The sequence below is a fragment of the Ascaphus truei genome, chromosome 4, assembly GCF_040206685.1.
Source record: "Ascaphus truei isolate aAscTru1 chromosome 4, aAscTru1.hap1, whole genome shotgun sequence".
Lineage (NCBI taxonomy): Eukaryota > Metazoa > Chordata > Amphibia > Anura > Ascaphidae > Ascaphus > Ascaphus truei.
This window is the reverse complement of record NC_134486.1, coordinates 130,688,366-130,760,454: the sequence shown is the minus strand read 5'-3', so window position 1 is coordinate 130,760,454 and position 72,089 is coordinate 130,688,366.

Below are 72,089 nucleotides of genomic sequence, written 5' to 3'. Positions count from 1 at the left end.
CTATGAGCTAAAAATATGCATACAATAAACAACTGCACAAGTGGTAATGAAGTTTGAATACATAAATACTGACACAAAATATGAAAATAACATTAGAATAAAATATGCATATTACACAGGCATGGACACAGCAATACCTCAAACAATAATAGATTCCGGCATCTGTCATGTGCACGCGCGCCGTCAGTACTCACGTGGTAGCATTATTAAGTTGCAGAGCAAACAGCTACCAGACGGCTAACGTGTACTCCCTTCAATGTTGGGCAGGAGTCTTTGTGGTGACTCGGTGACGCATGGTGAGGCGAGGGCTGCTTGATTTTCCTTGTTATTTTGTTGCATTAGTGTAACCAGCACTCCTAACAGTGGTAGCACATTCATTAATATGTGCATAGGCATACCAACAGCCACACCGTTTTTAGGGGTATATTAGCCACGGCGTTTGCATTTATGAGTGGTATTAGCTCTATGTATTCATGGACTTCATTAGCTAGTACACAGGTGATTTACTGCACCGACACACTTTATTCGAGCAAATACCCAGTATGTACCTGGCAGATACCTGGAATGCGCCGCTCCTCACCTCTGACAAGCCCCGTTGTGTTTGCCTTCCCAGCCTGGGTTCATGCCTGGCTGACGGGCGGCTGATCTGTTAAATGATAATGATTAGGATTTAATAGGCTGCAATGCTTCGCGTGTCTACCAGATGGCATAAATTAATGAATTGTAATGCAGTATATATATATATACTGTGCAGTATTGCAGCAAGCGGGAATAAAATGCTTCAATCCCTGCCTGGAAAATACCTCAATGCACTCGGGCAGAAAACAGTCACAAACCTCAATACACCCGGGTATACCCGAATTCGTGGGACTAGCCGAGCTCGAATAAAGTGTGTCGCCAGTGTATATGTGTATTTATATGGTACATATGTGACTGATTTACCTTCACTGGATCTGTATACCATAAGCTCATTGAGCAGTTTACTAACAGTGTGTTCAGTGCTGCTTTGTGGCAGTATTATAACAGTGTCTCTTTCTCACTCAGTATCCACTAAGGAACTTTTTCCTGCACATTAGACAGGTTTCTTTCCACCATACACAGCTTTATAGTGGCATTAGTACTCCTACAGTGGAAGCACATTCATTAATATGTGCACAGGTATACCAATAACCACACCGCCTATAGGAGTCTTTGAGCCTTTGCACATTGTGTTCTGTGTTTAACAGCCTACTCCTTTACTATTTTGGAGCTAATTAGCTGCTGTTAGGTGACTACATGTATCCACCATGAAACCTTTCTCTGCATACTAGATAGGTTTCTTTTGATCATATACAGTTTTATAGTGGCATTAGCACTCCTGACAGTGGAAGCACATTCATGAATATGTGCACAGGTATACTGACAACCACACTGCCTATAGGAGTCTATGAGCCTCTGCACATTGTGTTCTGTGTTTAATATCCCACTCCTTTACTATTCAGGAGTCAACCAGTTGCTGTTAGGTGGCTACATGTTGGATTGTAGAGAGAGTCTACACTTTCCATTTATGGATTTATGATTTGCAAAGTGAGCACACACTGGTTTGTAATACTGATCTTTTTGTCTCTACCTAGCATATTATGATCCATTTCACATTTCACCTTCACCATCTGGGACCTGTCTGACACCTGAGACAGGTATTAAACAGCCCCTCACTGATACCAGCGTACACCTAATTAACCACTAATAGGGATTACTGTATACCGGCTCCCTGGGACAGTTTGATCCAATTAACCTCAAATTGTCGCCTTACTTAGTTACCCGGAATATCATATATATTCATCATAGGGTATCATATATGTGTGTCATTTGTTGAATTTTAACACCCATTATTTTAATTAGTATAGCATTAAAAATTATTTTTAACATTCACATTCTACATCAGGGGGTATTGAGTGCTTATAGTGGGTTCTTGCCTCTTTATTACTTGTTACGATTGTGCTCGCCACAAACCGGGACCGGACCGCGGGGCTGAGGTGGGATTATATAATCACCGACCTTAGTCCGCGCAGACTGATCTGAAGTGCGCAGTTCGTAGTCGTACGTAGCAGGGTCAGGATTGGAGAAGGCAGCATCGTCGTTATTCAAGCAGGAGTTCGGCAACAGGTAGTCAGGAGTTCCCCGCTTCAGCTTAGGAGCGTGAGCGCGGGAGTGGCCTCTTCGTGAGGAACGGCCTCGGCCCATGACGCCGGTCTCAGCAGGGGGAGACAGCAGGCTTCAGCAGAGAAGTCAGGAACGGGCCCCCGCATGGAACTAGCAGGTGGCCTCAGGAACTAGGGGCAAGAACCAGAACGGTTAGTACACCAGGATACAAGCCAGGGTGGCTTGTGGCAGAGACAGTAACGTCCAGGGTAGGAATTTATGCTCGGCACTGTTTCAGTGCCAAAGCCCAGGATATAAATGGCGGAGATCCAATCACAGGAGGAGGGTGTGTGAGTATTCCTCCAATGATGAAGCACATGGCAGAAGCTGCAATGAGAGGCAGCACATGTGCCATTGATTGCCAGAGGAAGCTTTTGCAAATGCAGAAGTCTGCAAAAGCTATAATCAAAGCCAGAAACGGATTTTACAGTACCCCCCCCCCCCTTCAGGTGAGACCTCCAGACGAACAGGGTCCATCACAGATTTGGGGGACATGGAGTTGTTTCTAAACCTCCTTAGGCGAGAGGTGGCGTTGAAAGCCCATGGTTTGTTGGGATTCCTTACAGTACCTCCACCACTGGGTGAGAAGCCTGGGTGGACAGGACCATTCATAGGTCTGGGAGACATTGAGTTGTTCCTGAAGTGTCTCAGGCGAGATTTAGGTCCAAAATCCAGGTCTACATTGGCGAGTGCTGCAAGGAACAGTGGTGGCACTGCGGTTTTTGGTACATGGGCAATGGGACCAGGGGACTCCAGAATAGGGACATCAGAAGGGCAGCAGCCAGGTGTCCGGTGCATAGTAATAATCCAAGAATACGGGACACAGGACACTGATTGTCGGACAAAAATTACATTGGGGAATCCGGGGCAGACAATGGCCTTGGTGGAATCAGCATGTAAGAAGTTGCGAGAGTCTTTAGCTCCCAACGAATTCAGGGTGGTGGTTAGCGAGGGTATAGGGCGGGCGGGTTCACTGCAAGATATTGGAGCAGTAGTCTTGATACGAACCAGGCTTGTAATCCCAAGCAATTCGAGAGCTGGTAGTAGTGTTTACGTAATTGTTGGTTGTGGTACATGCAGTTGCAGGATCCGCCTCCTTTGGCCTCTGAAATTTGTGGGGAATTAAATCCAAAGTTATGGTCTTGGTGAAGGGCATAAAAAGCATCACGGAGACAGTAGGGGACAGCACGTCCAAACCCATAGTGGGGCCATCAAGAACAGGGATGGATGCCTCAGGCAAAGCAACGAGGTCCAGCATGAGTGTCTTCGTCCTAGAGAATGAAGACATGCAATCCAGAAAGGGCACTTCAGACACCGCACAGAAACCTGCAAGTAAAGACTCTGTTTGAAAGGTGAGAAAACAGATTTTATCCGAGAAAGCAGGAAGCCAGGTAAGCGGTGCAAAAGGCTTAGGAATAGAAGTCTTGGGGTTAATGCTGGGTACCTCCAACACAGAGAAGGAAAACAGAGAACCAGAGCTTGGCTTAGGCGTGGAGGTCCCAGGTACCCAGGTCTCGTATGATACTGTGGGAGAAGCAATGCGAAATATTATTGTTTTAAACATAGGGTTCTTAACATCGGTAGTTCCAGGCACCTTCCCTTAGAGGTAACCCTAGTTTTGCGACAGGACAGTCAATAGTAAGTACCCCAAGTCTTGTGGGAGACACAGAGAAATACAAGTCCATCTTAAAGACGGGGTTTTTTGAAAAAAGGGAAACAGCGGGTATTACTGAAAGTTCCAAATGCGATACCCCTGAGTTCGTGGTAGTAGACATACAGTCAGTAGTGGATACCCCGAATACTGTGGGCGAATCAGCATGAAACAGTATTATTAAAGGAGTGGGCATCCCAGACTTAAAGTCATCTTTAATCATCCCGGAGGCTGTGGCATGATCCGTGAAAGAAACTGGGGTAGACTTTCCAATAGAAACAAGGAACATCTTGCTTGTCACTGGAGTGGGTGATTGAGAACCAGCAGGAACTGAACTAGCTACTGTAATAAGATCAGAGAACATTGTGTTTGTTTCTGAATTGGGTCCATGAGGATCCCTAGTGAGGGCATCAGACTCCATAGGAGACTCAGTAATAGGGGTCTTAGAACCCATTACAGGAATTGCAGGTATCACAGACTTAATAGGAGAAATACCTTGCAAAACAGGAATCTTAGAAAAGGTGATAGGCATCTCACAGACAACCACAGAGGTGGAGAGCAGGCAGTCAGGCTCTACCTCAGGAGTCAGAGAGAAGCCAAGGGTTAACACAGGGAGTGCTGGGGAGACCCTAGAAGCTATAAGGGGAGACTCAGAGCGTAGTAAGGGATCAGGGACAGATAAGATGATCTCTGAAGTGATAGCCTGAGGGACCGTAGAAGGGAGGCTAATAGCTGTCACCGGTCCCAAGGAGACAGACTTAGAGTCAAGGACAGGAATAACAGATAGGACAAACTGAAGTGAACTAGGGAAGGTTGCTTCTACAACAGAAGTTTTAGCAGCGGCAGAGCTTAACTCAGCGGCTGCTGGAAAACTTTTAACTACAGTGAGAATGGACTGCAGGTTTACAAAATCAAGGGAAAAGGGAGTTTTAAATTTGAAAACCTGATCCTTCAAAAAGGAGGGCCCTAACTGTAATTGTACTAAGGGAGCAACAGCAGATACGCTGATCTCAGAAGGGGTCACTTGGAAAAGGGCATTATATGTACTGTTCCCTTTTAACCCTAGGATTTGAGAAGAGGAGAACACAGACAGTTCAAGGGGGGCAACCACAACTGTGCTGGTCTCTGAAGTGGGTATTTGGGAAAGAGTGTCTGGGACATCAGAAACGACCACAGATTCCACAAAAAGGAGTCTATGCTCAGAAGCAGGGATTTCAGGTCGCTGAGTGACAGACTGGGTCAGCGACATACCTAGGAGTGGGGATTCTGCGAACAGGCTTAGGGAAACAAACGGTTCCAGAACACTTTTAACTAAAGCCAGTATTATTGCCGAAAGTTCAGGGGGCGTAGCCCTGAGAATTTTAGCTAAGTCAGGAGACATAAGGGGTTCATCCTCTGAAGCTAAGGAGTTGTCCTTGTCTGGCGGACTACAGGGATTTACCATGGGAGGTTCATAGGGCTGACCTGCAGGGGTTAACATAGGAAAAACCTCAAGGGTTAAGTTAGGCTGTACCTGAGAATCAGGAAAAGATACGCTAGTCTCCGAGAGTGGGGACATAGGGTTTTCAGCTTCTTGCCCTAGAGACCTCAGCTTAGTCTGCGGGATACAAGGGTTAACAATGGGGACCTCAAATAGCAGACTAGCAGGGGTTAAAACCGAAATAACCTCGGGAACACAGCTTAGAAATTCTGGTTTAGAAAGAGAGGGCAAACAGGATTCATTTTCTGGTGCTAGGGAAGACACACTGACCTGGGGGATGCAAGGGTTTACAGTGGGGGACTCATAGGCCTGTCTAGCAGGGGTTAAGACAGGAATAACCTTGGGGAAAGAACCCAGGGAGGTTAACTCAGGACTAGGGACTGTGGCAGCTTCTTCCTTAGCGGGGAGTGACAGGGAGATGGTTTGGCCTTTCTTAGGAGTGGGTAGTAACCCCACAGGTTTAGTAACAGGACTGGCAGCATAGAAATTGTGATTAGAAAGTGCGTAGGCAGCGAGAAGAGGGTCCCGCTCACTTATGATTAAGTCAAGATCTTGGCATAACACACAGGTGGCATCTAGAATCTGATCTAGAGTCTTTTGTTCTGAAGAGGACAAAACCCAGGACCGTTGGGAGAGCAGGGCCTGTTGAGACTTTCTTGCCTCATTAAATTGCTGAGATCTAGTAAGGAGTTCCTTATGAATCAGTCTTTCCTGAGGGGTTAAACCTTCATACAAGAACGCACTCTCAGGCGGAGGCAGTCTCTCAAACAGGTATGGGCTTCCAAAGAGGGACTGGTCCGCAGCCTGGGACATAGGTACAGTAAAAATGGTACCCACCCCCGCCATGGCGCGGTCCGGTTTTGTGGGGCCGAGCATACTGTTACGATTGTGCTCGCCACAAACCGGGACCGGACCGTGGGGCTGAGGTGGGGTTATATAATCACCGACCTTAGTCCGCGCAGACTGATCCGGAGTGCGCAGTTCGTAGTCGTACTTAGCAGGGTCAGGATTGGAGAAGGCAGCATCGTCGTTATTCAAGCAGGAGTTCGGCAACAGGTAGTCAGGAGTTCCCCGCTTCAGCTTAGGAGCGTGAGCGCGGGAGTGGCCTCTTCGTGAGGAACGGCCTCGGCCCATGATGCCGGTCTCAGCAGGGGGAGACAGCAGGCTTCAGCAGAGAAGTCAGGAACGGGCCCCCGCATGGAACTAGCAGGTGGCCTCAGGAACTAGGGGCAAGAACCAGAACGGTTAGTACACCAGGATACAAGCCAGGGTGGCTTGTGGCAGAGACAGTAACGTCCAGGGTAGGAATTTATGCTCGGCACTGTTTCAGTGCCAAAGCCCAGGATATAAAGGGTTGAGATCCAATCACAGGAGGAGGGTGAGTGAGTATTCCTCCAATGATGAAGCACATGGCAGAAGCTGCAATGAGAGGCAGCACATGTGCCATTGATTGCCAGAGGAAGCTTTTGCAAATGCAGAAGTCTGCAAAAGCTATAATCAAAGCCAGGAGTGGATTCCTTACATTACAGTTACTTACCTCAAACAATAATAGACAGATATATAAAATAATATTGAATTGCCTAATAATGTATAAACATGGAATAGGGAGAAATTCTGGTGGCACTAGGGGAGGAGGGGGGAAAATGGTGAAGGATTCTTGGCCACCCCTACACTGTCTAAAGAGTAGGGATAGACATGGCCCTGATGGAAAATACATTTTTTTCCTTGTCTTACTGGTACCTGATACTTACCGGACGGATGCACGCGACTTCCAGGAACAGCACAGATGCAGCATTGTGAGTAAAATTACACTTACTCCTACGGATCGATTATTCATGTTTGCTTGTGATTTTAGAGGTATTTTGCAGGGCTGCAGCCTATGGATGAGTAGATTACCCCTCTTAAGGGTGTTTATAAGGTGAGTTCTTTTATTTATGGGCTCTTCGCTGCATTCACTTGGAGTGATGTCTCCTGTATGCTTGTCCTTGTTAGGCTTTTATTGTGAGCTGTATACCCTATCACATCCTCTTCAGTGCATATATATCGTGTCCTGGACTCTTAAGCTATATTGCTACCAGTTAAACCTGGATATTGGAAGCACCATTTAGAGATTCATTTCTCATTCTTTGCTGTTATCTATTCTACTGCTATTCTACCCTTTGGACACCAGAGTGCTGCAGATGTTCTGCCATGATTCCATTGAAGAGGTGGGTTCCTAGATGCTTCTAAAGTATTATTATATGTTCTTTCAATTCATTTTTTAAAGCACTCTGTAAAAACATGTATTGTAAAAATTGTATGTATTGTTTTTAAAAGCATGCATATCAAAATTGAAGCTACCAATACATTAGCTAGGATCCGTTTCATTTCTTGAACGCGGGCTAGGTGAAATTACTTTCCAGCCATTATGAAATGATTGACTGTGTGACTTGACATGGCCCAAAAATGTTTTATACACAGATCATTTTTTATAATAATGCAGTTTATCCATTAGCATAGAACAGCTGGCAAACATGTAGAGGATGGCAGCTACATTCTTGTCTAATTGCTCTTCTTTGAATTATTAGCCTAAGAAACTCTGTAAAATACAGAATCAATACTTTGGCCAAATGAAGTGACAGAATAAAGCTGGCTCCTTTGTCTACTCTAATTGTCTACAAACACACATCCTTGAATACAGTACATTTTGTCAGTCATTAAATTCCTACCGTGGTGTCTCTTATACTATTATCTTATTATACAAAACACATTTTCTTTTTCTTCTTCAGGAAAAACATTTGTAATTTTATTTTGTTCATGTAATGTATTCACTGCAGTTGTTTCGACTTCCAAGAACAACAGGGGTTCTTTATAAAGCTGACAGCAACTGCTTTTATTGTGGAAAGCTGATACTGTACACTGGCGACACACTTTATTCGAGCTCGGCTAGTCCCACGAATTCGGGTATACCCGGGTGTATTGAGGTTTGTGACTGTTTTCTGCCCGAGTGCATTGAGGTATTTTCCAGGCAGGGATTGAAGCATTTTATTCCCGCTGGCTGCAATACTGCACAGTATATATATATATACTGCATTACAATTCATGAATTTATGCCATCTGGTAGACACGCGGCCTATTAAATCCTAATCATTATCATTTAACAGATCAGCCGCCCGTCAGCCAGGCTGGGAAGGCAAACGCAACGGGGCTTGTCAGAGGTGAGGAGCGGCGTATTCCAGGTATCTGCCAGGTACATACTGGGTATTTGCTCGAATAAAGTGTGTCGGTGCAGTATGTACAGTAGTAAGAGAATGTCTAAAATATCTATTTGACTAATATTTGTAATATTTTAGTTTTATAATATTTTACTAAGCACTACAATATCTACTGTATTAGGTAAATATCCATGTATTGTGAATTAGTGTGGATCACACATAAGACACCAGCCAATATATATTTCCTGTCCACACAAGCTATTACACATCAATGTCTGATATTTGTATGTACAGATGCAGCAGAAGTTATTCGAACACTTCACGCGGTGTATACCTCAGAATACCCATGTGATGGCGTGCGACTTCTTCCAACCGTACCGCCTTAAGACGCGTGTTAACTCAAGTTTTTATCGGGTTCAGAAAATTACATTTTAGTGTTGTCTGCAATACCATCGAGAAACTCAAGTGGGCAATCGCGAGTTGTTGTCTTAAAAATCTTAGCAATTCAACCTATCTTTTATTGCCGTACAGTTCTGCAAGTGTGTAATTGTGATTTGAAGATTAACGTTACGCGTTCATACTGTATAGTGTACATAGGAAAGAAGTCCTTTCTGAGGATCCTTAGCCATACACAAATGAAAAATATGAGTACGCCTAACAAAAGTATTTTGAACGAATTAAGTGTTGTATTTGTACAGGATAATAAAGGGAAAAGGAATAATACAAAAATACAGCGTCACTTCTCCAAATGTAAAAAAAAAATTCCGCTCATGCCTGTACAGTATGTCTAATTGGAACCTTGATGAAACGCATATGTGTGTCATCACATTTAGGCGCATCAGTGTGTGTCTCATTGGAACCTTAGTGAAACACATATTCGTGTCATCACATTTAGGCGCATGCGTATACGTGAATTTCAAGTCAGAAAAAAAAAGACATTTCTTATGTTTTCTCGACATGGGCTTAGCAATTTTTTTCTTACAATCAATCACTAGCTTTTTAATTCTAAAGTAATGTATACTATACTTTATGAGGTGGGTGGCATACTGTAATTTTTATTTGGGTGGGGGTTCAAATGATTCTCATGAATTTAAAGAAGGAACAATTTTATTTGTACAGGATAATCATGGATAAATGAATAATACAAAAATACAGCAGGTCGCCTCTTCTTCCAAATTTACAATCTTGTCTTTATCTTCTTCGTAATGGTTGCATTGTATTCTGTAATTCTTTTGTCATTGAGAGAGGGGGGATTAGTGTAAATTACTGACTGTTACTACAGTATACACACAGTACAATACTTTTGCAAATGCCCACCCCCCTTCCTGTAGTGCTGCAGCTCTGAAAATAAAATTAAAAAAATTAGTGCATTGAAGGCATTGAGTATTTCACAATATTGGACTATAACTACTGTATAACCTATAACTACTGTATAACCTGTACTGTAACTATATACTGTATAACTATACTACTGTAGGTTTGATAGCACACACATGTCTAATACAAATGTACTGTACAGTGTACATCCTGTACTGTACATATATATATATTTATCCAATATATATAAGGCGCTCCATTGAATGGGTTCCTTATTGAGCCAATCCACCCGAGGGTTGTGTATCTGTAGCCAGGGTAGCCCGAGGATCACGCTGATGGAAGGAGTGTGGATGACATTGAATTGGATCTTTTCCAGGTGTGTATTTTGTACCTTGAGTTGAAGCACCTCTGTCTCCAAGGAGATAAACGTCGGCTGCAGAGGTCTTCCGTCAATGACTTCAAGAGCGATGGGTTCCTTTCTGCGCCTGGTTGGAACTAGATGGCGTTCTGCGAAAGCTTGATCTATGAAGTTTCCTCCGGAAACCTGAATCGAGGAAAGCAAGCGTAGATACTTGGAAGCCCTCCCCAAAGAGAGTAATGGGGATAAGAATGCTAGAAGGGTTGTCAGTAGAGATAGGGGAGAGAAAAAGCGTTCCCAATGAAACTTCCCCGGGTCTCATGGGAACCTTGCGTTTCTTGATTTTTGGGGAAAGAAATATGCAAAATGTCCTGCAACACCACAGTAAAGGCATTCTTGCGTCATCATTTCTCAGATTTGGAGAGACTAGTACCCCCTGTAAGGAATCCACTCCTGGCTTGGACTATAGCCTTGCAGACCTCTGCAGTTGCAAACTTCCTCTGGCAATCAAGGGCACATGTGCTGCCTTTCATTGCAGCTTCTGCCCTGTGCCCTATCATTGGAGGAATGATCACACACCCTTCCCCTGTGATTGGTTCTCCGCCCTTTATATGTTGGGCTTTGGCTCTGAAACAAGGCCGAGCATAAATCCTACTCTGGACGTTACTGTCTCTGCCACAAGACGTGCTGGCTTGTCTCCTGGTGTACTAACCTCTCTAGTTCTCATCCCTAGTTCCTAAGTTCCTGAGGCCTGCTGCTAGTTCCATGCAGAGACCCGTCTGTTCCTGATTCCTGTGCTGAAGCGTTGTTTCCGGAGGCCTGCTGCTAGTTCCATGCAGAGGCCCGTTCCTGATTCCTGTGCTGAAGCGTTGTTTCCGGAGGCCTGCTGTTAGTTTCACACAGAGGCCTGTTCCTGACTCCTGTGCTGAAGTGGTTTTTAGCCAGCACTGGTACCTGCTGCATTCTCCCCTAGCAGTGGTAACCCTTTGTTTCTTGAGGCCTGCTGCTAATCTCCATGCAGAGGCCTGCTTAGAACTTCTGTGCTGAAGCGTTGGTTTTCCCAACGCTGCCCCGCGGTGTACTTCGGCCAGCCTGCTGTCTCCCCCTGCTGAGACCGGCATCATGGGCAGAGGCCGCTCCTCGTGCAGAGGCCACTCCCAAGCTCATGCTCCTAAGCTGAAGCTTGGAACTCCTGACTACCTGTTGCCGAACTCCTGCTTGAACAACGACGATCCTGCTTTCTCCAATCCTGACCCTGCTATGTACGACTATGAACTGCGCACTCTGGATCAGTCTGCGCAGACTAAGGTCGGTGATTATATAACCCCACCTCAGCCCCGTGGTCCGGTCCCGGTTTGTGGTGAGCACAATCGTAACAGTATGCTCGGCCCCACAAAACCAGACCGCGCTGTGGCGGGGGTTGGTAAATGTGTAACTGAACCTATGTCCCAGGCTGCGGACCAGTACCTGTTTGGAAAACCATACCTGTTTGAGAGACTGCCTTCGCCTGAAACTGCGGGCATGTGTGAAGGTTTAACCCTCCCGGAAAGTCTGATTCGTAATGAACGCCTTACTAAAGCTCAGCGCCTTAGAGAGATGAAACAGCTCCTGGTTCCCCAACTGTACCCTTCTACTTCCAATATATTTACTGGGAGACAGTGGATCTTAGGGTACTGGCCCAGACTCGTGATGCGTTTCATATGCTGTGCCTAGATTTTGAACACTCCATTATTCTACGGGACCCTCTCCTCGCTGCCTACGCACATTCTAATTATACCCAATTTCCCTCAAGCCCTTTTTCTGGACACTTGGGCTATCCTGAGGAGCAGGAACAACCTCCAACTGTCTTGGTACCTCTACAGCCTAAAGAGGAATTTGCCACGGTACCTGCTGCTGTCTCCTCCCCTTTAACACTGACCCACTACCACTTTCTATTCACAAACTCCTTTTTGCCAGTCCTGTTGCTATACATATAGGGTTGCCGTCCTCTCCTAAGAATGGCCAAACCATCTCCCTGTTGCTGCCCACTAAGGAAAAAGCTGCCACGGTTCCTACTCCCGTGTTAACCCCCATGTGTTCAGACCCCGAGGTTATTCCTGTTTTAGCCCCTGCTAGTCAGGCCTATGAGTACCCCACTGTAAATCCCTGCATTCCCCAGGTCAGTGTGTCTCACCCAGCACCAGAGAATGAACCCTGTTTGCCCTCTTTTTCTAACCCAGAATTGCTAAGCTCTGTCCCCGAGGTTATTTCTGCTTTAACCCCTGCTAGTCTGCTCTGTGAGGTCCCCATTGTTCACCCTTGTATTCCGCAAACTAATGTTAGGTCCCTAGGACAAGAGGCTGAACCCCCTATGACCCCACTTGCGGAGTCTAGCTTCTCTTTTTCTGATTCTCAGGCACAGCCTGACTTAACAGTGAAAACAAAAGAAATTAGTGCGCAGCTAATACCTAGTACTTTACAAGAAGTGACCTGTGCACCGTGATTAGGAAACAATATTGTTAACCTTGTGTGAGGGTGACACTTGACGTGGGTCTGCAGCCTCTCTTGGGGGTGGCTCGACACCCCAGGAACTATGCAAAAAACAGAAAAACAAGGCGCACAACGCACATAGTGTAATAGAGTATAAAACGTGACATTATGGTTAAAAATAAATAAATCTGCGTACATCAAGGTAATAGTTACAAGCGGTTGGTTGTTAGGTTTACCACACCATGTGATGACCGGAGGTAGCACCCTTGGTAAGTAACAGCAGGGGGTGTAACAGCAAGCGTCTCGTCTGCTTCTTACTTTACAGTTGCGGGGATCACAGCAGGGGATGTGTCAGCAAACGTCTCATCTGCTGCGGGCTCCAATGTTGTGTGAATGTCCTATAGTAGGAGTCCCAGAGCATACGGCTCCAAGCGGCGTGCTGCTTCTTGCGTGGCTTCTTGCGGGGCGCCCGGCGATGACGTCACAAATCGCCCAACAGCTTCCGGCAACCTTCTCCTGGAACGCACAGCGTGCGTGTCAAGTTAGAAGTTCCCAGCCGAACGGAGTGTACAGCGCACATGCGTCAAATAAATCAGCTTACTGACAGTGTCCAGAGACGCTACAGAATACTTTGGGGAAACGAGCAAAGACACCCTTCTTTCCAATACTTTGGGGAAACGAGCAAAGACACCCTTCTTTCCAACGCGTTTCGTAACACTAGGTTACTTCTTCAGGGAGTGTATGCATAATGATGGAAGTTGTGCATATATATACCAAACTTCCTCCAATCAGAGCTGCGATGTCTAATTGCTGTATCATTAATTACATGTGTAGCTAATTGCTTGTGATTACAAACACAGAATGCTGTGTCTCACAAAGCTTAAAAATACAATCATTTCAATATAAAATATATAACATTGCATATCTAGGTCAAATACACAAAAATTATACATATAACATATAAAATCGGCGCATGAAGAATGAATCTTCTGAAAGTGAAGAGCCAAAGTTAGAGGCACAGAATTACAATCATTCAAGATTCAGGGACAAATGAGAGCAAGGGTAATAGAAAGAGACTGTGGTCTAATATAGAGACCAAATATCAATGTCCTCATTTAACCCCTTAGGGCTCAATGAGTTCATTTGATATATCCAAAAAGTCTCTTGTTGTGAGAGATTTTTTATCCTATCACCTCCCCTTCTTTCATTGGGAACTACTTTGATACCTTTAAAATTTAGAGTGGAAGGGTCTTTGTTATGGTGTAGTGCAAAATGACGGGAGAGACTATGTTTCTCATAGCCTACTTTTATGTTCCTAATGTGTTCCTGTATCCTAGTTTTTAGATGCGCCGATTTTATATGTTATATGTATAATTTTTGTGTATTTGACCTAGATATGCAATGTTATATATTTTATATTGAAATGATTGTATTTTTAAGCTTTGTGAGACACAGCATTCTGTGTTTGTAATCACAAGCAATTAGCTACACATGTAATTAATGATACAGCAATTAGACACCGCAGCTCTGATTGGAGGAAGTTTGGTATATATATGCACAACCTCCATCATTATGCATACACTCCATGAAGAAGTAACCTAGTGTTACGAAACGCGTTGGAAAGAAGGGTGTCTTTGCTCGTTTCCCCAAAGTATTGGAAAGAAGGGTGTCTTTGCTCGTTTCCCCAAAGTATTCTGTAGCGTCTCTGGACACTGTCAGTAAGCTGATTTATTTGACGCATGTGCGCTGTACACTCCGTTCGGCTGGGAACTTCTAACTTGACACGCACGCTGTGCGTTCCAGGAGAAGGTTGCCGGAAGCTGTTGGGCGATTTGTGACATCATCGCCGGGCGCCCCGCAAGAAGCCCCGCAAGAAGCAGCATGCCGCTTGGAGCCGTGTGCTCTGGGACTCCTACTATAGGACATTCACACAACATTGGAGCCCGCAGCAGATGAGACGTTTGCTGACACATCCCCTGCTGTGATCCCCGCAACTGTAAAGTAAGAAGCAGACGAGACACTTGCTGTTACACCCCCTGCTGGTACTTACCAAGGGTGCTACCTCCGGTCATCACATGGTGTGGTAAACCTAACAACCAACCGCTTGTAACTATTACCTTGATGTACGCAGATTTATTTATTTTTAACCATAAAGTCACGTTTTATACTCTATTACACTATGTGCGTTGTGCGCCTTGTTTTTCTGTTTTTTGCACAGCCTGACTTAACCCTTGATGTTTTTTCTGTATTAACCCCTTCGGGTCAACCTTATGAGCCCCCCTTGGTAAATTCCTGTAGTCCGCCAGTCAAGGACACCTCCTTAGCTTCAGAGGATGAACCCCTTATGTCCCCTGGCTCAGCTAAAATTCTCAGTGCTGCGGCTCCTGAACCTTCTGCAAGAATACTGGCTCCAGTTAAAAGTATTCAGGAACCGTTTGTTTCCTTAAAACCTGTTCGCAGAATCCCCACTCCTAGGTATTTCGCTGCCCCAGTCTGTCACTCAGAGAGCTGAAATCCCTGCTTCTGAGAATAGACCCCTTTTCTTGGAATCTGTAGTCGTTTCTGATGTCCCAGACACTCCTTCCCAAGTACCCACTTCAGAGACCAGCACAGTTGTGGTTGCCCCCCTTGTACTGTCTGTTATCTCTTCTTCTCAAATCCTAGGGTTAAAAGCGAACAGTGCACATTACGCCCCTTCCCTAGTGACCCATTCAGAGACCAGCACAGTTGTGGTTGCCCCCCTTGTACTGTTTGTATTCTCCTCTTCTCAAAATCTAGGGTTAAAGGCAGACTGTGCACACTTTGCCCCTTCCCAAGTGACCCCTTCTGAGACCAGTGTATCTGTTGTTGCTCCCTTAGTACAATTACAGCCAGGCCCCTCCTTTTTGGAGGATCAGGTTTCCAAATCTAAAACTCCCTCTACCCCTGATTTTGTAAACCTGCAGTCCCCTCTCACTGTAGTCTGTGAGAGACCTATCACCTTTGCTAAAATTCCTGTTTTGCAATGTATTTCTCCTATTAAATCTGTGATAACTGTTGTTCCTCTAATTGATCCCAAGACCCCTGTCACTGAGTCTCCCATGGAGTCTGATGCACTCACTAGGGATTCTCAGGGATTCAATTCTGAAACAAGCACAATGTTCTCTGATTTTATTACAGTAGCTTGTTCAGTTCCTGCTGGTTCTTAATCACCCACTTCAGTGACAAGCAAGATGTCCCTTGTTTCTATTGGAAAGTCTACCCCAGTTTCTTTCACGGATCATGCCACAGCCTCCGGGATGATTAAAAATGACTTTAAGTCTGGGATGTCCACTCCTTTAAATATACTGTTTCACGCTGATTCGCCCACAGTATTCGGGGTGTCCACTTATGACTGCATGTCTACTACCACGAACTCAGGGTGTTAGGTCCAGTCTACCTGACCAGACCTTAGAGCAGGCAACTTCTTCTACTCGACCCGGGGAGATTCATCACGCAGCTGCTATATGCTTCTGGTCTCAGATATGATAGTCGAGCTCGGAGAAGCAAAGACTCAATGCACACAAGGTAGCCGAGTCATCACTTCTGGTTTTAATATGCCAAGAGAGGAATATTTATACAAAAGGCAAGGACAATACATCGTGTGTCAATTTCATACATCTGTTACAAATTCAGTTCCAATGTATAGATCATACATCTAAAATGACATATACCATCTGGCCTACATTAGTAGAAATAGGGATCAAAGGTCAATAACTACTAATGGGGTCAGAAACAAGACTAGCGGTCTTGTTTCTTATAATCTTGTTTCTTATGTAATAGATATCCTGGGACAGCTGTTCCAAAGCTGAAATACTTTTACCATCTAGTCTTTTTGCTAAAATAAAGCTTGGCTGTTTTAACCTATTCAGGCCCTGAAAAGAACATAGCTGGCAGATACAGTTTTTAACCTTACATTCCCTCCTTTTGTTCTGGAAGAACAATCCAATCGACCAGTCCCATTTATTCTTCTACATACCACTCAGGAGAGGAAAAACTCCAAGGGAGAAACCTCTAAGAGACCATGGGGATGCAGAAACCTATCTCTTTTAGGTACCTCGTTTGATAATCAGAGATGAACATATGGGTGGTTGACGAGTACCAAGACTATTGGTATTTCTCGCTCTCATTGTGGGAAACATATACATAACTGTAGAGCTAGAAGCAGAAGCAGCTTTCTTTTGGCAAAAATAGAGCTGATTACACTTTTAGCCATCTGAATTAACATATACACACAAAGTAATAAACTTGCGATTGCCATGATTCCATAAAGAATTTTCAATCCCAACGCACCTAGCCAATTTCCAAGACCAAATGTCCAATCGAACCCTTTTGGTTCCTCTTGCATTCTAGATTGAATTTCTGGTAGAGTGTCCATGTCATGATGTATACTTTTTGATTTTGGTCATCAATATAAACACAACATTCTTTACCTACTAACTTACAAACCCCTCCTTGTGCTGCCAACAGATAATCTAGTGCCATACAATTTTGCAATACTGTTGCTCTAATTTGTTGCTATTTGCTACTGAGTCTTAAAATATCGTCTTTAGTATCGTTAAAAACGGCATCTATATTGACTACTAAAAAATCCCCTTTTGCATATAAATCATACATTCCTAAAAAGGTATTAGACCTCCCGCAACTCTCTTAACTGAGCTACTTTTAATAATTAATGCCTTTCAATTTCGTATTCTTTGCTTAGGTAGGGGGAACATTATTTAAATTCTATTTCTGAGCATAAGTGGGGGTTGGTGTGGGTTAATATTTCCTAGGAGCGACTGCCCAACACATACATCTTACATACTACATTTACTCAGAATATCGGAACAGACAAAATGGATGCCATAGTCAAAATGGCTGACTTGTGATCCTTTCCTTGTGGTTGACACACACCCTTCCCACCTTCCTCATATCCAATCTTCTCAGCCCCCTCGTATCCTTTAGAGACAGTCTTTTTAAAGAACGGTTAACCATATCATAGTCCTGCTGGACCAAAAAAATAGTCCCATAGTGCATAACTTGATTCCTATCTGGCCATTGTATCGGCCCAGTTGATTTCTTTTTTGGTCTCTTCTTCTGGGGGACTGCTGACATTTTCATCACCAAAAAGAGACATAGCATCGGTGGGGGGGTTGCAACACACTTCTGGACCAAAGTATTGCTGTTCATAACACAGAGAGTAATGAGTAGGACAAACATACATACAAAAACATCCACTAGCTTCGCTCCCAGCGAAATAATCTAACCACCAAGTCCCAACAAATCCCAACCCTCATCTCTACCTTTAAACACTAAAATCACTTTCCCAAATAACATAACCTGGTCTAGTTGCAGGATAATACTTTATCTATCCTTCTATCACAGAGTCAATAACTTCCCTAGGGCAAAGTCATATTTCTACTCCCTTCGTAACCAGTTTCTTTTATATATATATAGTTCTACAAATATCTTATAGCATTCTTGTCTTTTTTCAAGGGGTTAAATATAACTCTCGTGTTCCTGGGGTGCAACTTATTGGGTATGGATAGTACATTGGGTTACATTGCACATAAGATGTGGGCTTTGTTTACCAGGATTCCATTATATAACAAGAAGGTGTGCATATATGCTATACACAGGACAATAAAACAAAAGACATATTATTAAACAAAATATTCCTGTTACTACCCTATCATCTTAATGTGAACACCACTTATATAAACCTAACAGCATAAACATTGTAATTAAAATAATAAAACCTGTAAAAAAGGTTATTAAAAAGTTCAAAGTTCATATATTGAGGTCCGGATTTCTGGTACGAACTTTTCTCCTTCTTTGGTTAGTGCCGGGTTTTATTGTGACCCAAAACACCAACTGAAAATAACTGTGTCTTTAGGCCTTCCCTTCTGTATTGAGGTTTAATTTTGAAGCGACTGTGGGTGCACTTATGTAACATGGATCCAGGAAAATACTCTGACGGGGTAGCATCTGGAATGGGCCTCTCCACTTTAGATGAAAAGCGCTTTTGCGTCACCTTTATCTTCATCTAATTAGAAGGACTGCACCTGAACATGAGACACTCAAACAATTGCATTAGTTTCACACAATAGACGCTGATTAAAATCGTCTGTTTAGAGCATAATCATACAACATTAAATCTAAAATGTACCTGGGGCGACCATTGGTTTTCCCATGAGAAAAATTCTTTCTGATTGTCACGGTAGGCCAGGCCGAATACACCTTTATATTTAAGGGATCAGTCACAAGGCAAAACAGGCAGAAAAATACATTGCGGTTTATTCGGATAGGACCTTGGAAACACACAGAAACACAAGAAACAGAGAATATACTTTGGGGGACCTTATACTTATTAGGGAAATAACTTGGGGGGATTTGGGATCAAAATCAAGGAGTTTGGGGGACACAGGGAAGCCCTAGTGTAATTCACCCTGCGCACTGTCAAATCATGCCTGCTTGCTGGGGAAAATTAAGTGACTACCAGCACTTTGGACCCCCCAACTCCTGCAACCAAAATAATTATATTTCCACCCAAATATCCCCCTAAAACTGACATACAAGAAATTTCACAGTTCAAGGGCTAATGGAACATGACATAGGAAATAACAGGGTCAGTTCACTTTCAAGCACTCCATATCTGAACTGGGGCATTGGAATGCTTATTCACATGCTAATTCACATGTTAATTCACATGCTAATTCACCAACCTGGGTTTAAATCACAGGACAAACACAATGCATTGTAGGTTTAAAACACATACAACCAACATGTAGGCACAAGAGCTTGCACTCCACCTTTTGCACCTATCATGTGGGGTTCTAAAACCTTCTCTTCTCTAAGACACCAGCTAAGAATACCTTGCTGACAGGCCAAAATATCCCCTCCGTTTTCTATCATGTTCCAGGAGACTGCTCTGCAGCTATTTCTCATAAGGGGCCACCCATACAAGGCAATCCACTTATAAACTCGCACAGACAGCTGCAGTCCCATGAGGCAAATGGAATACACAGAGAATGCATTAACCAGCCCACTGGTCTTACACAGTTAATCCCACATACACAGTTCCTAGCTTATACTCCTAAGGGGGACAGTATCAAAGGGAAAAATTATAGGCAACACAGTAAGGTACAATATTAGACCCAAGAGCTGACAATCTCAGCCCTTGCCATTCGGTTTCAGGGGCAGCCAGCAATAATAACAGCAATAACACCCTCCTTTTGTTCACTTTTATTACATGTGAACAATATTACACAAAGGATAACAGCATTTAAAACATAACCTTAATGGAATTGGCTGATGTATAGCAAAACTAACCTGAAACCTTTGGGTATAAAATTGACATTAAAAATCCTACTGAATATAAAAATAATCTGCTATAGTCTTCTGACAGAAACTTTTAGAACACCAAATAACATCTGGTTTGCTGAAAGAACAACCTGTAGCATAAAAACCTCATAGACACAGATTTAAAGGTGGGACACATTTGAGAGAAAAAGATGGTTAAAAAATGATAAAATATTAAATATTTGATCAACTTTGCAGAAAAATAATTCCACATAGAACCCTCTAGTATACTGGCAGACCTGGCTAGGGTCCCTTTTCCATGTCTTTTTTTTTTTTTTTTTTTTTTTTTTTTTTACTGCTATTTCAGGGTCTGCACACTTATACGTACATCAGCACTAGAGTATTTTGTGCTGATTACATTGGACTAGTGGTTACTTTATCCACTTCACTGTTCGCACTGCAAGACACTAGTTTAGTGATTCTATGCAGTTAATCAGTGATCCAGAACATTACATTGTGCTCATACTATAGGATCTGAGCATTTAATATCTGTTTTAATTCCCATCATTTTACACGGATATTAAAGATTTAAGTTTTAACCACTTTATTACCCACCCACCAGGTGTTTAGAGTGCTCATTCTAGGTTACTGTCCTCTGTTCATTTGAACTCTATATTAATCAATGTACAACTGTTTCCATTTCAAGCCATATAACAAGCCCAAATAACTTCTGGGCTTCCTGCCAAAACCTTGTAACAAAAAAAAGGTTAATTACTGGTTACTGCAATACAATTTAGGACAGCTTGAAATATGCAGCTCGTCACAGAGCCCGATAATGTTACTGGTATTCAAAAATTACAACTGGATCTTTGTTTAACAGAATATTATAGACTTAATATATACTTTAGACAGTTTTAGTTACTGGTTATACACAAAAACAGCACAGAGTGCAGACACAAAACAAACAGAATTTTACGCTTCATTCACACATTCAACCAGTTTTTACAAAAATAACAGACACATATTTTCTCACCTATTCTAATAAATAGGAAAACAAAACAATTTGATCCTGCAGACTAAATTTATAAAGATATCCTTTTTTTTCATATCATAATTAACTTTTAAAACTAATTTTAAAATGCTGAGCTTCTAGTTAGCTTTGTGTCTAGAATATATTTCGCCTGTTATTTCTATATAACATATTCACCTGATTTTATCTGTGGAGATTTAGAGAAAAAGAATTGTAATTCTGTTTAAGGAAATAAATCGCCTGGCCAGTACGATAAACATCCTTATTATTCCAGTGACAGAACTGTATACAAAAATAATTAATCCTTTCTTTATTCTTTTTTTCTCCACAGATACCCAAAACTTTCCCCTTTCCAGTATTAATTAGTTTATATTATAATGGGGGTGTACTCCTTTTAAAAATTAAATTTCAACATGAGCAATTAATTATATTCTTATTTTAGAAGCACTTGCCCTGAATAGTAATTTTGTATACATACAATAAACCGTTTTTCTTATTATTCAATGCAAATAACACTTTCATATGGATAGAATTCACTCAGATTCTTACAAGCACACACACAGGGATTACATACAATCAACCTTTTTATCATATTCATGCCTGAAAATGTAATAAAAACATTCTAATGGAAAAAGAAACCTATACCTGTTATACTCTTGTTTTCCACTTTTCAATTCAGACGGGAAAATATTATTAATTCAACTTAAAATACACTCATACTTGGTTAATGTGGCACAAATAATTTGGGTTTGCATGTCTTAAAATTAAATTGGAAAAATTATATGTTTCTTTCTTTCTCTCTCCTAAGAGCTCTGCTCACTTGCTAACAACATTTCAACAAAAAGAAAACCATCTCTGTAACTTGTCCTATAAAACAAAATTCTTATTATTTCAACTTTCTAATTCTTGTCTCTCTCTTTTTTTCTTCTCTGTCTTCAACATTCCTGTTCCTTTCCTGTGTAACAAATCACTGGGGGGAAAAAAGGTGGGGGCTAGAGCGGCTTATACATGCAGGCAACGTGAGAGGGAGACAGACAAAAAAAATCTTTTATCTTCCCAGCTTTGTTGCTGTGCTTGAGAGTTAATTGAGGCACCTATGCCACACTGCATTCATCCATAAGGGTTATTTTAACTCATCCTACAGTACATTTCTTCATACAGTATACCTATAATCCCATAAACAATTTATAAAGGAATTTTATCTTAACAAGCATACAATAAGGTTAGTCTTATCATTCTTAATATCTTAACCTAAACAATTATTAGCTTATCCTAAATTACCATCATATCTGAGACACCATATCAGTACAGCCCGTTTCAATTAAACAAATGGGACTCCAACCCTTTGTTATATAAATCGGAGACTCAAACTCTCGATTCTCAATTAAACAATTGGGACTCCAACCCTTTGTTATATAAATCGGAGACTCAAACTCTCGATTCTTCTGCCCTATAAAATTTAGGTTCTTTAGATTCGCAGAGAAACGGTGAGAAACAATAAAAAATGTTTTTCTCACCTTTTTTCTGTGCAAATCCCACTTTTTTCTGACACCATTTGTTAGGTCCAGTCTACCTGACCAGACCTTAGAGCAGGCAACTTCTTCTACTCGACCCGGGGAGATTCATCACGCAGCTGCTATATGCTTCTGGTCTCAGATATGATAGTCGAGCTCGGAGAAGCAAAGACTCAATGCACACAAGGTAGCCGAGTCATCACTTCTGGTTTTAATATGCCAAGAGAGGAATATTTATACAAAAGGCAAGGACAATACATCGTGTGTCAATTTCATACATCTGTTACAAATTCAGTTCCAATGTATAGATCATACATCTAAAATGACATATACCATCTGGCCTACATTAGTAGAAATAGGGATCAAAGGTCAATAACTACTAATGGGGTCAGAAACAAGACTAGCGGTCTTGTTTCTTATAATCTTGTTTCTTATGTAATAGATATCCTGGGACAGCTGTTCCAAAGCTGAAATACTTTTACCATCTAGTCTTTTTGCTAAAATAAAGCTTGGCTGTTTTAACCTATTCAGGCCCTGAAAAGAACATAGCTGGCAGATACAGTTTTTAACCTTACACAGGGGTATCACATTTGGAACTTTCAGTAATACCCGCTGTGTCCCTTTTTTCGAAAAACCCCGTCTTTAAGATGGACTTATATTTCCCTGTGTCTTCCACAATACTTGGGGTACTTAGTATTGACTGTCCTGTCGCAAAACTAGGGTTACCTCTCAGGAAGGTGCCTGGAGCTACCGATGTTAAGAACCCTAAGTTTAAAACAGTAATATTTCGCATTGCTTCTCCCACAGTATCATGTGAGACCTGGGTACCTGGGACCTCCACTCTTAAGCCAAATTCTAGTTCTCTGTTTTCTTTCTCTGTGTTGGAGGTACCCAGCTTTAACCCCAAGACTTCTATTCCTAACGCTGATGCACTGCTTACCTGGCTTCCTGTTTTTTTGGATAAGATTTGTTTTCTCACCTTTCAAACAGACTCCTTACTCGCAGGTCTCTGTGCGGTGCCTAAAGTGCCCTTTCTGGATGGCATTTGGCCTTTCTCTAAAACAAAGACACCCTTACTGGACCTCGTCACTTTACCTGAAGCGTCCGTCCCTGTTCTCTATGGGCCCACTATGGGTATGGACATGCTGTCCCCTACTGTCTCCTTGATGCTTACTATGCCCTTCGCCAAGGCCATAACTTCGGATTTGATTCTCTCTAAAGATCACAGACCAAAGGAGGCAGACCCTTCTTCAACTGCCAGTACCATGACCAAGAATTGCGTATATACTGCTACAGACTCTCTCGAATTGCTTGGGATAGCACCCCTGCTTTGTTTCAAAAGTACCGCGTCAATAGTTTGCAGTGAACACTCCTGCCCCATTCCCTCGCTAATCACCACCCGGAATTCCTTGGAAGCTAAAGACTCTCGCAACTTCCTTCGTGCTGATCCCACCAAAGCCATTGCCTTCTCTGAAGGTCCCTCTGCCATTTATGTCCGACAATCAGTGTCCTGTGTCCCGTACTCTTGGACTATTACTATGCACCGGACACCTGGCTGCTGCCCTTCTGATGTCCCTATTCCGGAGTCCCCTGGTCCCATTGCCCATGTACCAAGAACCGCAGTGCCACCGCTGTCCTTTGTGGCACTCACCAATGTAGACCTGGATTTTGGTCCTAATTCTCGCCTGAGACATTTCAGGAACAACTCAATGTCTCCCAGACCTATGAACGGTCCTGTCAACCCAGGCTTCTCACCCAATTGTGGGGGTACTGTAAGGAATCCCAACAAACCGTGGGCTTTCAATGCCAACTCTCGCCTAAGGAGGTTTAGGAACAACTCCATGTCCCCCAGATCTGTGAATGACCCTGTTCGTCCGGAGGTCTCACCTGAAGGGGGGGGGGGGTACTGTAAGGAATCCACTCCTGGCTTTGACTATAGCCTTGCAGACCTCTGCAGTTGCAAACTTCCTCTGGCAATCAAGGGCACATGTGCTGCCTTTCATTGCAGCTTCTGCCCTGTGCCCTATCATTGGAGGAATGATCACACACCCTTCCCCTGTGATTGGTTCTCCGCCCTTTATATGTTGGGCTTTGGCTCTGAATCAGGGCCGAGCATAAATCCTACTCTGGACGTTACTGTCTCTGCCACAAGCCGCGCTGGCTTGTCTCCTGGTGTACTAACCTCTCTAGTTCTCATCCCTAGTTCCTAAGTTCCTGAGGCCTGCTTCTAGTTCCATGCAGAGGCCCGTTCCTGATTCATGTGCTGAAGCGTTGTTTACGGAGGCCTGCTGCTAGTTCCATGCAGAGGCCCATTCCTGATTCCTGTGCTGAAGCGTTGTTTAGCCAGCACTGGTACCTGCTGCATTCTCCCCTAGCAGTGGTAACCCTTCGTTTCCTGAGGCCTGCTGCTAATTTCTATGCAGAGGCCTGCTTAGAACTTCTGTGCTGAAGCGTTGGTTTTCCCGACGCTGCCCCGCGGTGTACTTCGGCCAGCCTGCTGTCTCTCCCTGCTGTTACCGGCATCATGGACCGAGGCCGCTCCTCGTGCAGAGGCCACTCCCGCGGTCACGCTCCTAAGCTGAAGCGGGGAACTCCTGACTACCTGTTGCCGAACTCCTGCTTGAATAACGACGATCCTGCCTTCTCCAATCCTGACCCTGCTATGTACAACTACGAACTGCGCACTCCGGATCAGTCTGCGAAGACTAAGGTCGGTGATTATATAACCCCACCTCAGCCCCGTGGTCTGGTCCCGGTATGTGGCGAGCACAATCGTAACAACCCCTAATTGCATAGGTTCGGACTAATCTGGGGAAGAAATCTCAGCTTGGCTCACCTGACCTGGATTGATCCGGGATGGGATGACACGATGATGAGCCTTCTCTGATCTCCTCTCCAGGAAGCGACGATCCACTTTAATACAGATGGCAATAAGCTACTCCAAATCGGTGGGACGGTCATAGGCTGCCAGCTAATCTTTCAAGGCTTCAGATAATCCTTGCCAAAAGGCCCGCGGCCAAAGCTTCGTAATTCCAGTCAGTCTCTGCCGCTAAAGTTCTAAACTCGAGTGCGTATTTGGCGAATGGACGATTGCATTGAGAAACATGAAAAAGTGCAGAGGAAACACATACTTTATGACCGGGTGTATTAAACACTTTCTGGAACTCCCGGGCAAAGGCTCCGATATCCTGTGTGAGGTCGGATCTTCGTTCCCAGATGGGAGAGGCCCAGACAAGAGCGTCATCTATAAGAAGAGAAACAATATACGCCACCTTGGCGCAGGGTGCAGTGTAGCATGTAGGATTTATTTCAAATTGTATAAAGCATTTATTCAGAAAACCCCGGCATTCGTGAGGGTCACCCCCATAATGGTTGGGGGCAGGTAAACGAGGTTCTAGGGGAAAAGGCAAAGCGGGAGTAGTGGAAAGATCAGGAACAACAGGCACAAGAGGGGGACGCGGGGTACGATAAAGAGAACGAAAGTCCTCCTGAAGGGAGAGCATCGTTTGCTCGCTACCCACAATTTTTTCCTCTTGGTTAGACAAGTAGCTTGCGTGTGTGCGTAGGACTCTTCCTACCTCAGCGGGGTCGAAGTTTGTGTGGTTGAGCATACTGTAACGCATAGCTAACCACAAACGAAGCGTGACCGCGGTGCTGAGGTGGGGAACTGGTTAACGCCAACCCACAGACACGTGGGCGCACCTAGGATGTTAATAGTCGCGCAAACCAGGTCAGGATTATAGATTGGAGAATAGTAGTAAGTACTTGCCAGGTCAGGAGTGGAGAGTTGCGGATCGTCTGGGTGCGTAGCAAAGTTTGGGATTGGAGAGTAGCGGATCGTCGAGGTATATAGCCAGGTTCAGGATAGTAGAGTATCGGATCATAGGAGTACTTAGCCAAGGTCAGGACTGGAGACATGAGAATGGCCGTTCATAGCCGGATTAGGAGAGGAGAGGTGCGGAGACCAGGAGATATGCAGGGTCAGGCAACAAGAGGTTACAAGCAAGGCAAGGTCACAGGAACTGGAATGCAGCAAGGCATGGCATCACAGTAGACTATGCTCAGCAATGAGAGTATGCAGCAGGAAGGTATAAAAAGGAAGGGCCTCCAATAGCCAGACAGGGCGGAACCAGGAAGTATGAACAAGGAGGAAGAGAAGATGGAGTACTACATCCACTGCTTGCTTGCAAAAAATTACAAAGGTGCGGTCCCACGATAAAAAAATAAAGTTTATTGGATCAAAAGAACACAACAGCACACCTACGCGTTTCGGGCTAACCTCTTCTTTTGGCCTTCAACAGTGGACTGCAGCCAGAACCCACAAGGATTGCCACTACCTAGACCTCGTTTTCACTAAAAACTTCTCTCTCTCCGATTTCTCCATTTCCCCTTTTCCTCTCTCTGACCATCACCTCATCTCATTCTCTCTATCTCGCTTCTCCCCTTCTCCACCTCCATCTACCCCCCCCCAGTTCTGCAGAAACCTGCGCTTTATTCACCTACCAGACTTTGATTCCACTTTACGCTCCTCCCTCTCCTCTCTCAGCTCTGCTACAGACCCTGACAACATGGTCAGGAACTACAACACTGCCTTATCCTCCTCTCTTGATTTACATGCCCCGCTTTCTCTCTGCCATCCTCGCCCTTCTAACCCCAGACCCTGGATAAATTCCCACACGGGCATGCTGCATTCCTCCACTCGTTCCTCTGAACGCCTCTGGAGGAAATCTCATACTCTCGCAAACTTTCTTCACTACAAATTTATGCTATCCTGTTTCAACTCTGCCCTCTTGCAAGCTAAACATGCCTACTTTTCTTCACTAATCAACACACACAAGTCTAAGCCACGCCAACTCTTCTCTGTCTTTGATGCTCTACTCAAACAACCCTCAGCTGGCTCTTCTTCCTCCATCTCTGCCCAGGATTTGCTGACTATTTTAATGAAAAGGTGGAATCCATACATCAGAACATCCCCTCTGTTTCTTCAACCCATCATACACCTCTTCCTAACTCTCCTCCTGCCTTCCTTGACTCTTTTCCACTGTCTCAGAGGAGAATGTGTCACTGTGTCACATGTTACTGATTTCCTCTTCCCCCTCTACCACTTGCTCTCTTGACCCCATTCCCTTCTATCTCCCAAAAACTCTTGGTCCTACTATAATCCCTACCCTCACCCACATTTTTAACTCCTCCCTCTACTCTGGTACCTTTCCATCCTCCTTCAAGCATGCAACAATTATACCATTACTCAAAAACAGCAAGCTTGACCCTACCAGTCTTTTCTAACTATCGACCTGTCTCCCTCCTGCCTTTTGCCTCCAAACTCCTTGAACGTCTTGTATTCTCTCGCTTGCTCCATTTTCTCAACACCTATTCTCTCCTAGACCCTCTACAATCTGGCTTCCATACTGCTCACTCCACGGAAACAGCCCTCACTAAAATAACGGATGACCTCCATGCTGCCAAAGACAGAGGTCATTACACTCTGCTTATATTACTCTTCTTCCTCACATTCTCTATACTCTTGGTATTCGTAACAAAGCTCTATCCTGGATCTCCTCTTATCAACCCATCGTACTTTCAGTGTCTCTTCTGCTAACACCTCCTCCTCCTCTATTGATCTCTCTGTGGTGGTACCCCAGGGCTCTGTCCTGGGACCTCTTCTCTTTTCTCTGTACACACTCTCTCTAGGTGACCTAATAACATCTCTTGGGTTTAAATATCACCTCTATGCTGACGACACATATATTTACTTTTCAACACCCGACCTTACAAACACAAGTTTATGAATGTCTCTCTGCTATATCATCCTGGATGGCCCTCCGCTGCCATAAACTCAACATGGCAAAAACAGAGCTCCTCATACTTCCTCCCAAACCTGGCCCTACTACCTCCTTTCACATTACTGTTGGAAGTACGATCATTCAACCAGTAGCCCAAGCACGCTGCTTAGGGGTCACACTCAACTCATCTCTCACATTCTCCTCTCACATTCAGAACATTTCTAAAACCTGTTGCTTTTTCCTCCAAAATATCACAAATATATGCCTGTTTCTCTTTTGCTCGACTGCTAAAACTCTGACTCAGGCCCTCATTCTCTCCCGTCTTGATTACTGTAACCTCCTGCTGTCCGGCCTTCCTGCCTCTCACCTGTCTCCCCTACAATCTATCCTAAACGCTGCTGCCAGAATCACTCTACTCTTTCCTAGATCTGTCTCAGCATCTCCCCTCATGAAATCCCTCTCCTGGCTTCCAATCAAATCCCGCATCTCGCACTCCATTCTCCTCCTCACTTTTAAAGCTTTACACTCGTCTGCCCCTCCTTACATCTCAGCCCTAATTTCTCGTTACGCACCATCCAGACTCTTGCGTTCTTCTCAAGGATGTCTTCTTTCTACCCTCTTTGTATCTAAAGCCCTCTCCTGCCTTAAACCTTTTTCACTGACTGCCCCACACCTCTGGAATGCTCTTCCCCTCAATACCCTACTAGCACCCTCTCTATCTACCTTTAAGACCCACCTTAAGACACACTTGCTTAAAGAAGTATATGAGTAGCACTGTGAGTATTCTGAACACATGATACATAAAGCTTGGCCCCCTGCAGACGCACTTACCAGAATTCCCTCCTACTGTCTCTGTATGTTCTCCCTACCTACCAATTAGACTGTCAGATTGTAAGCTCCTCAGAGCACTGACTCCTCTTCCTTAATGTTACTTTTATGCCTGTAGCACTTATTCCCATGACCTGTTATTTATATTATCTGTTATTTATTTGATTATCACGTGTATTACTACTGTGAAGCGTTATGTACATTAATGGTGCTATATAAATAAAGACATACAATGCAATACAATACAAGCCCTTTATCAAGGTGAATAAACGTACTTTCCGGAGTGTATTTAAATACAGGATCCTCGCGCTGCTGTGACCAATCCCCACCACTTCCTAGTGTGTCAAATCACGCGGGGCGTGTGACGTCAGCGCGTCGGAGCCGCTAACAACAAAAACTTTATTGAATCCTAACACTCTAACATTCCGGAGCTACATTAACACAACATAAACTAAAAAGTCAAATGTACGTATAAAAAACTGCTAAAAAACATATATGATGTTAAATAAAGAACTCCTTAGATTCCGGGTATATGCATACCCTATTGCAATGAAGAAAGTATGTTTGTGCTTGTTGAATACCTACAGTGTAATGAATAGAGACTGTTGTAATGCACCAATGCAAAATAAGCATATACATGCATATATACTGCCAAAGTAGTACATATAATAATTGATAGTGATTTTCAAACATATAAAGTAATTTTAAAGAAAAACAATAGAACTGAAATATAAGTACTAACTTTGATGGAATATATCAATCTGTTTAGAAAAATGATAATAAGAATCTATATCAGAAAATAATTATATATCAAAAAGTAAACTAATAATCCTGAACAGAAAAAATATATGAAGATAATCTTAACAACAATAATACCAAATCTGAAGACAAATCATTTGAAAACATATATAATAAATGTATATGAAAATAATACTTTACAGACATAATAATCAAAAAATTGGAGTAATATACATTATTTAATCATAAATCATCATATCCAAAATATAAATATGTCGAAGTATTCAGGTCCCCCTGGGTACTAGGTCATACAGGAATGACTACTATAAGCCTTGTCGAGTATCAGCAAGAAGGATTCATGCCTCATACAAAAAAGGCCCTAAATCCCAGTCAGAATTAAGACCATACGGGATACGAGTCTGAAGGGTAAAGATCCAGAATAGCTCTCTTTTGTCTAGGAGACCGATTCTGTTTTCACCCATGATAGGGCATGGTACATGCTCTATGCCAATGTATGAGAAATTATCTATATTGACCAGACTGCAATTAGTGAAGGTCAGGGAAACTGGATGATTAATGTCCTTTTTGAAAATTAAGCGTAAATGTTCGAGTATACGAACTTTTAGGGCTCTAATAGTTCAACCTATATATTGTTTCCCGCACCCACATTTGAGAAGATAGACCACAAATGTGGTGTTGCAATTAATAAAGGAAGCTATTCTGTATTTCTTTCCCGTATTAGTGGAAGTAAATTCAGATGTTGTTTCCATATATTTACAAGATTTACACTTTGAACAATTAAGCTTCCTTTTGGTAAATTGTTAACAGGTCTATTTTGTGTAGAAAATAAGCTTGAGGACACATAATTCGCAATGGTTTTGGCCTTTTTAAACACAAATTTGGGATTTTCTCTATAAATGTGATGTAGAATTGGATCTGCTGCCAACACTCCCCAGTGTTTCCTCACAATATTATTTATTTGATTAGCTGGTTTATTATACTGTGTGATAAACAATGGGAATTGAAAACCGGAGTCTTGTCCCCTCCTTTTCTGCAATAAAGTAAGTCTGTTCATATCCTTAACCTCTTCAAAGGTTTTGTTTAGATCATGACGTGAATAGCCTCTGGCTTCAAAACGTTCCAAAAGATCTTTAGACTGAATCAAAAAGTCTTCATCATTAGTACATATTCTCTTGAGTCTTATTAATTGACCCTTAAGTATTCCCTTTATGAGAGACTTGGGATGGCAGCTGTCAGCCGCAAAAAAGTGTTACATGAATTAATCTTACGGTAAATGTCTGTGCTGATGTTCATATGCATATCAATAAATAAAAATAAATCTAAATATTGTATGTGGTGAAAATCATATTTTTGAGTGAAGTGTAAATTTAAATCATTGTTATTAAGATACTCAGTGAACAAAAAAAGAGTGTGCATATCCCCATTCCATATAAAAATAAGATCATCAATATATCGTTTATAAAAGGTGATAAATTGCATGAAGGGGTTGTTATCTCCAAACACATGAACCGACTCCCACCAACCTAAAAATAGGTTGGCATAAGAGGGGGCGAAGCTAGTGCCCATGGCGGTACCACGTGTTTGGAGATAAAAAAAACCCATCAAACATAAAATAATTGTGAGTTAACAAAAAGTGTATGGCGTCCAAAATAAAAGTGCTCTGTGCAGGTGAGAAATCAGAGTGTTGTAAATAAAATCTGACAGCTGCCATCCCATGTTCATGTGCTATCACTGTGTACAATGATGTAACATCTAGCATTAGCCAAATGAAATTGTTTTCCCATTTTATGGATCTGAGTTGGGCCAGAAGATCTCCACTGTCTTTAATGTATGATGGCAATGAGTGGGCAATATTTTGCAGAAAATGATCTACATATCTTGACACACCATCTCCCAAAGACCCAATACTGGAGACTATTGGCCTCCCAGGAGGGGAGACCAAAGTCTTATGGATCTTTGGGAGATGGTGGAAGATTGGGATAATAGGATAGGGATGAAAAAGAAACTCCAGTTCTTTGGCATCTAAGATACCCAATATAGAACCCTCTTCCAAAAGAGTTCTCAATTCCTTTAGAAAAGGGGCAGTGGGGTCGCCACATAGTTTAATATAAGAGGACTCATCAGAAAGTTGACGTAGTGCCTCAGTCTTGAGTGCCAATGAGGGCGAACCAGCTCCGTGACATCACTGGCCTGCCCGCCGACACGCCCCCGACACGCCCCCGGACGGAGCACTGTCTAATGCCAGGGAAAGCACCCGCTTTCCCTCAGCCTCAGCATGCCTCCGCCCGCCAGCAATAACCATGGCCAAGGCCTTAGAGTGTTAGGATTCAATAAAGTTTTTGTTTTTAGCGGCTCCGGCGCGCTGACGTCACACGCCCCGCGTCATTTGACACACTAGGAAGTGGCGGGGATTGGTCACAGCAGCGCGAGGATCCTGTATTTAAATACACTCCGGTAAGTAAGTTTTATTCACCTTGATAAAAGGCTTGTAGCCCGAAACGCGTAGGTATGCTGTTTGTGTTCTTTTGATCCAATAAACTTTATTTTTTTATCGTGGGACCGCACCTTTGTAATTTTTTGCAAGCAAGCAGTGGATGTAGTGCTCCGTCTTCTCTTCCTCCTTGTTCATTGATCCACACAGACGGAGGCACACTTTACCCCAGGACCGGTGGATGCACATGGCTCTCAATCATCCAGAAGAATCGCACCTCATGTGAGTTCATTCCATTGTTCTCTACCTTTGTGATCTGGCTATAAGGACATATATTGCTTATCTTCCGGTGAAATGAAAAATATATTTGTAAAAACGTTGATACAATTGTATCGACATGAACTCAGCTAAGCTTAGCTGATTGAAATGAAAAATTATCTTTCCTCCACTTTTCATCTACAAGTTATTGTCTAGTTTGTAGAGCATGATTGTATTTGTAATGACAAAGCAGAAGGGGGAAGTCACCAACCAATAACTGCACAACATTTATCTCAGTACACACAATGTTAATGTATGTGGCCACTTTAGTTATGCTATTTTTCTTTTTGTAAATTTGTTTATAACATTAAAGTGTTGCATGTTAAAACTTTCTGACAAGGAATAGAGTTAGCTGTTTTGAAAATTACACGTTTGCTGTCAGGGACGTGTACATAATAGTAACTTGCAAGTGCTCATTTAAACTGTTCTGAAATTATTGGCATAGTGAGCACAACATGATCCCTTTGATGGAGTAATTGCCTCACTGTGGGGAGCTGATGTTGTTCAAATTGGATAGCATCTTGACTATAAATCAGTCCTTACTTATATTAGTTAAAATTGGACATACTTGAACCAACAGGGAAACAAGCCGCCACTTACCAGATTCTATGGAAGTCACATGGTATGCAAATGTTAGAAATTAAATGAGAAAAATAAGAATGTGAGTAAAAAAAGCAAACTCCTAGTATTTATACACATATAGCAGTGACTCAAATCCTACCAAAAATATCATGCAATCTGATTTATTTGGAATATGAGGAAAAAATAAATTAAATTATTTTCCTAAAGTTAATAAAGAATGAAAGTCTAAAGAGCATGTCTGTCTAGAGACATTGATTTGTGGTAAAAACTACCATATAAAATTATGTAATTAATTCACTGTAGTTTAATTGTGTTTACCAATACAATTGTGTCACATAGCTGAATATGTAATGAAAGGATTATTACAGTTTTTATTTGCACTTCTTTCTAAAGAGATCATTCTTATCTTGAAAAATACAGAACCTTTAATTATCTATATGAATCTACATTACCTATAGTACCAGTAATCAAGTGGATGAAGAGATATTGAATTGCAAAGTTCCAGGGGTCATGTTCAATCAATACATTCGGCATTTACTTTACTGGTAGTTCAGGGGTTCTTAAATTTTTCACTTTGAAGCAGCACTTCAACATGTATAATTAATTGAAGATCACCACAACTATACTTGACTCTGTTTATCAACATATTTCCATATAAAAGAAAAAGAAAAAGCGCCGATCCATGTGTAAAATCTAATATAAAAGGTTTAATTTACCACGAACATAGACAATTGCACTCTCACACTTTTTCAGTGTATTGAAAGCGTTATATGGGACAAGCCCATGCACCAAACAGACGTCAGACTGCCACTGCTTCCTTCCGTTCCATGTCGCTGTGTAGACCGCAAGGCTTTGCTGCTGCTGGTGTCACCGTCTCAGCGTCTCTCCGACAACACGGATGAGCAACTTGCGGTTCCTAGTCTGCACAGCTCTTCACGGTTCTTCTCAGATGAGATGACAGGGAACTTCTGTACTGGCGTCTGTATTCAGGCGTCTGGGTTGCTCCACCACCGTAGCTCCTATACCACGTTACCCTACGCATTTCTTCCGTCTCAGCGGATCCCCTAATCAAACATTATTAAGCTGCAAGAATATAAATATATACACAAGGACATAATAGATGGATAATAAAATAAACATTTATCACTAACCATCATAAAATGAATGGATAAACATATACAGATGAAGCGGACATTATTCGAACATTTCTTGGAGCCGTTTTCGTAAAGTCTGCTGTATTCCACGCGTGATTCACTCATTAATCTAGGTGAATGCTAGCGTTAACGCGGCCAATCAAACCAATCACAACTGTGTTTAGCGTTGTTGATTTCTTTGAATTACCTGGATTCTGATTTGTTTCGGTGCAGTTCTTCGTGTATCCACCAGGTGGCACAATTAATCTCTTTTGCACGATCAAGTGCATACTGTAGTACAGTTACTGTTCTGTATGTGTCAATTTGCAGGTGTTTAAAAACTAGATAAAAAGAGAGTCCACCACAGTGATCCATTGTAAAATGAACTTGGTCGCTGAAGACGCTGAAGACATTATCAAATTTAGGCCTTTTTATAATTTAAGTATCTACAGTAAACACAATGTTGGGTACATTATTCTCAATTGCAATGCTCGCACAATTGCTGAATAGACTGAACCTGTACACTCAACATCATGCAAAGTCTTTATTCAAAACCGAACATCAGTAACGTATATCTAATATTTTCTGCAATATATGGTGGAACAGATAAGAAGGCGACTTTAGCAGAGATATATCATCAGATCATTGAGAACTACAATTTTTTTTTAATTTTCACCTATTGTGTGTGGAAGCATTTGATAACTCAAACTTTAACTGAGGATTGTTTTTTTCGTACTACCCCTCCTGAGGGAGATAGCACGGGTTATTGGTCTGTACTACCAGGTTTTGCCGGTATGTTTGCTGATGGCAATTTCAAAAGGAGAAAGGTCAGGGTTATTCCATTTAAAATTCGTTTTTCCCGACCCCCAATGTTCCAACCCCGACTTGCCAATATGTTTGCAATAACGGGTCGATAGTCACTGGTGTCACTGAAAACCTAGTGAACTCGCCTGATTACAATCTTTGCTACCTGACCCCCACCTGTCACAATGATTGCTACCTGGCCCTGTCTGACTACTGGCTTCAGCAGTCAACTGTCAACTATAATGCAGACGACATGAGTGACCCAAGCTTCTACGCACAATACACCCTGGTTTGCCAATGCAATTGCAATAGCTGGTGGACCGTCACTGAAAACATTGTGAACCCGCCTGATTATAATTATTGCAACCTGACTCTGTCCGACTGCCAGCAGTCACCTGTCAACTCTAATGCAGACATGTGCTTCTATGCACAATACACCTCTGACATTGGCTCATCTCTACCCTGTTGGCAAAGTTTATAAGGAAGGTAAATATAATGTACTGTACACAGTGTTCAGTGTACAGTGTTACACTATACAGTATTAGTTTTAATTCCCAATGACACTACAGTAGAGTAGCACAATATAGCGCAAGATGATGCATGCGCAGTACTGGAAATAATAGTGTGGCTGGATGGCCTGTAGGCGAGGTCAGTCAATAGTCCACACATGAAGTTTCAGGTTAAAGTAAATGTTAAGTGGTTTTATTTCTAAACAGTAGAACGTAACATTTGGGCACACCGTCCCTTTAAGGCAACACAAAATATACACTGGCGACACACTTTATTGAAGTGTGGCCAGTTCCGCAAGCCGGGAGATTTCCCGGCTTGCAAGTGGCATCCCCTCGGCGTGCCGCGCGTCACCGATGCGCGGTCACGCGTCATTGGGTGCCTGCGCCCCCTGCACGCGCGTCCAGGGCTCCCCGAGGGAGCCCTGGTGTCCCGCGATGTGGGGGACGGCGGCAGGGAGTTCCGGGGGACCCGGCGGACCCGGAGAGGAGTGGGGGAAGCCGCGATCGGCGGGCCTCTCCTCCGCTGCTTCGGCGCGCGCCCGGCACCCTCCGGCGCGCGCCAGGTAACTGCTGCGGCCGAGAACGGGCAAATGCTCGAATAAACTCGGCCGCAGCAGTAGCAGCAAAATAAATCCTGCTCCACATTTGGAGAGCTTACTAACACTGCAAGCCTATCTATCAGGCTGGCTTGCTAATCCATAGCCAAACCGTTAACATAAACAAATAGTCTGAGAACAATATTAACAGTTCTTACTATGGTTTAGAGAGGTACTTGTGAATCAATCTGCATAGCAGTTTGTCTAGGATCTTGTCTGAGAGAGCCACCTGACTACCAGCAAAGACTTCCTTATATCCCATCATGCTGGTTGTCAGGTGTCTGCTTACTTCATGATTGTTCAGCTTTTTCTCCTGAGTTAACCCTCTGAGTGCTGAATGAAGCCTCAGACGTATGTCTCCCAGGCTTAATCTGTTAGTGGCAGACTTCACCCTGTCACAAATAGCATAATTTTTTTTTCCAGTAAAGAAACTTTGAAATCAAGCAGCAAAAGATAAGGATGAAGTTTGATGGAACGCTAATTTCACTTTTTTTAAACGTTGCCTTTTTTTATTGTATACAGTCCGTCAGTATTACCAGCTTCACGCTTTTAAAACTTTGCCACTCTAATATTTTTGACAACACACTACAGTGTGCACTGTAGTACTGTTCAGTATGTGATCGATTCAATTACTGCACATGTCATAGCCTGTACTAAAATTTCACAACAAGATTTTTTTTTGCTTTTACAGTATTCCACTACATGGTTAATGGAAAACTGTACAGTGTGTTACTGTTTTCTTTTATCAATGATGTTGCATTTTGCAGTATACAGTAATTAGACTTTGCATGTGTCATTAATTCCAGTAAGAAACCCCAAAAATAAATATTAATAACTAAATAAATTAAGTCCTGCATTGTGATTTTTCGTGAATGACTTCACTGCCAATGTTAATTTAAAGCCAAAAATTAAAAAAATAAAGTTATACCTTTATTTGTTTTTATTATTATTATTATTACATTCATAAAATCACTTCCTTTTTCTTTCTTGAGGAGGTGGCATACACTTTTTTTAAGGAGGAGGAATACAATTCAAAACCTTCAAATTGGTTTATGGAAATATCACACACACAGAAACATGTTCTCAAGGGAGTTTTAACTTCCCCCCACCCTCCCAAAGCCAAAGCCAAGAAAAAGCATTGAATGTGTTCTTCACAACTCCCCCTGCCTGGCCATGAAACATGAGTTAAAAAACAAAAAGGCACATTATCTTTGAGCCTTTGATTCTAGACTGAGAAATGTCTTTGCCGTTTTCACATGCATGCGCAGAGGTGATAAGTCGTGCATTGTGATTTTTTTCACTGCCAATGTTAATTGTAAGCCATAAAAAAGAAAAAAAACAAAAGTCATATTATCTTTGAGCCTTTGATTCTTGGATGAGAAATGTCTTTGCCGTTTTCACCTGCATGTGCAGCGTTGATAAGACCGCCATTGGGATTTCTCAAGAATGGCTTCACTGCCAATGTTAATTTAAAGCCAGAAAAAAATAAAAAAAATAAAAAGGCATATCTTTATTTTTTTTTATTTTTTTATTTCTCGACAAGGGCTTAATAGATGAGTGATTTTAAGAAAACATAATGTGATGCATTTTTTTTTTCATTTTTTACATTGCTGCCAGACCCTTTGTGTGCTCGATACAAATATAGAGAGATTGTATATCACAAGTGGCCCAAACGTAAAATGGTTGCCACGGCTACTCGAGACAGAGTGGATGAAATGCAAGCTGTCCCTAATATGTGACCTCAAAGATGTAACATGGGTTTGTAAATAATAATCAACATATTGGGACAGATTGGACGTCATCGACTCTATCCCAGATACAAGGGGTGTGCTAGCAGGAAAAGTCAGGGATTTGTGTACCTTAGGTAAGTGATAAAAAATAGGCATCCTGGGATAAGTGATGTACTGTCACAGCCCCCTGAAACCTCCAACATCACTGTATTAATATGGGGATGTTGGCTTTTTCAGCCGAACTTGGCCGCGCGCCAGCAGCATCTCCTGTTCAGCGCCAGCCGCATCTCTTGTTCAGCGCTAATGGCGCTGAACATTGAAAGCGCCCGCGGCGCCGAAACCTAAGAAAAAAAGCCCGCGTCTGCCCACAATTTAAAAAATCCCGCAGTGGCGGCTGCAGGAGACTAAAGGCGGCCGCCACTGTACAAGTATTTTAATTCAATCTCAGTGAGAATATGATTTGTCTGAGCCTCTTTAAGTATAAAAGAGAGAGAAAACCAGGCGCTTACCTTGAGTTGCAGTTCAGAAGTGGTATATAAACAGAAGGATATAGCCAACGAATGTGATCTCTTCAGGTACTTAGAGACAACCCTTTAATCCCTTCTGCTTCAACCCCAGAATAGGGATAATCCAAAGCCCTTGATAAACGTGGAAAACAGACAAAATAGGGGGAGCGAGGGATTAAAATTGTGCAATTAACAGACGTGTATAATGTAAACAGCTGAATCCAGAGTTATAACAACTCTCAGTAGTGTGAAAGAGGGGCAAAAACCAATAATAATGATAAACTTACACGGCCATGTGTAAACACAGACAATCAAAGGTATCTTTCAGATAAGTCCTAGCCCATCCAAAAGGAGGTGTGAGGGGATCACTGAAATATATGTATAATATAATACTCACACGGCCCAGTGTGAGTAAAGGTGTGGGGTTGGTATCTGTGGGGTTAGGTTAACCCATCCAGGGTAATTGCAGACAGGACCTGGAAAAATTGCTCATAAGTAAGACTTCAACAGGAAATCTCTCCTCTGTTGCTTGAAGTCAAGCAATTTTACTCCCCGGTTCAGCAGTAAAGGGGGATAAGTGAGGCGCGGTATCAATGTAAATAAAACGACATTTAATTAATAAAATCCAAACATCTTGGTGAACTCACATACAATAAATACCCCTTGGCTTTCCAAGCTACGGATTCCGAGCTCGATTCTTCACCTGTTTGTGTCCCACGGAGGCTTCCGTAGCCAGTTCCTACAGTCGCAACTGCAGCCGAGCAGTTCAGTGCCATCTCTCTGCACTCCGGATGCGGAGACGGAGCATCTTGCGGCGGGAGTTGGATACTAGGCTACGTTGGAAAGCCAAGGGGTTTTTATTGTATGTGAGTTCACCAAGATGTTTGGATTTTTATTATGTTATTATGCTTATCCATTCATTTTATGAAGGTTAGTGATAATTGTTTCTCCCCAGAAGTTTCTTCTATTTCAGCCATAGGACTAGCACTTTATTGTAAAGTTCATTTACTATCCTCAGTCAGGATTGAAAGTACTATCTGCTGCACATTACAAATTTGCCATATTTTGCATTCTGCACCTCCTCAGCCATCAGCTGGTAGTGATTTTTTCGCCTTGATATCACTTATCCTCCTCCATGGTGGGTAAAAAAAGTGACAAAAACCCTCCACAGTAAAGCATAAAGGAACTGTAAATATTCCTGTATGTTCATTTGCATGTCTTAGACAGGTCTGCAACACTGTCTGTCACCACTATCACCCAGCACACAGCACTTCCACTGCAGCAAGGATTCTGGGAAATGACATACAAATGATCACACTGTCACCTTTTATCTCAAGCTCCTATTACAGAGCAACCCTTAAGCCAATGTATGCTGCTTTAAACACAGCTTTTAAGCAAAGCTGGAGTAAGATGCAAAGCCAGTAAACCCACTCACAGACATGTTTCAACCTTGATGGGTACCATCAGTGTGAGGTTGGTTGCTGGCTCTGCTGGTTTGAGATTAAGAGTAGGTATTCACCACACTTATTACGTTTATGGTATTTTTATGGTATTTTGTCACCCATCATAACCTTAATAAGTGTGGTGAATACCTACTCTTAATCTCAAACCAGCAGAGCCAGCATCCAACCTCACACTGATGTGTGTCTCTTGCATCATTTTCCTATATATAATATCTTTGATATAGGGACATTTATTTTCTATATTTTAATACATTTGTAAATATTGATATTTACTATTAGTGTTTTGCGCTCTTTTTTGACCTTGTTATCTACTTGTTATCTACCTATATAGACCCTTTCCTCTATATGGTGCCTCTTTACTGTAGTCCCGGCATTTGATACTTTGAACCATTTCAGGTGATGCCTGCTCTCCTCCTTGGTGCCCCCCTCTTCTTACCTCGAGCGGAGATTTTTGACCTGTCACGTGACCCACGGTGTCATTTAGCGTCACTCTGCAACTGCAAGCGCCACCCCAAAAAAATCTTGCACCCCCCCAGTTTGTGCAACGCTGGTCTAAGGTATCCAGTGGATCTGTTTTCTGTGCGGTTCTCCTCTGTTCTGATCACTAATTTAAATCTTCCCACAGCCACTCACCTCTCAACTCACTCGTCAATCGAGAACGCATCTGTTACTATCATAGCCAAATTGTGGTCCTCTTCTGTATACACCTGGGATATCTGTCTGTGACAGCCATGGTAGCCAGACTTTTAGAAAATTGACACCAGTGTCATTAACTAAGCTTGTTAATTTTTCCATCTAGCACACATTCCAAATTCTGTTTTGAATCTTGGGGATTATTGGAATTTCTTTTTGTTTCCATAATGCTGTGATCTCGCACCTCGTTGCTATTGCAACTTGTACAACTAATTTTTTCTCTGCCCTGGCAGACCTGGTGATGTCTATTTAGTCGAAATAGCCAGGGATTCATTGAAATTGTGAGGTCAAAAATCATCTGGCACCAATCTCTAATTTTCTCCCTTAGGGGGACGATCTGAGGGCAGGACCACAGCATACAGCATACTTTATTCTAAAGCCATGCACGCCATACCGCTCTGAATACCGGGTCATGACTCGCTAGGTTTACCAACCGCATAGCAATTGACTCGGGTTTCTATCAGTTTTCTATCGTGCGCAGAATCCATTTATCGGGCGCTGAAAATTGCATTTTAGCGTTGTCTGCAATACCGTCTAGAAACTCAAGTGGGCGATCGCGAGCTGTTGTCTTAAAAGTCTAATAGCAATTCAACCTACACAGTACAACCGTACAGTTCCGCAAGTCTGTGTGTTTGTACTGTATATTAATTGTAATTTGAAGATTTATATTTGAAGCAGAGATTAACGTTACGAGTTCAACTGTAAACAGTAGTCTGAGGCTCCTTAGCCATAAACATAAAAAAATATGAGGACACATACACTGGCGACACACTTTATTCGAGCTTGGCTAGTCCCACGAATTCGGGTATACCCGGGTGTATTGAGGTTTGTGACTGTTTTCTGCCCGAGTGCATTGAGTTATTTTCCAAGCAGGGATTGAAGCATTTTATTCCCGCTGGCTGCAATACTGCACAGTATATATATATATATACTGCATTACAATTCATGAATTTATGCCATCTGGTAGACACGCGAAGCATTGCAGCCTATTAAATCCTAATCATTATCATTTAACAGATCAGCCGCCCATCAGCCAGGCATGAACCCAGGCTGGGAAGGCAAATGCAACGGGGCTTGTCAGAGGTGAGGAGTGGCGCATTCCAGGTATCTGCCAGGTACATACCGGGTATTTGCTCGAATAAAGTGTGTCGGTGCAGTACTGTACTGTATACAGGATACTAAAGGGAAAAGAAGTACAGTATTACAAAAAAATAACGTCGCGTCTTCTTCCGAATATAAAATATTTTTTCCGCTCGTGCGGATTGAAACCTTGTTGAAACGCATACTGTATGCGTGTCATCACATTTCCATATGTATTATTTATTAATCAATACTTTTGCTAGGCTTGCTCTTCTTTTCCTACTGTTTTTACTTTATGCGTATGGGTGTACAATATATATGCAAATACAACTGTATGCTCATCTGCATGTCTTAGGCAGGTCTGCAAGGTTGCCTAACTCAGTATTATGGTATATATATATATATATATATATATATATATATATATATATATATATATATATACACAGTGGTTGACAAATCACCAAAAAATCTACTCGCCACACAAAAAAATCTACTCGCCACCTAGTACAAACGTGTGCTGCTTGGGCCAATATTTACTCGCCCGGGGGTTAAATCCACTCGCCCGGGTCGAGCAAATGTATAGGTTTGTCGAACACTGTATATATATATATATATATATATATATATATATATATATATATATAGTTATATATATATATATAGTTATATATATATATAGTTATATATATATATATATATATATATATAGTTATATATATATATATAGTTATATAAATATACAGCTATATCAATTATAATTTATATATATAATATAGTTATTTAAATATACGGCTATATAAATTTGAATATATGTATATAATATAGTTATATAAATATACAGCTATATAAATTAGAATATATATATATATATATATATATATATATATATATATATATATATATTTATATATTATAGTTATATAAATGTACAGCTATATAAATTAGAATTTATATATATATAATATGCTTACATAAATATACAGCCTTATATATTAGAATTCATATATATATAAATATACAGCGATATAAATATACTGTAACATTATAATATAATATTATGTGTACTTTATGTGTGTGTGTCATACTGTATACAATAAACAGTATACTGTACTGTATACTGCATTGGGGGTGGTGAGTGAGTGAGTCATAATAAGTAATAATGAAGTGAGTGATAATTAAGGAAAGAGGTGCAACTTACTTTGAAATACAATGGGTGTCATGGGTGTCTAAATTTATTGATTATAAGAATGTAAATCTTGATCAAATATTAAAAACATGCATTTAATCTGTACTGTACAGTAATGAAAACATACTGTAAATCCTTACATGGTAGTAACTGTTGGTGTCTGCTTGACACTTTTGGCCTTACCATGGGCATGATAGCTCACAGTGGTTGGTGGTAAAACGAGGCCCAAAGTATTTAACCAGCGTTATATCTGTGAAATTTGTTGTCCTTTCTTGTACTGTATATATCCTGTATTCTCATGCTGAGATCCTTTGAAATCTTTTTAATCGGCATCGCTGCATTTAGAAAGAAATACAAGCACAGGAATGTACAGTATATTCGATGTGTAGTCGATGTGTATTCAATTTGCAGTGAATCAACAAAATGGATGGTGTATTTATACTTTAATGTATCTCAACTTCACTCTACAGGTTTAGTACATAGTACGCCCACTTTTAACACCTGCACCTCGTGGCCATGCACGCAAAAAATTAAAATAGGGACACAGTGTATAAAAGGTGACACAAATTGCATAGCCTCCCACCCTCTGATCTTTATCTGAACTTGCTCTTGTCCAGATACTGCATTGTGCATTATTCCTTCTGCATCCATGGATCAACCCCGATTCTACAGATGCAGGAACCTGCTTGCTTCTTCCGTGCCGACCACGAAAAAGCGAAAGGCGGAAGCCTTTTCCAAGCCAAAGCGAAAGGATAATAAAGAAAATGTTCAGACGACTCCAAAGGCTATGAAGTCTGGGCCTTATTATAACAAGAAGAAATTCGCTGGCGTACAAAGAAAGCAAAACGAATAGCGGCCACCTATTCATGACGCTGCTCTACCGGGAACTCCCAGGTCACCTGCTCCTGCACCCATCCACGACGCTGCTCTACCCAGAACCCCCAGGTCACCTGCTCCTGCATTCATCCACGACGCTGCTCTACCGGGAACCCCCAGGTCACCTGCTCCTGCACCCATCCACGACGCTGCTCTACCCAGAACCCCCAGGTCACCTGCTCCTGCATTCATCCACGACGCTGCTCTACCGGGAACCCCCAGGTCACCTGCTCCTGCACCCAACCACAACACTGCTCTACCGGGAACCCCCAGGTCACCTGTTGCTGCACCCATCCCCTACGATGCTCTGCTGCGGGGAACCCCTATCTCATCCGTTCCAGCACCCACCCACGCAGATGTCAACAGCACCCCTCGCACCAGATCCAGCTCGTTCGCCCGCATGCTGAATGGGTTAAGTTGTGTTGATATCCCTGACAACTCTATGGCGCAAAAGATCGATCTTCTTTTGGAGACCATGCTAAATATGGATAGGCGTTTGAAGAAGATTGAGAAGAAGATGGAGAGCATGGAGAGTAATATAGCGGGTATAAATTCTTTGCCTGGAGCTCCTGCCCCTGTATGACGGACGCAGGAGCAGGAGGGTGGCATAAATGTAACCTCCACAAAACCATCACCAAGCGCACCCCCTCCATCTGCAGAATGTGTGTGCCTCTAATGCCATTGATGAGGATGACATGACAACCCCGGAAAGACCACGTCAGGAGATGACAACCCCGATAAGGCCACGACTACAGGAGGAAAGCATCCTCCTAGACCACCTACCCTCACCCACTGCCAGAAGCTCACCTGCTCCCAGAAGCATACCCGCTCACAGAAGCACACACGCTTGCATTGAGACGGTGCCAGACATCACCTTGCGTGATTTGTCCCAGCAAGTCGGGGAGAAATACAAGGTTGCAAGTGCTGGTCTTGCACAGAAATATGCCCTGTACATCTTCAAACACCATGTCAGTTATGAGATGTACAGCGGATGGACCCCCAACGTTAATTACAAAAGGGAATCAAAAAGGCTCTGCCAGAAAATTTAAGGAGAACAATTTTGGCAGCTATTTTGATTGTTACCGATCATTTAATGAGAACCGTGGGAGACACCATCAATGGCCTTTTGAGGCATATAAGGGCTCGTCCCTGGAATGACAGATTGTTGGGGATCAACTTTGCTGCTTAATTGTTCTGTTGTGCAAAAGTTATAAAATATTGTTTTACTAAAAAATTAATTTAAAAAAGTTGATTGTTTTAATTTGTTTCATTGTGTCACCTTTTATAAAATATAAGTATAACATTTCACATAATGGTTGGTTAAAATCAGTCAGTCCCTCAAGAAGGCTACAAGAATTTTCATGAATGGCTTCTGGATCTTGATAACCGGCTGCATTACCGTTTTCTTGTTAGTAAGATGGATGGGGGGTGGGGAACAGCTACTGTGGAAGTGTGTGCAGGATTAGTTAGTAAAAAAAACGAATGAATATGTTTGGGGGAGAATTCGTTCCACAGTAAGGGCTTATCAGTCTAAAAGAATTTTTTTTTTATAACTTGTAGTTTTTATTATTTTGAAAACACAGCATTGATACATCTTATAACCAGTACTGCGTCATGCGATATCAATATCTCATGTGCATCTTAGCTGTACGTAAACATTAGTCGGAGTTTAACAGGGTGGTATAAACATGAAGATAAGCAACAAGTAATACATAATATATAATAAATGATAAAGAATAATGGAGGGGGGGGTGACCGGAGGGAGGGGTGTATGGGGGGGGCCACGACCTTGTTCAACACTCCTGGGACCTGCATTTGTCGGCTATTGTTGGTGGAGATCTTTAGTAGTGTATTGTTTGTGTATATGGGTACTATCTGGTGTTCCTCTAGGATTTAGTTAACTACCGCATCATAGGAGAACGCATTTACAAATTATTAAAGCAGAATTGTGGATCTCTCCACCCCTGGGATGTCTGTCTGGGCCAGCCAAGGCATCCAGACCTTTAGGAAATTTTCGCCAGTGTCATTAACTAAACTTGTTAATTTTTCCATCTGGCATACGTACCAAATTCTGTTCCGAATCTTGGGGATTGTTGGAATTTCACTTTGTTTCCATAATGCTGCGATCTCGCACCTCACAGCTGTAGCAAAATGAGCTATTAGTTTGAGGTCTGTTTTTGAGATACTCCGTCGGCTCTGCAAAGTAAGAAGAGTCCGGGATCAAATGGGATTTCGAGGTCCAAGATCCTCTGTAGCCAATCCTTGATCTTACTCCACAACGGGGCCAGCCGGGGGCAAGACCACCGCATATGTAACAGATCAGCGGGTTCTCCACATTGTCTAGGGCACAATGGGGAGCTTCCCTTTACAAATTTAGATAATCTAAGTGGGGTAAGATACCACCTCATGAGGACTTTATATGCGTTCTCCATTAATGTTGTACAAATTGAGCTCTTGGCAGCTGCAGTTGCTATTTGAGTCCATTCATCTGGATCTATGATCTCGCCCAGATCTGCTTCCCATTTTAACATATATACAGTACCCTAGTTTGAGTGTTACTTTAACGCTAGAACCGACCACTTCTCTATACATCTGCGATGTAAGTCCCTTTGTATTTGTCTTTCTCAGACAGAGCTTTTCGAATGTTGTCAACGGTGGGTGTGGGTTAGAGTTATTGTAGAAGGCTCTGATCTGGAGGTATCTATAAAATTCTGTATGTGGGATATTTTTATCCTCTCTAATTTGTTCAAATGTTATGATTTTGTTGTCATCCTCCAGATCCTTTAATCTCGTTATATTATTGTGTTTCCAAGTTTGAAAGTTTGCGCTATGCATACCTGGAGCAAAATTAGGGTTTCCCCAGAGAGGTGTCATCAAAGTATTTTTGGTTGTTAGTCCACATTTAAATTTGGTGGCATCCCAGATTGCTAAAGAATTGGTCATTGAGGATAGCGGCAGGTGTATAGCATTTTTTCTTGCTATTTTTGGGGTCCATAATAAGTTGCTTAGCTCCAGTGGGGAGCAAGCTTTATTCTCCAACGCAACCCATCTCTTCAAATCTGGGTGTATCTGCTATTGGGAAAGTTGGCATAATTGGGCCGCATGATAATATGATAACAAGCATGGTACTGCCAAGCCCCCTTCCATCGGTTGTTTCAGTAGGGTCTGCTTTTTAATTCTATCTTTTTTGCCCCACCATATAAATTTAAAGATGGCGGCTTGTAACTCGCTAATGTCTTTCAGATTCAACGGTACCGGGAGGGTTAAGCTCTTACAGTCCAAACTAAAAGACCTCTCAGACATCCATAAACAGTCTAATGACCCCGGCTTACTCAAACCAATTAAAGACGCCAAAATAGAACTCAACTTGCTATTGACTTGCCAGGCTGATATCTCACTGAATTGGTCAAAGAGGAAATTTTTCGCAAACAAATTGAGAAATACACTGGCGACACACTTTATTGAAGTGTGGCCAGTTCCGCAAGCCGGGAGATTTCCCGGCTTGCAAGTGGCAGCCCCTCGGCATGCCGCGCGTCACCGATGCGCGGTCACGCGTCATCGGGTGCCTGCGCCCCCTGCACGCGCGTCCAGGGCTCCCCAAGGGAGCCCTGGTGTCCCGCGATGTGGGGGACGGCGGCAGGGGGTTCCGGGGGACCCGGCGGACCCGGAGAGGAGAGGGGGAAGCCGCGATCGGCGGTCCTCTCCTCCGCTGCTTCGGCGCTCGCCCGGCGCCCTCCGGCGCACGCCAGGTAACTGCTGCGGCCGAGAACGGGCAAATGCTCGAATAAACTCGGCCGCAGCAGTAGACCCTCTAATTACAGTATACAAGCCATCAGAAGACCCTCGGGTTCCATATCCGGAAACCCTGCCGTAATTGTTGAAGAATTCAAAGCATATTATGAGAAATTATATAACAGGGATAAAACAGTACAGAACCAGAATACAGAACGAGCCCGCAAATACCTTCTCACAAGCTCGAATCTGCCAAGGTTAACAGAAAAGGAGAGAGAAGGGTTGAGTTGCGATTTTTCCATGGAGGAGCTTATCAGCGTAATCGACAATCTAAAGCCCTCAAAGGCCCCGGGACCGGACGGCTTTTCAGGCCTATATTATAAAGAATATAGTGAATCCTTGGCCCCGTATCTGCTCAACATGTTCAACGCGGTGTTGGCAGGAGACCCTTTTCCGGAACACATGCTCCAAGCGTCAATCTCTATAATTCACAAACCTGGCAAGGACCCACTAGATTGTAAAAGTTACAGACCCATCTCGCTTATTAATACAGATATAAAAATCTAAGCTAAATTGATTGCCAATAGACTAAGTCAGATCCTACCTAGACTGATACACCCAGATCAAGTCGGATTTATTAAAGATAGACAAGCGGGAGACAACATCCGACGAATCATTGATCTGCTAGAAATAGCCAATTCACAAAAAGTACAAATTATGGTGTTAAGTCTAGATGCAGAAAAAGCCTTCGATAGGATCGACTGGGCATACCTAAAGGCTTCGCTTGGAGCATTCGGTTTCGAGAATAAATTAATATCTGCTATCATGGCGCTATATGCTGGTCCGACAGCTAAAGTCATACACCAAGGTTTCCCATCGGATTTATTTAAGAATAAGAGTGGTACGAGACAGGGATGCCCCCTCTCGCCCCTACTCTTTGCCATGTGTATGGAACCGCTAGCGGCTAAAATTAGAGATAATCCTGATATCTCAGGACTCGAGCTAGATGACCAATCACACAAAATAGCGCTCTACGCAGATGACGTCCTAATGGTTCTGTCAAAACCGCTCACCTCTCTCCCTAATCTTTTCAATTTGCTAGATCAGTTCAACAAAATCTCAGGGTTCAAAATTAACCAGTCAAAATCAGAAGCCTTGAACGTCACTATACCAAAAGTAGACGAAAAACTAATTTCCCTAAATTTCAATTTCCGCTGGCAGCGCACAGCAATCAAATACCTAGGAGTATTTATCACTGACAATTTTAGATCCATTTAAAAAGTAAATTACCCCAAGTTAATCAAAACAATGAAGGAGGATATGAGGCGCTGGGCGAAATTCAACATCTCATCTTATTGGCAAGGTTTGTGAATTATAGAGATTGACGCTTGGAGCATGTGTTCCGGAAAAGGGTCTCCTGCCAACACCGCGTTGAACATGGATAGGCAAAATATTTAGTGTTAAAATGAATCTTCTCCCGCACATCTTATACTAGTCTAAAAGAATTTTAATGAATGGCTCGGAGTGGGATGTGTGGTGTCTCTTGTTCACATACACGCATGTGCCTAAATGTGATGACACGGAGACTGTCTGCGTTTCAACAAGGTTCCAATGAGACATACACACATGCGCATAAATGGGATAACGGGTAGATTAAACTATTAAACTACTGTAAACCACAAAGTCACCCATTACAAATGAATGGTTTAGCCTTTTGTGTGTGTGGGGGGGGGGGGAGATGGCTGCATGCTGGATTATTAGTTCAAAGAAATATTTTCAACAGGTCATCATAATGTTTTAAACCCCACACCCCCAAATAAAAATCACAGTACTATGCCACCCCCTAATAAAGTACGTACATGACTAGTGTAGAATTAAAAAGCTTCAGTAGTGATTGATTCTCAGAATATCAAAAAAATTTATGCAAGCCCATGTCGAAAAACAAAAAAAAGGTCTTTTTTTTTCAGAGTTGGAAATCAGATTGGAAATTCATACACGCATGCACATTAAATCAAAACAGTATTAAAACAATACATAGATAATACTGTACATATACTGTAGAATAAATACATACTGATGGGACGGTCGTTATTCAACGGATCTCAAATCAGTTTTCGTTTTGACCGCTGTATTCCATTCGGTATTTACGCGTTTTGACCACTTTTCATGCCACGGTCGCGCAATCTGGCACCGGGCAGCCACACGCGGTTGATCTGTTTAATTTAATGGTTTATTGTTTCTTTGGATGCAATTCTTCGCATATCCGCCATGTGGCAGAAGTTAATGAATTATAATTTGGTTGCTATTCTTTGCTTATCCGCCAGGTGGCAGAAATTGATGCATTTAATGAATTGTATTGAATTGTAATGTGCATGGTACAGTGCTAAAGTATACAGTACAGTCTTTTGCTACAATGTAAGGGTGCAGTGTTTAAAACAGATAGCACCCACGTCTATACTGGTACATACTTACAGTGGCCCATTGTGAATTGACCTTGATTTTTCGAAGACGTTATCAAATTAGGCGTTCTTAATAAAAAGCTTTTAATACTCAATGTGTGCCTTTTTCTTTCCCTGCAATTGCTGAACTGAGTGGACATTATGGCTACACCACAGGCGTATAAAAAAACCTGACTGTAGATATGCATTTTTAATATATTCATCAATAAATGCTGCAGCAGATAAAATGGCGACTATATCTGAAATATATGAATATTTAATTTCGAACTACGATTTTTACAAGTTTTCACCAGACGTTCATGGGGGGAAGCGTGCGCTAAGAAAAACCTTAAGTAACGCTTAGTGTTTTTATCGCTGTCCCCTCCTGCTGGAGAGATTTGCGAGTATTAGGGTGTCATGCCAGAATTTCACAGTATGTTTGATCATGTCAATTTCAAAAGAAGAAAGGTCGGTTTTAACCCATATAAGAATCGTCAATCCCGATCCGGCAATGTGCCGGCACCAGCACCGGCCGGTCCGACCGCCAGTGTTAACCTGGTGAAGGACAATCCTTTGTACCTGTCCCGCCTGAAAACCTGGAAAATTTCCAGGCAGAGCATGATTTCGCGTACAGGTACCAGAAAGCTTGCATTTACCAAGACCAAAATGATTTACAGCTTCATCAGCTGTTAACTACAAGTGTATCAGGTCAGCTGTCACCTTGTCATGCCTGTATGCCCGCAGATCTTGCAAGACCCCAGTACTGAGGTGGGAACGGTATTACACCACCCACCACAGCAGTGGGAGAAAGCCCGGTGTGTGGTATAGCATTTCTGGGCCGGTTGAGAGAGTGGTTGAGATACTTGCAACGTCTTTGTAGGGTTCTTTCTGAGGTGCAAGTCACAAACCCCCCTTCTCCCACCCTCTCTCAGTAGTTACTGTATAGAAATTTGTGTTTGCCAAAAAAAAAAATTGTTTAAAAAAAAATCTTTTGAAATACTGTATTTTCAGAGCTGCAGCCTCCTCTCTCCCCATCTCGCAATGCCTTAACGAAGAGAAAGACAAGTGCTACTGTATTGTATTTTTGTACTGTATTATGCATTAAAAAATAAAATCTATTTTTTAAACCGATCCCCTCTTGCAGACCTGAAATTCTTATGAACAGTTCAACAAACAAAGCATTGCACTTCACATTAGTTTGGGAAAATATATATATAAAAACTTATTACTTCTATTTGGAGATTTATTTTAAAAATTCAAATTGGGAGTAAAAACATTATTTTATATATATATGTATTATATTTAAGTAATAATCCGTGAAGAAAAGGGCATTACTGGCCAATAATGCCCTGGCTGGAAGAGTTGAAGGCCTGAGGCGAAGCCGAGGGACTTTAACCCAGCCAGGGCATTATTGGCCAGTAATGCCCTGTTCTGAGGGGATTATTACTATTATAGGCTAAATGTAGGCTTATTTCATAAATAATAGACACTTTTGTATAGTTAAATAGATTTTTTTATTCAAATAAAATGGTAAATACATGAAACCACCTCTATATACTCTTACACTACAGGTATCTATATCCACACACTGCCGCCCCCTCTGTGTACACACACACACACACACACACACACACACACACACACACACACACACACACACACACACACACACACACACACACACACACACACACACACACACACACACACCCAGCTCTACACTCACACAAACTGCTGCTACACATACAACAGCACAACACACACACACTGCAGCCACAATAAAAAATGCAGCCACTTAATAAACTTTGCACTCTCCCCCCCAGCTCTACACACAACACAGCACCTCTACACCCCCCCAAACACACACAACACTGCACCTCTATACACAACACACTTACTTCTTTGCAGTCTCTCTCTCTCCCCCCCCCCCCTCGGGCCTTCAACTCTTCCAGCCAGGGCATTATTGCCAGTAATGCCCTGTTCTTCAGGGATTATTACTTAAATATAATACATATATATAAAATAATGTTTTTACTCCTAAAAAAGTTGAATTTTTAAAATTGTTTCATTGTGTCATATTTTATAAAACATACAGTACAGTAAGTACCACATAACATTTCCCATAATGGTTCCTTCAAGAAGGCTACAAGAATTTTAATGAATGGCTTGGGTGGGGGGTGTTGATAAGCGTTGCATTACCTTTGTCTTGTTACTAAGACTTTGCGTGCGAAGTGGGAGGGGGTTGGGGTTATGATGAAATGCATATGCGTTTCATCAAGGTACCATGAGACATACACGCATGCGCTTAGCTGTCCACCAATTAGTATCTACTGCAGAAACTGCTCAGCCAATCAAAGTGCTGGACTAAATTTTCTAGAATTGTGACTAAAATAATAGAACTAAATAACCATGAGCAAAGCGATTGATTACAGGAGAACGGACCAATCTGCAGTAACTAATCACTTGTCTGTGTGCATAATGTACAGTATTGATATTTAAAAAAAAGAATACATTTCGGCAGCTTGAACTGCAGGTAGTGTAAGTAAAACACATACTGTAGTGTAATACAGGTAGTGTAATACAGGTACCGTTGTTACTGTAGTAAATTATACTGTATTTACCTTCATTATAGACTTTGCCAAACGGGTGTTAATGAGCCACTGTCAGTCCCATAGTCTTCATTATACACGTACTTGACAGGTAACAGCGGTCCTGATGCAACTGTAGTTGACAGCTGATGAAGTTGGAAATCATTTTGGTACAGTACATGCAAGCTTGCTGGAATCTGTACGTGAAATCAGGCTCAGGCTGGATGTTTTGCAGGTATCCTGACGGGACAGATAGCAAGGGTTGCCGGTCACCAGATTTTCACTGACGGTCGGCCCGTTATTGTAAGCTGGTGCTGGCGCCGGCGCTGTTACATTGCTGGCCTGGGATTGACTAATCTTATTTGGAGTTAACATGACCTTTCTCCTTTTGAAGTCTCCATGATCAAAGATACTGGAAAAATCTGGCACCACACACCAATACCCTCCTCTAACTCCGTGTGCAAGGGCAAAACGAAACAAAAACGAATCGCTACTTAACTTTTTCCATATTGCACGCTTCCACACATGAGTATCAGGTGAAAATTTGTAAAAGTCAAAATTTGAGATTAAATATTGATAGATTTCACCAACTGTGGCCATTTTATCAGCTGCTGCATTAATTGCCGATCAAATTGAAAATACTTATATACAGTCAGGTCTTTTACACATGTACTGCGGTGCACTCATTGCTTCCGTCCGGCGATTGTGCAGTGAGAAAAAATGTGAAAAAGACACAGCGCATTTAGTTTTTATTATGAAATGCCTAAATTGATACAGTAACTTCTTCAGTACCAAGGTCAATTCACAATGGACCAATGTGGGGTTTTTTAAACACCTGCAAGTCGACACATTACTGTAGCACATGTACAGTAGTGTACACATTAGAATTCATTACAATTCATGAATATCTGCCACCTGGTGGATACGCGAAGAATTGCCCCCAATAAAATCCGAACCATTATAATTAAACAGATCAACCGCGAATCAACCGCAGTTCAACCGCGGGTGCCGGGCGGCGCGAGTGCAGCATGAGCACGGGGGATGAACCATTTATTACGTGTGGCATTCAGGACATGCAACCACAATGCCCCCGAGAAGTTTTAGAATAAAGGTTGACACAGCAGTATGTCACAGATCTGCGGTCTCTCCACATTGTCTCAGGCACAATGGGGAGTATCCTGGTATAAATCTAGATAATTTTAGCAGGGTGAGATACCATCTCATTAATATCTTATATGCGTTCTCCTTTAATGTCGTGCAGATCGAGCTTTTGGACGCCGCTGTGAAGATCTCTACCCAGGCTTCTTCTTCCAGCACCTCTCCCAGGTCCACCTCCCACTGGGTAATATAGCTTAGTTTTTGTCTAGCATAAACGCTGGGAATCGATCACCTCTCTATACATTTGCGATGTGAGTCCCTATGTGTCTGTTTCTAACAGTCAGAACTTTTAAAATGTAGTTAATGGGGGGTAGGGCTGATGTTTATTGTAAAATGCTCCGATCTGGAGGTATCTAAAGAAATCTGAGTGGGGGATGTCCTTGTCTGCTCTCATTTGTTCGAATGATTTGATGCTTTTCTTGCCCTCCAGATCTCATAGTCTATTAAAGCTTTTTTGCTTCCAAATTGAGAATTTGCTACTATTCACACCAGGAAAAAAATCTGGGTTGTCCCATAAAGGGGCCATCAGAGAAATCCTGGTAGTCAGAGAGTTTTTGAATTTAGCAAACTCCCAGATTGATAGTTAGTTGGTCATTAAGGGTAGCGGTGACTGAACAGATTTAAGTACTAATTTTGGGTACCAAATTAAATTGTTAATCTCCAGTGGGGAGCAAATTTCTTTCTCCAATGCCACCTATCTTTTCAATTCTGGGTTTACCCACTGTCCCGGCCAGCTTTAATCTAAAGCGGCTGCCTCCTCGGGTTAAAAATAGCCACGGACGGTTTCAATAATAATCGCCATTAGCGCTTATCTATTGAAGCGGCCGCCGTGCGGGAAACTCCGATTCAAATCGGAGAAAAGCCCCGCAGTTGGCCCGCATTAAACCCGGCAAGCTTTAGAATAAAGCTGGCCGGGACAGTACCATTGGGAAATTTTCCATAATTGTGCCACTTTATAATATGATAAAAAACAAGGTACCACTAGCCCCCCCCCCCCCCGAAAGAGTGGATTTCCTTAAAATCTTTCCCTTTACCCTTGTTTTTTTTCCCCATATGAACTTGAAGATTACAGATTGAAGTGAGAGGATATACTTCAGTCTTAGTGGCACCAGTAAGGTTTGGAATAAATAAAGGATATGAGGGGTTACAATTCATTTTAATACTATATATTATCCCGATCCAGGAAATATTGTAGGTCGACCAAAATGCTAATATCCTCTCTCAGTGATTGCAGTAGTTTGGGGAAGTTTCCCCGCTATACTGAAGGGTCTTATATTCCTTTGTGATGTGTATCCCCAGGTATTTGATAGCTTTGTGTTGCCAATTGAATTTACAATTGATTGCTTTTAGTTTTTCCATCTCTTTTGGTATGTTTATGTTCAGTGCTTCTTATTTCGATTGGTTAATCTTGAAGCCTGAAATTCTATTGAACTTCCCTAATAAGTCAAACAGGTTGGGCAGGGAGGTGAGAGGTCTAGACAGTGTTAAGAAAACAACATCTGCGTGTAATGCTACTGTATGGGATTGCTTGTTAATATCTATTCCCATGATGTTAAGATTGTTGCGGATCTGGGCTCTCACATCGGTTTAGAGGAATTTTGGCCCATTGCTCCTTACAGAACTGCTTCAACTTAGTGAAATTTGAGGGGTTTCTTGCATGGACAGCTCAATTCAGGTCCTGCCATAGCATTTCGATGAGGTTTAGATCCGAATTTTGACTAGGTCATTCTAAAACATGGAATTTATTCTTCTGTAGCCATTATTTTGTAGATTTGCTTGTATGTTTAGGATCATTGTCTTGCTGCATGACCCACTATTACTTAGCTTCAGCTGAAACACGGATGTGGTCTGACCTTCTCCTCTAGAATCTTCTGATACAATGCTGAATTCATTGTTGTGTCAATGATGGCAATCCGTCTAGGTCCTGAAGCCACAAAACAGCCCCAAACCATCACACTCCCACCACCACACTTGACAGTTCGAATAAGGTTCTTAAGTTCGAACGAAGTTTTGGTTTTCACCAAACATAACATTTTTCATTGAGTTAAAACATTTCTGCCTTTGACTTATCTACCCAGAGAACATTGTTCCAGAAGTCTTGTGGGTCATCTATGTGCTTTTTGGCAGCAATGCTCTTTTAAGAGAGCAGTGGTTTCCTCCTGGCTATCCTTCTATAAACACAATTCTTGTTCAGTCTTTTTCAGATAGTTGAGTCATGAACACTCACATTAGCCAAGGTGAGAGTGGGCAGCAGATCCTTGGATGTTACCCTGAGGTTCTTTATGACTTCCTGGATAATTTGCTGGTTTATTCTTGGAGAGATTTTGGTAGGATAACTGCTCCTGGGTAGAGTGACTGTGTCTGGAAATTTCTCAATTTGTCTGACAGTGGATTGGTGGAGCCCCAAATTCTTATAAATTGTTTTGTAACTTTTTCCAGACTCCTCAGAGATTTCTTTTGACCGTGGCATGACGTGTTTCCACATACCTGTTTCCACACACCAAACTCTCAAAGTTTCTGATCTTTATAAGGGGTGGGGAATCACAAACTTATACCTGAAGATCTACCAATTATTTAAACACCTGATTCTAATTACCCCCTTTAATTTAGCTGATAAAACCAGGGTTTCACTTTGTGACAGGGTAAATAAAAGCCACCAGTTATATGCCTGGAAACCTATGTCTAGTCTGCAGTGCAGCACTGACTAGGTTAAACTTCAGCTGGGAACCTCAGGACAATTAGTTGGATCCCAGCTGCCTAATCAAGGTGTGTTAAAACCCAGGTTGTAGACACATGGAGCTTGCTGTTGATGAGAGAGGAGTAAGCTGCTAAAATGATTCCTGAAAACAAGGTCTGAGTAGCAAAGTAGTGAAACTGTGAACTGTCTGTCCCCTGCATAGAAAAAGGGTAGCTGCATATATATAAACTGTCTGCTAAAGAGAAACTGTTTTGTACGGTTTGCTGAAGGAAAAGCCATTTTCGTTTGTTGCTGAAAAAAAGCTATTTTTGTTTTGTGTGCTGTATATTTTTCAAGGCAAAATAAAACAGCCTTGTCAAGAAACCCACGTTTGTAGTTGCATGTACACTGCAACATATGGTGTCAGAAGTGGGATTTGATTTTTTTTTCAAAAGGCTCCTGCAGTTAAAGGGCCACGCACACACACACAAGAATGGAAGAAATGTTGAAAGCGTTTCTGTGCGAGCAGACCCGGCTGCAAGCGGAGAGAGATGAAAGACTACAGACAGCACAGGATGAGCGGATTGCCAAGCTGCTGACCCAATTCCAAGGGTCTGCCGGTGCAGAACTGGCCAGCAGACCCCCGATACTCCTGAGGAAAATGGCTCCAAATGAGCATCCAGAGGCTTTTTTACTAACCTTTGAAAGAGTCGCCGAAGCTCAGGGCTGGGCTGCAGATCGCTGGGCCACTGCTTTGGCCCCGCTCCTCATAGGTGAAGCCCAGGCCTCATATCAGGGCCTCCCTACAGATCAGGCAATGGACTACCGCCAAGTAAAAGCCGCCATACTGGATCGCTTAGGTCTGACCCCAGAGACCTACCAGCAGCAGTTCCGGTACATGAAGTACACCGCTAAGATGAGACCCCGGGTCCTCGCTCAGCGGTTATTGGACTTGTGTACGCGCTGGATACAACCCGAGGTGTGCACTAAGGAGGCAATTCTTGAGCAGGGGGTTTTGGAACAATTTCTACAAGTAATACCCCCTCCCGCACGCTCGTGGGTAAAACGCCACGCTGCTGAAACCCTAGCTTTGGCGGTCCGACTCGTGGAGAACTTCCTTGGGGCTGAGAAGCAGGAGAGTGTCCTGGACCCGACTCCACCGGCACTTGCGGATGCCCAAAGAGGGAGGTCGGATCAATGGGGAACCTACGGCCCATCACGGAACAGCCAAGTCCAAAGGAAGGAGCAGTCGTTCCAGCAAGGACGGAGTCCAAATGCTGGTCCCCGCAGAGACCCTCATGTCCTTACGGATGTCGGCTCGTCGCAAAGTGAGAGGAACTTCCGAGGACGTCGCCCACAGGACCCACCAGATGCCTGGTCTCCAGTAACCGGTCCAGCGGAACGCTATTCACAGCCCCATCCTGCGAGGGAACCCTCTCCATGTTCTGCCTGCGGAGAACAAGGCCACCGGTATGTGGACTGTCCACTGATGGATTGTTCATTCAGCAGAACCGTCGCCTTGGCTTTTTCTGGGGAAAATTACAAGCCCTGGCTACTTCCAGCCCTGATTGGGGGAAAAAACGTCCAGGCCCTTGTAGATTTGGGCTCTGGGAAAACTCTGGTCCTCCAGGAACTGTTACCGCCCAACGTGTGTTCTTTTGACTCCCCATGGAGCATAGAATGTATACACGGCGATGTAAAACCTTATCCGTCGGCCAAAATCCGGCTACAGGTAAAAGGTCAGGAGGCTACCTCGAAGTAGGAGTCGCTCCTTGGCTACCTGCCCCCGTTGTGCTCGGTCGGGACTGGCCTTTCTTTGCGGACCTAATGGCCCCAGTCTTTCATGAGGAACCTCCTTCTGGGGCTCAGGAGAACCCTGGCAAACTGTTCCCCTTCTCAGCAGACCTTTTTCCCAGTAGACACCGGGTTCAAAAGACTCGGAAGCAAAGACGCTTGGACAAACAGGACTGGTTGCAGAAATCTGGGTCTCAAGGTGACCATTCTAGTAGTCAGAGGTCACAAGTGATGTCTGGGGATGGCCAAAGGGAGGGGGATATGGGCCCTGGAGATTTACCAGACCTGTACCTCCCTGACTTTTGCCAGAAGCAAAGGGAAAACCCAGTCCTTGCGAGACAGTATGACAAGGTGGTGAAAATTGATGAACAGATTTTAGATGCACAGGGGGTGATAGTATTCCCCCATTTTGAACTATCAAAGGATATCCTATATAGGGTGAATAGGCAGACACAAACAGGGGAGGTCCCCAGACAGATATTGGTTCCCAAGGCGTTTGTTAAATCTGTGTTCACTCTAACCCATACTGTCCCTTGGGGTGGTCACTTGGCAGGGATAAAACATTGGACCGTATTTCATCCCGATTCTATTGGCCAGGGATGCATAGTGATATTGATTAGCTATGTGCAGTATGTCCGGAGTGCCAGCTAACTAGTCCAAAAGGACAAAAACCAGCCCCTTTGGTTCCTCTACCCTTGGTGTCAGTTCCCTTTGAGAGGATTGGGGTAGACTGTGTAGGACCTCTAGAACCTTCTGCGAAAGGACACAGGTTTATCCTTGTAATAGTGGACTATGCAACAAGATATCCTTAGGCGTTCCCCCTGAGAACAGCAACGGCAAAGCAAGTAGCCAACAAGTTGTTGGAACTGTTCTCACGGGTTGGACTTCCCCAGGTTATGTTGACAGACTAAGGTACAAATTTCATGGCTAAACTGATGCAGGATGTCTTAAAGTTACTAGAGGTCAAGTCTGTTCGGACATCGGTCTACCATCCACAGACAGGGAGAAACTTAGATCAGCCCAGGACAGTCAGGAGAGACATTACAATCAGAATGCTCGGATGAGAGTGTTTCACCCGGGAGACCAGGTGATGTTATTGTTACCCAGTTGCGAGAGTAAACTTCTGGCCAAATGGCAGGGCCCATTTACCATGTGAACTTGCTGAAACCCTGGAAGATGCAGAGGTCAAGTCTGTTCGGACATCGGTCTACCATCCACAGACTGACGGATTGGTGGAAAGATTTAACCGAACTCTAAAAGGGATGCTGAGGAAATTTGTAGACTCAGAAAAGAGAGCCTGGGATGAACTTCTCCCTTTTCTGCTGTTTGCAGTGCGGGAAGTTCCCCAGGCCTCCACGGGATTCTCTCCATTTGAATTTCTCTATGGCCGCCATCTGCGGGGTATCCTAGACCTCCTAAAGGAGTCCTTGGAGGAACAGCAGTCCCCTTCTAAAAATACCCTGCAATATGTACTAGACCTTAGGAAGCGCCTAGATGTGGTCGGCCATTTTGCCAGGGAGAATCTTAGATCAGCCCAGGACAGTCAGGAGAGACATTACAATCAGAATGCTCGCATGAGAGTGTTTCACCCAGGAGACCAGGTGATGTTATTGTTACCCAGTTGCGAGAGTAAACTCCTGGCCAAATGGCAGGGCCCATTTGAAGTACTCCACCGTACGGGTGATGTGGATTACGAGATCGCTCAACCAGGGTCCAGGAAGGGTAAACAAATTTACCATGTGAACTTGCTGAAACCCTGGAAGATGCAGCGGTCTCTATTCATCCACCCGGTGGAGGAGGAAACGGACTTGGGTCCTCAGCCTCCACGGGAGAACATCGTGAGTGACGATAAAATCCCAATGGGTAAACAGTTGTCCTCTGAACAAAAAGGGGACTTGTTAGCAATAATTACACAATTCCAGGATGTTTTTTCTGACTTACCAGAACAAACTAACTTAATTTCCCATGCAATCGAGACAGTACCTGGGGTAAAAGTACGTTCCCGTCCTTATAGTTTGCCTGAAAGTCGTATGGCTCTGGTAGAGAAGGAGGTACAAGAAATGTTACACTTAGGAGTGATTGAGGAATCATGCAGTGAGTGGTGTAGTCCACTAGTTATGGTCCCTAAACCCGATGGGAAGGTAAGATTTTGTGTGGACCTCCGAAAGGTCAATGCAGTATCCAAGTTTGACGCATATCCGATGCCAAGGGTGGACAAATTAATTGACGCCCTTGGTAACGCGGAATATATATCCACGTTGGACTTGACAAAAGGATACTGGCAAATACCCTTAGAGGAAAAGTCCAAATGCAAAACAGCCTTTGCCAATCCCATGGGTTTATACCAGTTTGTGACAATGCCATTTGGACTGCATGGAGCCCCAGCCACATTTCAGAGACTCATGGATAAGGTACTGAGGCCCCATAGGACTTATGCCGCAGCCTACCTACTGCACCGACACACTTTATTCGAGCAAATACCCAGTATGTACCTGGCAGATACCTGGAATGCGCCGCTCCTCACCTCTGACAAGCCCCGTTGCGTTTGCCTTCCCAGCCTGGATTCATGCCTGGCTGACGGGCGGCTGATCTGTTAAATGATAATGATTAGGATTGAATAGGCTGCAATGATTCGCGTGTCTACCAGATGGCATAAATTCATGAATTGTAATGCATTATATATATATATACTGTGCAGTTTTGCAGCCAGCGGGAATAAAATGCTTCAATCCCTGCTTGGAAAATACCTCAATGCACTCGGGCAGAAAACAGTCACAAACCTCAATACACCCGGGTATACCCGAATTCGTGGGACTAGCCAAGCTCGAATAAAGTGTGTCGCCAGTGTAGATGACATTGTCATTTATAGTAAACACTGGCGGGCTCATTTAAATAGCATGAAAGCGGTCCTCAAATCTCTAAGAGAGGCAGGGCTCACAGCCAACCCTAAGAAATGTGCCTTGGGTAAAGCGGAAACCAAATACTTAGGGTATGCAGTGGGAGGTGGAAAAGTAAGGCCACTAGCCGACAAGGTAGCTGCCCTGAAAGAAGTTCCGACCCCCCAAACAAAAATGCAGGTACGCTCTCTGCTGGGTTTATCAGGGTACTACCGGCGGTTCATCCCCAACTATTCGGAAGTGGCAGCCCCTTTAACGGACCTCACAAAAAAGTGTGCCCCTACACAAGTGGTGTGGTCAAGGGATTGTCAGAGAGCTTTTGATGACATAAAAAGGTGTCTATCAGAGGGTCCCATCCTTAGAAGCCCAGACTTCAACAGCCCTTTTATAGTGCAAACAGATGCATCAGAGATAGGGCTAGGGGCAGTGTTGTCACAACAGTTTGAGGGAGTTGAACATCCTATCCTTTTCCTGAGTAGGAAATTGTTCCCAAGGGAAAAAAATTACTCAGTGATTGAGAAAGAGTGCCTCGCAGTAAAGTGGGCAATCGAGGCTTTGTGGCATTACCTGGCAGGAGTCCATTTTACTTTAGTGACGGATCATGCTCCACTGAAATGGTTAAATAGCATGAAGGATTCCAATGCTAGATTATATCTAGTGGTATATGGCCCTCCAACCCTTCTCATTTGAGATTCAGCATAGGCCGGGAAAAGAGAACGCAAATGCTGACTTCTTTTCTAGAGAAGGGGTGGATGGTCGGGCTTCAGCCGTGCGTAGCCCCAGCCACACACTAACAGGGGAGGAATGTGACAGGGTAAATAAAAGCCACCAGTTATATGCCTGGAAAACCTATGTCTGGTCTGCAGTGCAGCACTGACTAGGTTAAACTTCAGCTGGGAACCTCAGGACAATTAGTTGGATCCCAGCTGCCTAATCAAGGTGTGTTAAAACCCAGGTTGTAGACACATGGAGCTTGCTATTGATGAGAGAGGAGTAAGTTGCTAAAGTGATTCCTGAAAACAAGATCTGAGTAGCAAAGTAGTGAAACTGTGAACTGTCTGTCCCCTGCATAGAAAAAGGTTAGCTGCATATATATAAACTGTCCGCTAAAGAGAAACTGTTTTGTTCAGTTTGTTGAAGGAAAAGCCATTTTCGTTTGTTGCTGAAAAAGAGCTATTTGTGTTTTGTGTGCTGTATATTTTTCAAGGCAAAATAAAACAGCCTTGTCAAGAAACCCACGTGTGTAGTTGCATGTACCCTGCAACACACTTACTTTGCAAATACTCTGTCTCTTAATTACTCATTGTTTGTCTAATTCATATATCATTTTGTTTCTAAAGACATGGAATTTATTATTATAAACCCTATTGGATATTTATGAAAATACTGTTTTTTTAATTCAAGAAGGTTATAATGGAAAAATTATGGAATTTCTGTAATTATCATTGAGGTTCATAAACATTTGCTCGACACTATGTCTATCTATCTATCTATCTATCTATCTATCTATCTATCTATCTATCTATCTATCTATCCAGAAAAACAAAAACACAAAAAAGCGCAAGCTCCATAGCGCGTAACTGTGTACAATATGGGTGAATTTATTAAGAAAGTGTCCCTAGGAGATACACTTACAAAAGGTTAAAATAACATAAACATTGGAGAGAATCTGTATGGGGCATCATCTACAGGAGCGGGGGGGGGGGGGGCCCGATCGTGATACTGTGCACCTGGTATAACTGCTTCTGACTCCTGCCATGAGTCCTGCAGCGTTTCAGCATTTCCAATGCTCAAAAGAGCTTCCTTCTGTGATGCAATGTAGGAAATACAGGCAGAGTAGCTGAAAGAAGTAACGGAGAACACAGGACCTCCTCCCACACGTCCATCTGAGATGACGTCACCTCGTCTCTACGCATTTCATCACGTTGCGTGACTTCCTCTGGAGTGATTGATAGATGTAACATAGCCAGTTTTAAAGGGCAAAGTTCACGTAAACACGACAAAAAAGCCAAAAGGAGACTGGAATCAGCTTTGCTGATTCAACACACAGCACACAACACACAATCGAATCGAAATAAATACTAGCAATATCAATTGGTGTATATATAATACCCGTAAATATAGCATTAACTAATCTAATCTAATCTGTGAATATACTCTAAGGGTGGACCTAAATTATTAATTAATTGATTGTGCTAATTAATAAGCATTATATTGCTATTGAATTTATTTGTTGGTTACCTTTATTACTAGATTATCAAGTTCACATTTTAGGTGTTTATATTGTTATTTTATAGTTATTCACAGTACTTAGGAGCGCTACTTTTTTTGTGTGTTTTTTGATATTTGTTTTAGCTTTGAGGCAGCTTATTAAGTTCAAGTAGCCAACATGATGCAGTCCAAAGCACAGAGGTTTAATAGGAGGAATGAGTTTATGGCTAAGACCAACCCTGTTATGTTACCCAATGATCCTGATATGAAGGGAAAACTTTTTAAATTGGAAAAGTGTCTCAAGGAAGAGATGCGTCATTGGTGGGATAGATTATCCCTCCAACATTACATTGATGAGAAAATTATACCGAGAGGGCTTAGGATTTTAAAAAAACCATCATTCGACATGGATGAGGCTTTTCTTAAAAATTGGAATGACACTTTGGAACTTTGTTCCATATCTTTAATGAAGATTTTAGTAGACTATAGGGATGACAAACTGAAGACTTTAGAGACCATTATTGATACTACACAGGAGGAACTGTATTTTTTCGGAGGATCCTGAGTTTGTCAAATTAGAGGCTACATGTAGTACACGAGTAGAAACATTTGTAAGTGAGTTAATGGAAAGGAAGACAAAACAAATTAACCAGAGATAATGAGGACTATGAGAGTGGTAAAGTCTTGAACTGGAAACGTACTAACGATTCCAGGCAAAACCGGTATAACAAGAAACCCTCTAGAAAACATTCATATATAGGAAATAATCTAGGGTAGATTCCATGGGTGAGGTTTTTGAGAGACCAAATGAACTAATTGATGCATCAAATGAAAATCTTGATAAATTCCACACAAATAATACATTTCACAAACTTGCTGAAACTAACCCCTTTACGAGCCCTCATAACATAATAGAGGTTGATACAGTAAGGTGTAGTGGTAATCTAGGGGCAAGATCAAAAACCATTGATGCACCTAAGAAATATGACTTTCATAAATCTTGTGCCTCTTTTTTAGAGAAGGGTTGAGGAGGCCCCCCTACAAGGATGGAGAAATCCTTTCCATTGTGGGACAACTACCAGTCGACATCAAATGCATCCAAGGGACAAAAAAGAGGACAAGAGGAACCCGAGCAGGCAGGCAAGTACAGCAAAAGAAGAACAGATCAAGAATAGAGATCCCAGATCCCAGTGGCATCTTTAATCTCTCCTCACATATATTGACAGTTCACCAAACGACACTCTTGAACAAGGGCTTACATTTTGCCCCAAGTTCGAAACCAAGAGCTTTTGATCTCTTTGTCGATCTGAATAGTTTTGTACGTAAATTGACACTTAAACGTAATTTTTCTATTTTCATTTTCAGATCAGCAAGGGACAATGAAGATATGCCCTGTGAACTAAGTGAGGATGATTTGGGATGCCTTGGGGATCTGCTGGATCTTATGGGGGAATCTGCTTCACAAATAGATTTACCATGTCCCACGTCACAAGTGGATGAGATTAGTGAGGACTGGTTGGTGCATGTTGAAGATTCTCTCCCATTGAAAGTTATACAGACCTCATTTAAACCGAAATCTTTATTCTACCCCTATTAATCTAGGGGTAGTTATATTGATACATTCTATACACTGGTTTTAAAGGACTTTGAGAGATTATGCACGGAATCTCCTTACATCAGAGGCAATTTATCTCTGGGTGAATCTGAGGCCCTAAAAGAACTCAAAGATCTAACACACATTATTACTATCAGACAGGCAGATAATGGAGGAAGTATTGTGGTACAGGATCGTGAGGTATACGTGGCTGAGGAAATGAGGTTGCTGTCAGATCATCACTCTTACAAATTGTTAAAATATGATCCTACTGTGGGCTATCAATTGGAGCTATATTCCCTGTTACAACAAGCATTGGAAAATAAGCTCATTAACAAGAATGAGTTTCGCTTCCTATACATTGCTAACCCACGTATACCTATTTTCTACCACCTCCCGAAGGTGCACAAGAGCCTCGAGAACCCACCAGGTAGACCCATTATTTCAGGGGTGGACTCTATGATGTCAAGCGTGTACAGATATGTGGACCACTTTTTGCAACCGTATGTGGTCCAATTACCATCGCATGTTAGGGACACGCTCCACGTCATAGACTCCCTTTCCCTGATCTCATGGAAATCCACATATCAGTGGACCACCTGTGATGTCCAATCGTTATATACCTGTATTCAACATGACAAGGGTCTCGAGGCGGTTGGGCACTTTTTGGGGGGTGGTGGAAATTTGCACGACACACAATGCAGATTCATTCTCTCCCTTATCGACTTTATTCTGGAACACAATTATTTTTTGTTCGATGAGTGCTTCCATCTCCAGACGTGGTACACCATGGGCACCAGGTTTGCCCCCAGCTACGCAAACCTCTTTATGGGGTATTAGGAGACCAAACACATCTGGTCCAATGCGCGGGTGGGGGCTGGCCTGGTGTTCTATGGCCGCTATATTGACGACATCCTTATCATATGGGATGGAGACGCTGGCACTCTCGAACAACTTCTTGTCCATTTTAATGACAATGATTTTGGCCTCAGATTCACCCACCAGATTAGCCCCTCATGTACAGTCTTTCTAGATCTGGAGCTGTCGGTAGATGATGAATGTAACATCATTACACGGGTACATTTCAAAGATGTGGCGGTGAATAGTTATTTACATGCAACAAGCAACCATCACTCGAAATGGTTGCAAAATATTCCCCTGAGCCAGTTCAACAGGTTCAGGAGAAATTGTTCATCCGACCTCACATTTGAAATGCAGTCGTGCCATCTAATTGACAGCTTTAAGAAAAAAGGCTACAATCACAACTTAATACAGGAGTCCTTTAATAAAGTTAGAGCAACAAAACGTCAGGACTTGCTTATGAAATCTAAATTTAAGAACACAGTACAGACATCTCAGTCTCTAAATAGGAATTCCCTTGAAGGTAGTGTCAAGTTTATTACAAAATTCACCGGTTATTCAAACAAAATTAAAAACATTGTCAACAGACATTGGAAGGTTTTGCTTTAAGACCCTCATCTAAAAGATTTACTCTCTCCTTCGGCACCCATTATTTTTCGTAAAGCTATGAGCATAAAAAAACCTAATAGCCCCAAGTAAACTTAGTAATACTGTTCAAATTTTGGGTAGCAATCAGCCTGCAAATGGGAATAGGAAGTGTGGTAGATCTAGGTGTATTACATGCAGACACCTCCAAGTGTTTGACACTTTCACTTCATACAGCAATCATTCGGTGCATCAACTGAAGAGTTCTGTTAACTGTTTATCCACCTACGTTGTGTACCTTCTCTCCTGTTCATGCAACATACAATATGTAGGTCGCCCCAAAAGAGAACTGTGTGTCAGATTCCTTGAGCACAGGCGTGCTATTATCAAGGGGATTCTGGCACACAGTGTTCCTAGGCACTTTTCTCAGATTCATTCCAAAAACCCCAATGAACTCAAAATGATGGGCATTGAGACTATACCTGATACTAAACTAGGTGGTGATAGATTCAAAGCACTTTGTGTCAGGGAATGCTTTTGGATATATTCCCTAGACACGCTCTCACCTAAAGGTTTAAACGAGTGTTTAGATACTAGTACACTGGTCTGAGTTTGTTCTTCTTTTGCTGTCTGTGTTCTCCCTGATCGGGCTAACACCCCCTTGCTTATGGGGGGTCATCCACATTTCCTCTGTAATCACAGTATATGGTATCTCCATACAGTATTCATGGGGTTTGTTCTTCCTTCCCCTCTATTTATTACTATTCCCATATCTATTTAGTCTATATTAATTCAATATATTTATTATGTCCCCATTTAGGATTACACTTGTTCAGCAGTTTTTTATTCATGTTTAATTATTTTTTTTAAATTAGCATTTTATTAATTAGCACATTCAATTAAATAATAATTTAGGTCCACCCTTAGAGTAATTCACAGATTAGATTAGTTAATGCTATATTTACGGGTATTATATATACACAAATTGATATTGCTAGTGCTTATTTATATATATTTACAGTACCACCAATGTATTCACCTTTAATATTTACAATGGTTTGTTTTTGTTATTTTTGCATAGAACATTGTGCATTTCATGCTATTTTATTATTGATTAGATATAATTTTTCTAACAATAACAATAATATCACACTATTAGTGTTTTCAATTGTGTGTTGAATCAGCAGAGCTGATTCCAGTCTTCTTTGAGCTTTTTTGCCGTGTTTACGTGGACTTTGCCCTATAAAACTGGCTATGTTACATCTACCAATCACTCCTGAGGAAGTCACGCAACGTGACGATACGCGTAGAGACGAGGTGATGTCATCTCAGATGGACGTTTGGGAGGAGGTCCTGTGTTCTCCGTTACTTCTTTCAGCTACTCTGCCTGTATTTCCAACATTGCATCACAGAAGGAAGCTTTTTGAGCATTGGAAACGCTGAAACGCTGCAGGACTCGTGGCAGGAGTCAGAAGCAGTTATACCAGGTGCACAGTATCATGATCGGACCCTCCCCCCGCTCCTGTAGATGACGCCCCATACAGATTCTCTCCAATGTTTATGTTATTTTAACCTTTTGTAAGTGTATCTCCTAGGGACACTTTCTTTAATAAATTCACCCATATTGTACACAGTTACGCGCTATGGAGCTTGCGCGTTTTTGTGTTTTGTTTTTTTAGATCTAAGGTGGGTGGCTACACCACTTTGGTGATGTGTAGCCACCACTGTGGTCAGTGTATCGTTGGGATTCTCTCCTCCTCCAAACCATCACAAAGTGGAGACATTTGGACTTTATCCTTTTTTCTTTGGACATTATATTGCTATTGAATTTATTTGTTGGTTACCTTTATTACTAGATTATCACGTTCACATTTTAGGTGTTTATATTGTTATTTTATAGTTATTCACAGTACTTATTAGCGCTACTTTTTTTGTGTGTAAAACATATATATATTATATATATACATATATATAAAACAAGGCAGAAGCTAAATGCACATCAAAGTATAAAAAAATGTAAAAGTATACTTAACAGTACAGGTGCACTCAGACGGACCGGGAACACCAAGGATAAAAACAAAAAAGATCAAAACTGCAGCACTCACAAGTGAAGAAAAGAGAATTGAATCCAAAATCATCACAAAGCTTGAGAAAAGACCAGTAGGTCTGAAATGTGCGCCGCTCTGGTGTTTTCTCTAACTGCCTGATGATTGATGATTTTGGATTAAATTCTCTTTTTTCACTTGTGAGTGCTACAGTTTTGATCTTTTTTTTTACACACACACACACACATATATATATATATATATATATACAGCTAAACCCCGTTATAACGCGCCTCGTTATACCGCGATTCGGTTATAACGCGGTTTTCCCGTGGCTCCCGTTTTAAAAAAAAAAAAAAAAAAAAAAAAAAAAAATATTTTTTTAAAAAATTTTTTTTACATTTTTTTTTTTGCACACTGCACACACTCACTGCACACACACTGCTCATTGCTCACACTGCCACACTGCACACACACTGCACACACACTGCTCATTGCTCACACTGACACACTGCACACACTCACTGCACACACACTGCTCATTGCTCACTGCCACACTGCACACACACTGCACACTGCACACACACTGCTCATTGCTCACACTGACACACTGCACACACACTGACCACACTCACGCACACTCACACACACTTACGCACACTCACGCACACTTACAGACACTCACACACACTCACACACACACACACACACTCACACACACTCACACACACTCACACACACTTACACACTCACAGACACTCACACACACTCACACACACTTACACACACTTACACACACACTCAGACACTTACACACACTCACAGACACTTACCCACACTCACACACCCATATACACACACACACTTTCTCTCCCATATATACATACACACACACTCTCTCACTCTACACAGACGGGCCGCGACCAGCACCACCACTCGCTCCCCCCCCTCCTCCCGCGCAGGCAGCGGGAGCACCGGGGACAGCGGTGGGGAGAAGAAACCCCCCGCTACAACCTCCATGCAGGCAGCATGGTTCTGAGGTAAGCGGCGACCTGAGGGACATCCCCACTCCCATCTCCTGCCCCGCGGCCTGTCCCGCGGTGACAGGGTGAAGCGGGGACAGGAGGGACATCCCCGCTCCCATCTCCTGCCCCGCGGCCTGTCCCGAGGTGACAGGGGGAAGCGGGGACAGGAGGGACATCCCCGCTCCCATCTCCTGCCCCGCGGCCTGTCCCGCGGTGACAGGGTGAAGCGGGGACAGGAGGGACATCCCCGCTCCCATCTCCTGCCCCGCGGCCTGTCCCGAGGTGACAGGGGGAAGCGGGGACAGGAGGGACATCCCCGCTCCCATCTCCTGCCCCGCGGCCTGTCCCGCGGTGACAGGGTGAAGCGGGGACAGGAGGGACATCCCCGCTCCCATCTCCTGCCCCGCGGCCTGTCCCGAGGTGACAGGGGGAAGCGGGGACAGGAGGGACATCCCCGCTCCCATCTCCTGCCCCGCGGCCTGTCCCGCGGTGACAGGGTGAAGCGGGGACAGGAGGGACATCCCCGCTCCCATCTCCTGCCCCGCGGCCTGTCCCGAGGTGACAGGGGGAAGCGGGGACAGGAGGGACATCCCCGCTCCCATCTCCTGCCCCGCGGCCTGTTCCGAGGTGACAGGGGGAAGCGGGGACAGGAGAGACATCCCCGCTCCCATCTCCTGCCCCGCGGCCTGTCCCGCGGTGACAGGGGGAAGCGGGGAGCGGAGGGACATGCCCGCTCCCATCTCCTGTCCCGCGGGATGAATATGCGCTAAAGCGCGGCGGCCATTTTTTTTTCTCGCGACCCCGTTAGTAACGCGGTGGTCTCGGGGTGGACCCCGAGACCCGCGTTATAACGGGGTTTAGCTGTATATATAAATATATATATATATATATATATATATACACTGACAAACCCTAGACACAAATGTGTACAATAAATAAATAAATGCTTAGGGGAAAGACATACTGTTGCTTAGAAAAAGTACAGAATCTTGATAATATTTATCATCTCGTCATAGTTTAATACTGTAGTAGATGAAGCCGAAAAAAGACGTATGTCCATCGAGTTCAACCCACAGTATGTTAAAGCAGCACAACGTGAAATTTTATGGGTTTTTTTTTAAATCAAACGGTTCTATAGTATTAGATAAGTTACTTAAAAAAAATTCAGCTCTTAATGCCCTTTTTAATGAGTATTAATATACTGAGCATGCTTTGATTTCTATAGCAGGTTTTAGCACACATCCCGAGCAGTGCAAAATATTTGCAACACTTTCCTTTGTGATCATTTGTTGCAAATGTTCCCAGCAGTTTGAGCTGCAAACTGTAACAATAGTTAGTTACCTTAATACTACAAGGATACATTGTAGCTGCTGAGCTACACTGACTGAAAGATGTTTTGAAACTGAAAGGTTTCTTTTTCGTGAACGAGCATCAAACGCCAGCTTAGGTAAGAATGTAGAATTATACATTGCCACATGCTTTACATATAGAAAGAACTAAAATAAATAAAAAATACAATAGGGGGAAATCTGTGTTGCTGCTTTAAATTTAGATAAAAGATACTTTACCTATATTTGTATGTACAGTATTTTCAATCAAATGATTGAATTGTTAATTAAAGTTTTATTCACTAAAGCATGACAGTTATTATCAGCCAATAGTGTAATAATGCTATTCACATGAGTAGTATTTAGTACATTAGTATTGATTTTTAATTGTTTAGTAGCGATTGACCTATAGTTAACAGACCCACTAGACTTAATGATTAATGAATCTCAAGATATCATCTCATCACATTAACCTATTGTGTTTAATCTCAGTGAGGTTCCATAGAAAATCAATGTAAAATTATTATTAATCCTCAGTCAATATGATTTAAATGAACAAATATTGTCAAATCCCTTTCTTTAAATGTGTTACTTGCACAGCATATCTGAAGTATAAAATGAGTTATTTGTCTAAATTTGCAGCAAGATACTAAGAGATTATGCTATTTTTCCTCAGTTTTGTATCAAATTCTGAGGATATTTTATCCTGCACTTTTTCCTGTACTCGCTTCTCTAAACACCTCTGGATTAAACTTGTTTTTTTGTTGACTTCCTCTTTTATAAATCTATCCTCTCCTACTTCAACTCTGCCCTCTCTCAGGCTAAACAACACTACGTTTCCACACTGGTCAATTTTGATAAGTTTAACCTGCATCGCTTTTTCTCTATTTTTGACTCCCCCTACAACCTTCTTTTACCTATTTCTCTCTTTCAGCTACTGTACACCTCCTGGCTTTGCTAACTACTTTAAGGCAGAGGTAGATCTAATCTGCCAAGATCACCCTTGCATCTCATTCCCAACACCCCTCTCTGTACGCTGGACTCCTTCTCATGAGTCACAGAATTGGAATTGTCTCTTTGACCATTGGTGGGAGTCAACCAGTTCGCAATTTCTCAAGTCCGCCGAACCGATGCTTAATTCTCTTACCTCTGGTGGTGGGCAGCGTCTAACAGCATATTTTCCCTGCATATCTCTTCTCAATATGACCGCTTGGCATCAAATGGTGCTGCATTGCCATGCCAACAGGAACGCCATGTGACGTAACCACATCACGTGGTGTCCATTGCTATGGCAACAAGACGCTACATGACGTCACAACGTTACACAGCATTGAGTTGTTATGGCAACACGGCATCGTGTGATGCCTCGCTGCCATTTTG